The 72,089-nt window shown below is 39.0% G+C and overlaps 1 protein-coding gene across 3 annotated transcripts; it reads right to left on the bottom strand.

Annotated features, from left to right (window-relative positions):
- Positions 1–451: 451 nt before the first annotated feature.
- Positions 452–29,445, bottom strand: NEIL3 (nei like DNA glycosylase 3). Of its 3 annotated transcripts, none has more exons than XM_068403093.1 (10): positions 29,329–29,445; positions 25,895–26,010; positions 21,195–21,329; positions 19,889–20,102; positions 13,099–13,173; positions 10,383–10,549; positions 7,176–7,345; positions 3,713–4,115; positions 1,640–1,814; positions 452–845 (listed from the first exon to the last, which is right to left on the bottom strand). In XM_068403093.1, exons 1-10 carry the CDS (start codon positions 29,443–29,445, stop codon positions 669–671), a joined length of 1,749 nt encoding a protein of 582 aa, XP_068259194.1. In that variant the 3' UTR covers positions 452–668. The 3 variants fall into 3 exon arrangements, with proteins under 3 accessions (XP_068259194.1, XP_068259195.1, XP_068259196.1); XM_068403094.1 differs by lacking the exon at positions 29,329–29,445 and adding an exon at positions 29,229–29,308; XM_068403095.1 differs by lacking the exon at positions 1,640–1,814 and having other exon boundaries at positions 788–845.
- Positions 29,446–72,089: the final 42,644 nt, after the last annotated feature.

The raw sequence follows: 72,089 nt of genomic DNA on the forward strand, positions 1-72,089 counted from the left end.
TTACTTTTCCCCTTGCTTCATCAACTAGTGGTAAGACAAGCACATACAAACTGAGTTTTAACCACCTAAGAAATATGATTTTATTATGCATTAGATGTGGATTGGGGAAAAAAAGTTCAGTAGCAACTAGAATAAAATGTTAAGACCTGGATTTAAAATACATAATTAGGAAAACTGCAGAGTCATGTTATTAATTTTAGAGGACAGTTTTTGTCTTTGTTTTCCAAATCACACATTCAACTATGGTAACATTTGAAGCGTACAGTCTATTGCTGTTTCATTTTAAGCTCTGAGGAAATAAAGCATGAAATGGTATTAAAGTATATTGACTTTTCATTCACTTTTATTAAATACATGTTTATATTTATGAAAAAGTCTCACAACTTACTACTTTAGATTGTTATCCATTGTGTAAATCACGTATGCAGTGCTGACAAACTTCAGTGACATTTACATGAAAAAAAGATAACAGTTCAATTTTTTTATTAGAAGTATAACAGTATGTTGCAATATATTGCAAGGTAGATGTTTATTTCAAAATAGTATGCAGCATATAAGCAGTGTTTAATTTTTATAGGACTACGTAAAATTAATCTTTCCAAACCTGCAGTTTGGAAAGTTCTATGCACATAAGACATCCTGAGGAGCAGATAATGAGAACATCAACATCAAGGAATAACCTGCATACCTGGCCCATTTTTTGCCCATTGGAAAAAGCCACACTGTTTTTCCTTCCCAAGAGGACACACAAAAAAGTTTTTTCCATTATTGGGACCAATCTTCAACACAGTCTTCATAACACTTCGCTTGCCATGGTTACAAAATGGAAAATTCAAGTCAGCCCACTGCCAAAATAAACAGGTTTTAGGCACAGTTTTAGCATATGTGATACCTATGAATTCCTTATTTTAAAATAAAAACAGATCTACAAGGGAGGCCCTAGCAGAAGCTCTTCCTAGTAGTTAAGATAGTTTGACCTCTTTTGTGATCACTGATTTTAGATTTTTCTTTAACATTAATTGCAACTGCATGCACTTTAACTGGTGTAACTTTAATTGATGTTAACATATAGTTTTCTTCAAATTAAGGCATTATAGTCGTTACTGTCTTGAATTCATCTATTAACTACCTGGTGGTAGGTGACTGAGTCAAACTCTTCTCAATCACATCCATTCATAGCAAGGAGCAATGGCCACCAGTTGCAGCTAGGAAGGTCAGGTTGGGTGTTAGTGCAGCAGTGGGAACAGTTGCTGAGGCAGATTACAGAATCTTCACCGTTGGAGGTTTTCAAGATTTTGGCTAGACAGAAACATGGCTGATGTCTAGATCTAGGGCTTGCCATAGTCCTTATTCAAGCAAGAGGCTGAGCTAAATGACTTGTACATGTCCCTTCAAACCAATATGTCTTACATCACATGGAAGCAGATTAAGAGCATTTGCACAAGCAGTAAGAGAAGTAACTAAAACTACGAGTTTATAACTACTATTATGCTCTTAGTTTCAATTCAGTGTGCAAAAGTTTTTAAAATTACCTCAAAGTTAAATGGATCATATCGGTCCACAATTACAGATTACGGGGGCAGGGAGGCTGGAGAAATAAGTGCTTATTAGAAAACAGGCCCTGAAGTCTTATACATACTTGAAAGTAGTCACACCGAGTTTCTCTGGGTAAAGGACAGGTATAAAACTGCCTGCCCTTGTTTTCTCCGTCCTTTCTCACAACTCTGAGGCTGCAGAGACGCCTGTGTTTAGTGCAGCAAGGATGGCCCATGCTTAATGTTTGAATATCATGTGTTGTATTTGCTTGAGGTTTGCTGTAATGACAGGTTACAAAATGACTCCTGCATAATGTTAAAGGGATTACCAGCACCACAGACAAAGAACTCTCTCCTACCATTACAACAGCTGGCTCAGTGTACTTTACAGACAATGACAGCCAGAGAACTTACTTCTCTTATGCACCCTATTGTGCCTTTAAACCTGAATGATTGCTAGTAGTGAATAGACAAGACTGTGTGCTTTTGTTGCAGGTATTATACCAGTTTTCCCCAGCATTAGCCCATGTTTTAAATTATTTCAAAGTACTCTTAAATTAACCTGCTAAACAAAATAAATATTACCACGGCTATTATACTGCTCACCCCAAATTCCAACATATGCTAAAAAAGTATTCTGCTCTCAGTGGGAAAAAGACCAATACCAAGTAATTACTCCAGATTGAAGGTATTTGTGTGCTTCTCAGAAAATTCTCCCACCCTCTTTACTAAAAAGCTACAATAATGCTCCAAATCATATTTAGACAGTAAGTAATCCAGGTGAGAGGGTGGACCAGTGTTCTCTGAATGGGTTAAAGTTTCTTTCTTTCTTCCTCATGATTGAGATAGTCAGAGATTATCTAAATGCAATACACAAGGCTTTATTTAAAAACAGTAACATGAAAAAGATTAATGCTCTGAAATGTATCTTTCTAATATAGAACAGAAAAGCAGTGATGAAACCATAGTGCAAAAAGAAAAGATTAATTAATAATTCTTGTTAAATTATCAGCTTAGGAATTTTATGTTCTCTTATGTCTGGAAGATTGCAGTCCTGCAGACATCAGCAGTTTTCTTCCAACACCTCATTAAGACAAAATAAAAAAACACAACAAATTTTTTCTTGGTTTTTGTTACAAAGTGTTGGTTTTGGTTGGGTTTTTTTAAATGTTTAAGTTGATGACTCACTGTAACTACCTGTTATCATGATTGATACCGTCTCATTTCATCTTTGCACTCCTCTCTATTCTCAGTTATTCTGCCTATGTCCCCAGTTCTCTGTAGTCCTCTACTGAGACAGCAAGGAGAAAGTGTATTCATACAGCCTAACCTGGCTAGCCAGTGAGATCCTGTTTCAAAATTGGTGCTTCAACAATGCAAGAAATAATTTCTATATTTCAGAACAGACACATGACAAAGAATTTTGTAGCATATCATTAATATCTTTCACATTCACCCTGAATAATTTACCACTATAAGTGACATCTACCTTGCACTCCCATTACTGTTGTGTATGTCTGCCCAAATTTTCCTTGACAAGCCTAATAGGTTCTTACATGTCTCTTAACTGGGCAATGGATGTGTCTCAATAGGGCTATGTAAATAAAAATTTGGGATGGGTAGACTGTTGAAGTAGTTATGTATAGGATGGGGAGGAAGGTTAAGAGAAAATAGTGATGGGAGGTTCATCAAGGTACCTGTACAGAGCTTCATATCATGGAAGAATGTTGAAAACTGCTGGTTGACAAATAACTTTAATTAGAATATATTCATTCAGCTACTCTCCTTTTGTGATCTTTCACAGTGACTTCAAGATCTCTCTAAGCAGATAGCAACTAGAGTGCTAAGATCAGACAACTCCTTAGGTAGAACCATGCTCGTTGACCTATTAGAGCTACACTGTCCTATTCCATGGCAATATTTGTACTATAAACAACTGTTGAGTTAACAGCAATACTGGCCAGATGCCAAAATCGGGACTTCTCCAGTGACAGCCTAGGTCATTCAGTGCTTTTGAAATCTGAGTGTAATTTTAGTTGCCCAAGAGTAAGTTACCTCTGGCAGAAAACCAAAGGCAACAGTGTCTGAACCCAACAGCACAGTATTCCATTAATCTTCAAGGATAAAGTTGGTTTATAGGATTATAAAGAGACTTGTTTACATTTCAGAAGGCATACCTGATTGCTGTATTATATTGGTGAACAGAGGGTAGATGATAAGTTTTCTGTTTCTTCTGTATGTGTTCGAAAGAGAGAGGTTGCTGAGAGGAGGACAAAGCCACAGCAGTTACATGTGTGGAGCAATCCTTGTCTGTGCTTCCCCCTGACTGGCAGACTTTGTTTTGGATTCGATTACAATTGCTTTTTGGAGCAACACATTGACAGCATCCACCAGATATTTGGGTATCATTTCTCAAAACAGCTTTGTTACCAAGATCTGTTAAGACAAGAGTTGTAGTTCCAAATGCAGCTTTCCTATTGATCTTTATTTCTGTGCTTGGTTTTCTGAAATCATTACAAGGGTACTTCATTAAGTTTATGTTAAAGGCTGCAGAATCTTCAACATCCTCTGTCTTCGGAACTAAGGAAAAATAAGTTATTGGTTATAATTCGTCTGTGTAGAGTGATACATCATATTTCTGATCTGTATTCATAAGTCATCACACAGGAAGTGAAAGAGTAAATTTACCATACCATTTTGAGAGATCTCAAAACCTGTCACAGATTAGGTATAGTACCAAATTTATTACAATAAAAAAGCTCATGAACTTTTGGAGTCACGTACAACATGTGTTTCAAGATAACATTACTATGGCTTGAGTAAGACCAGGTGTGAATAGTACTCTGTAATCGAAAGCTATTGGAGAATTAACCATACAAAATTGAATTTTGCCCAAATACAGGGATTAAAATATTTAAATTTTTCAAAATAACCTTTTATAGCCCCAGCACTGGGAGATCACAGGGTATGGTACCTCTAGTAGCAATACATTATCCATTTTTATAGTATTGTTTTACTATTGACACAAAAAGGAATATTCATTTGTTGGGTTTTCTAGTGCTTTCAGGGTTCCTGTCCTTTCCAAACATTGTGCACATCCAAACTTATCAATCCCTTACTGTAAGAGGCTTCAGAAGCAAGCAGTTCAGACAGTTACTTTGCATTTATTTCCTGACATGAAAACCAGTATGTTTCTTCACAGAATTGGAGGCCTGCCTACTGGACAATAATCATTCCAGAAGAGTGGGTGTAATTTATTAATGCCAGTTTAATAAATAAGGAGTCTGTAGGTAATCCTTCCTGAGAAAAGGGTGAAAAGAAAAACTTTATGAGGTCCCTATGTAGCTGTGAAGCCATAGTGTTCAAGAGAGTCCTTTCTTTTCTACCACCTCCAGCAAATGTTTCCCTCTTACATCTTCCCCCCATACAAGGAAGAGGGAATTAAGCAGAAGAATGGGTAGATAAGGCATACACAAGGGCACACTCTCTCCAAAGGCATTCAAAATACGAATCCCTACAGCTTACTCTTAACAATACTTGTTTCCAGGCTCCTTCCATTTTGCCACTGCTGCACAGTGAAACATACTGGTTCCAGTGCACTCAGATTTGTTTAAGAAAGAATAGGAGCTTGGCCTTGTACTAAGCAAAGGAGCAAGGAAATTGAGATATAATGGTAAATAGTTATCTCTCTCTACAGACTGAATTATTTCAGCTGTATGGCCAGCAGCTAACTTTACATACCAAGTATTCTCTCAAAAATTCAAATGTTTCTGCTGACAGTAGTTAATTTTAGAAACAACATAAAAGACAAAAAATTAACAAAGTGAGAAGGCAAGGAATCTTAAAGTCTGAAAAGAGAGATGTAATCAAAACCACGTTTAAGAAAAGTCTCAAATACCACTCCTTGATGCAAAAATAAGTCTTTTTTTTAAAAAAATAATTTTTGTAACAGTATTCCACCAAGTCTAACACATCTTCAGATTCCAGACCTGTTTTCAGTAATGGCATGTAGCTAAACAAGTGAAACAGAAGTACAGGAGAAGGAACAGGACTTTGTTACAAAGCTTAAAATAAAGCATTTGTGCACATGCAATTATATACTTTAAGGTCCAGCTGACAGTATTAATTCCAGGATAAATGTTAGTTGGTAAATCTGAGTCTGTGGACAGATCAAAACTTTCAGGTTTCTGGCACTGATTTTGCACGATTAGCCTCTGATTATACTTTTATTGATTCCTTGCCTGAAGAAATGGACTTTAGCTAGTATAAGATAAGAGTTTCACATACATCATTCCATTCATAAAGGGAATAACTAGAATGAAGCAATACTTTAAAAAAGCATTGGAACTTATTTTATAAGAACAGAGATTGGTACCATAAAGTCACTTCTTCACAGGCTGGGAATTTGGAGGCACTTTGGAAAGTATGACTCAAAGTACCATCAAAAGCTATGGGAATGTGATCTTTAATTCTGATTTCAGCATATGCACTTTGAGTCATATAGTTAAATTCAGTGAACTTTTAACAATAGGTCCTGGAGCCTACATGAAAACATTCATTCTTCCCAGATACAAACCCCCTGTATATTGTTTACAAATATATTTTCTTTCAGTTTTGCAGCACTGGAGCTAGAAAAATAAGTTGCAGTATGCAGATTTCAGCCATTTCACTGAATAATTCCCTACACAATGTGAAATAAGTAGAGTATTAGTTTTTGAGGTAGAAAAGTTTCAATATGAAATTGTCATAGAATTAGCTTTATCCCTAAAAAAGCCATGCACATGCATACCTCTAGACTTTGTTTCTTGGAACATAGGTAGCAATTCAAAATGTTTCTTAGCAACAGTCTGGAGCCAAATAACTTCCTGTAAATCCCTCCACAGAGGAATCTACTCAGTTTTTCTACAGAAAGTGAAGAATACAAAGCTACTCTTCACATAGAAAACAGGTCTCAGTGGGAAGTGTTACCATTACCTCACTCATCCCTTCTTAATATCTACATTCCTATACAGAAACCTGGAGAGAAGCTAGCATGCTACTCATTCCATCTTCCTGTCCCTTTCTAGGTCTCATTCACACCTGCTTCTGCCCACCAGATCTAGATTGCAGCATTAAAAGCTCCACTAAGAGACATCAACAAATTTAGGTAAGAAGTCCAGAATCATCCTTACTCTGAACTTAGAGGAAAAAACCCAGCCCCTGAGAAACCCGACATCCTTTTGGAAAGGGTACCAAAATATATGGCTTTTCTTCACATGAAAGAATGATAATTACTTTTCTGCCTCCTGGTGATTTCTATATCAGACATATGCTGCAAGCTTCTAATGATTTTCAGAATTGAAAGAATGGCATTTTATCTCACGCCTTGCCGCAATAAAAACAAAGGGGCACAGCAGAGGCTTGCCTATAGAATCCCACCTGCACCCAAAGCTGGAAGATAAGACACTTAGAGTTTAAGACAAGACAGTTTCCATGATTGTCTATATAAGATTTCCCCAAAATCTGACTTTAAGTTAGCTAAAGTTATATAAAATATGATTCACAATGAGACACTGCTACAGTTCTATAGTTCTAAAAACTGCATCAAAACTACAGTCCTCCCCCCTTTCCCAGTAGAGGTTCCAGACAACCTTTCAATACCTTCAGGCCTTGAAGTCAAACAGGCATCACAGATTTCAGCAGAAGGCTTGTTTATTAGGGTACAGCGCACACATGTCCACTCCTCTTCAGATTTCTGAGCTATGTGTTCATTAGAATATGACCTCCTGCCATATGCCCAGCCAATTAGGCTATTTCTAGTTGGCAGTTTGCTGGGAAACAAAAAAATAATGTTAGTCTTTTGTGACGTTTCTTCTACAAATTGCCTTACACCTCTATGTGCAAGGAGGCACAGGGCTAGAGAACAAGTAGTACACAGTGTTATGCCTGCCTATCATAGCTTAGACAGCAAGTCATGGTTAGAGCTTGATTTTTTTCTTTTTCTCCCCTTACCTCAAGGGCAAATCTTTCCCAATGCTGCAGAAGTAATACAAATAAAAATATTTAAATGAAAACAGACAGAAAGGTAATTATTAACTGAGGTACTCTTCAGCACAATGCCCCAGCCTCTCTCAAATTCCCTACCATTTTCAAGTACTGCAGCAAGAAACTTGGTGAGAAAGGGAGACTGTTTCAGTACTTTTCACCCATCCCTGTACAGAATGCTTACTAACAAATGCATTACTGGATGAAGAACCGTTCAGAAGAACTAGAGAAAAATCACACAATCTAGCAAACAAATTTTTTTGCTCTCATTTAAACGGCACCCATTAGACCACTTTGTTACCATAACACCCAACAGAACTGAAAACCTTAAAAGTCAAAGTCTGTCTTGTATGTCACCATTTGCTGGAAAACCTTTTAACATTTAGGAGCCTGTTCAGAATTATTTATTTTTTTTTCTTTTTTTTTTGGTGCTTTTTTTCCCCTCATCAGAAAGAATTCAGGAACATCCTAGCTGTGACTGTGAGCCAAAGCTGTACTCCAGACACTTCTATAGATTTAATTTTATTTATTTTCCTGTAAATTATAATACCTTCTATGTGATACACTGATTTAGAATCACAGTTACTATTTTACAGTCCCTACATAGTACCAAGGACTAATTTTGTCATAGTGTCCAAACATGTTAAATGTAACTTGAACTCACATGTTCAGTAAGATATGTATGTAAATTTTTAAGTACTATGGTTGATAAGTCATCAAGCATTTTTCTCCATAGTTTTTGGGGAATTACGCACTTTTTGGACATTTTTTTTAATCTTAAGAATTTAAGCACTTCAATTAATAATGCAAACGCTGTACTTGGGAACTGTTGTGAAACTCCTTAGACCTAACACTTATTCCATAATTATCACTTTCCTTAACAGGCTAGATTTCTAAGATAATGGTAGGGATACACACTACCTACCACATCTCTTCCACAACAGGAAAACTAAGGAGGATAATGAGAACTGTTGGCATACCAAAGGTCCTGTGCAGTCAAGATGTAGAACATTACAGTGGCATTCACCAAAATACTGTGGCTAGATAACAAAACAGCCGAACTGGAAGTGTTAAAAGTGGGTATTTTCACATTATTAGATCAGTTGTTCTACTCAGCTATCAAAGATGCATTACTAGGCTGAATATATTCAGCATGTCAAGTTTCAGAGTTTAAGTCCATGTGCCCCCCAGTCTGTCCATGATGTTGTTCCCCACCCTGCCCCATTCTGAAACATGAAATATGGGGGAAAAGTGTATTTTAAAGATTCAAGGTACATTTGAATTTGAAGAGGTAAGCTTATAATGGGTATTTTCTTCATTTTTTCACTTGAGCAAATTCACAAGCGACTTGACTTGACCCAAGAACCACTGGGTTAAATTCTACAGTCTATGATCTGTAGCAAGTCAGTCTGATCACAGAGGCTCCTTTCAGTCTTCAAACATGAAAAGCTTGGAATGGCAGATAAACCACTTGAGCTAAACATACTTTTATTTGGTAACAGTTACCGCATAATAGAAAACAGAGCAGTAGAACACAAAGACCTGATGATTAGCATGAGGACAGCACAAGAAACAACCTTTTTATTTTATAGCTACCATTACCATGTTTTTCACTGAAATATACCACTGTTTAATTATTTGTTTAAAAAAAAAAAAAACAGCAGCAAATAAAAAACCCAACAAAAAACCAAACCACTACTTGTTCTAGAACAGAGAGAAAAAGAGATTTTTTTTCCTTCCATCATTTTCTAATTACCTGACTCAACAAAACACTGCTGTCTTCCTACCCTTCTGCAAAACATTTCTCATTATTACTTTCTGAAAACACAGTAGATTGGGGTTATCAGCATGTGAAATATTTATCTGCTATGCTGGAATTTCTATATTTGATCTGTACTCAAAGGTGATTTTTAAGCTTTAACTAAAATCTCTTCAGCCATCTGAATCTTGAAAGAAGGTTGGAGATGGGAGAGGGATTTGTGTGTTCTGTAAATCTTATCTAAAAAAAAATATATATATACACATACACACTAATGAAGGCAAAGTTTGCAAAGCGAAGCAGTATCTTTTGTTAGATTGATAGAGCTTAGTATAAAAAGGCAAGATTTGAAACCTCAGATGAAAATTTTCAAGAACAACTTAGGTATGTAAGTGATATCAAATGCATTTTGTGCTTTTCTAAAATAAAAGGAGGAAAGCTGCCGCTAGCACAATATATGTGGAACTGAAAGTGTGTCTGTGGCACCCCTGTAGTAAAAGCTTTCCAAATCTGATGAGGAAGAAAAAAAAGCCCTAAGCCCTACAATATTTGCTGTACTCTGAATTTACTGAAATTTTAGTTTTCCTCAGTGTAACTCTAGAACCAGAACAAAATTGCATAGATGCACAGCTATCTGGATATTCCAGGACTGAAGGGGATATCCCATGAAAAGAAACAGAGACATAAATTTCTACCTTCCTTATGCCATTCAACTCAGTTGTGTGTCAACATCCAAGCCTATTATATTGATAACACCAAGAATAAGGGGCAATTTTTCCAGAAACTGAATAATCTGAGTACTCTGAATTGTTTTATAAATTCCTACATTTGAGTAACAGCTATTTCATAACAGATGGGGCCTTTGAAAGAAATAGTATCAAAGCTTTTAACCATTTTTAAATACCAATGGCCAAAACATTTTTCTTTTGCAAAGTCAAGTGAATTTAGACATGAAATGCACAAGGATCCACTCTATTTGAGAAGTGATGTCCTCTTACTGTAACAGCACTTTGAGGTGCTTAAGCACTTTTATGCTTAAAAGTGTTATAAAGTTACCATCATACCTAACATTGACAAGCTGGGGATCCACCTTTTGACATCGAAGGCAGAAGTAAGTCATCCTGTCATTCTCTCCTAAACGACACACAGTGATCTTCCCATTGCACTGACCACAGGTTGGGCGCTTGTATACTTTGTAGTGTTTGTAGAGCGGAGACCCAGTTTTGCGGCACTAAAACAGAACATGTTTAAAACCGAAGTTAGAGACCCAGTATGAATTTTATGCCAGTCCTTCTACAGTTCAACTGAAGCTAAAATAAAAAACCCTACGTAAACCAACAGCTCAATGACTACAAAGAGATATTTCAGGCACATCCATAAGAGCTATCATCTGTTTTTCATATTCTTTTATGAAAAGAATTTACTTTAAACCAGGTAGAACCGTGTCTGGAATTCTCCACATAATGGAATAAAAGACACAAGACAAAAAACTAGGATGTTGAAAGTAAATATATGCAAGAGACCCCCTGAGTTCAGCTGGACCAGCTAGCTCTGATTCAGCACCAGTCATCTTTGACCTGGCACCTGCAGGAGTGTTCTTAAAGAGCTGATGAGCTCCAATCAATGCAGCATACAAAACAAAAATAAAACAAACATAAAACACAAAACAACTACACCTTCCCTCACTCCAAAAAGATCCAAAAATACACCACGGAGCCAGCTCAGACCTGCTGCTATAATCTGGGTTAATCAACCTTCCCAAAACCTAAAGAACTGCACAATGCAGAAATATTCCAGAGATTCTGTAGGAGTTGGGTAGCACCCCGTAAAGTTGCTCAGCTTCATCTTAGCACTGGCCATGCCAGACAAGTTGGCTCATGAAAAGCCCCTTGGCACTATGGCGACCTTCCCAGATCCTGGCAGAAAGTCATATTAAATTAAGTACAGTACAAGCCCAAAGGGCACAGTGACCTAAAGAGCCTCCGGAGGGCTGACAAGCAGGCACGTTTCATGAGTCAATTCACATGAAGTCAGCACAGACATACCCCAGCTAAAACTGGCAGAAAAACAAAAAAACAAAACACAAACAAGAAAAGCCCAATAGAGATGCAGCCAACTCTGCAAAGCCACACAAGTTTCTGCACTACAATCGCAGTTCCTTGGGCACAGTTCAAATAATACCACAGCTGGCCCAGCAACACCAGCCCAGCTCTGGCAGAGCTCTAGCTCCATAATGCATGAAGACCCTTGGAGGTTTCCCAGCCTTTGAGCATAGCGTATTTGCTTCTTTTGTGCTCTTATTCATCAGCCTCGCTGAATGAGAATGCTTTTGCCAGTACAATCTAGTAATTCAACCAGAAGGAATTACTAATATATATTTGCATGAATATTCACAAGCTGTTTGCTTTCTTCTCAAGATTCTTCTTCAAGGTTTACAGTTAGTTTCTTATTAGTAGCTTCCTCCCATCCAGCTATTTAAAAACCAAACAAGAGCAACAGCTTTTTACACAAACAAGATTCTTCATCTTTGCATCTGTAAGGTGTTACTGCAAATGATACAGTATGATTACTACATCCTATTAACAGTCTATAAAAAATGATCAAGCCCTATGCCTCTTATTAACCTATTTTTGTTATGTTTTTATCTTAAAGAGACTTGAGGGGTGCCTAGCTCTCCTTTAAAAGCATTTGAGTGGTGAATACTTGCAACATATAGATTATAAAAGTTTTGGAAATGGCTACACTGAGCTACAGAAAGATTAACTTGTTTATTGTTAGTCTAAAAGCCCGAGACACATTTCAGTCTCCTAGTATTATAATTGTTGCAGAACTGGATGCTCTCTCTTTACAGGTAGACTTCACTATGAAGTTTCGAGAATGAAAAGATTTCCCTAGCCAACAGACTAAACTACTTTTCAGTTGTTTGGGAGAAAGGAGGCATTTAAGTAGACCATTAAACAAATTACATTTTTAGCCTTCATGATTGAAAGGCAGTATTACGAAAGTTAGGTGCCCTCCTCCTAGCCTAACAAAAAAGGAATTTTTAGCAGCACTAGCTCCTTGCCTTTCCTGTATACCAAGAGAAACAGACAAGAATTTCACTGCTGCTGTTCATTTCTCTGAATGCAGCTTAAAGAAGAAAAACATAGAAGAATTAGGTCAAATTCTCTCTATTTTGGAAAGTTAAAGAGCAACCAGGAATTATAGCGTTTACAGAGGAAGAAATGAAATCCTACTGAACTTGTGGCAGTAGGGAGAAGCTGGAATTTATTTCACTTTAGCAACCAAAAAGGTTGTTTCAGTTAGGAAAAAAAGTTGTTAGAATCTACTTAGTCACATAAGTATACTTCCTATTTCAAGTTTCATAAAGGAAGCCACATGAATTACCTTCATACTTCCCTGGGGCAATCTCTAGCTCCCAGTTTGAAGAGTGACCTTTATGTTACCTTACATGTAAGTGTGTGCTTAACCTACATAAATTCTGACACGTTCATAGTGACATTACAGCGCATGCACAGCAAAACTGACCTGGCCCTCATGAAGCATCTGTCAAACTCTTCTGTTGCAACTGGGCCAAGCTGTGCACATTCTTACAGTCTAGACTCCCCCACCTTTCCATCATTTGACAATTCACAATTAATAAAGAGCACACAAACTAACATTCCTCTTCATGGAAAGACTTGTCCTGTTGTGTCTTTTTACTGTTCACACTAGATGATCACATACAGCTAACATGCTGGAGTCAAGTTTTGGAGGTTTCTCAGAAACATGTGCCAATACCTTATAAAAAAGCAGGGTGAAATCGCGTGTCATTTTCACCAAGTGACGTATATGTTCATCTGTCAGTTGGCAAACCTGTAAGTAAGACAAGAATTATTTTTAGAATATTACGATGCTAAGGGACAACAAAAAGACCTATAAATGCAGGGGCAATTTGAACACCTTCAGTGGAATTTCATTGCTTCCTGTTATGATAATGCTCTGACTTCACGTTATATATATAATCTCAGTAAAACAGTACATTTTCAGATTCTGTACTACACAAACTCACTGTGTGAATACCAATGTCACTTGCCTCATTTGTGCAAAATATTAGGTAAACATTTCAGTTGTCTATATTGACTTAAGAGTGAAGAAAAGGGGAAGTCGAGGGCGCGGCTCTTGGGTGCTGGGCGACGGTCCCAGAGTAATGACACAATCCCAATATGAGTATGGAAGTTCTCCGTTTAATGATTACACGTACAGGATATATATAGACTCTAAGCAGAGAGCACGCTGATCACGCACCAAAGCCCGCGTTTCCATTGGTAAAGCCTTGCTGTCCACGCGTACTAGTAGCGTATACGACTGGTCTATAATTTTAGATACATGGAGCGATGAGCACCCCCTCCCCTTTTCCTGTTTCTCTTATCTGTTTGTTACAACTGCCAAGTTCTTGTTTTGTTGCATTTTTGCAGCGTTCAAGGAGAGTCCAAGGTGACTCGCTCCGGGCCTAACTCTTGCTCAGAGCCTGGATTGCTCAGACTGCTCAGAAGCATGAAATCATGCCCCCTCTCACTTAACCAAGCCTCCACAATTCCCCCTTCTTGTTTTTGAGCAAGCCAGGCCTGATTAACAATTTTCGTTACAGATTGCTGCAAGCAGGAAAATAAGCAAGGCACTATTAGCAAAATAACCATGATTATAAGCGCTCCCATAATAAGCATTTTTATCAAATCCATCAACCACCCTCCAATTCCAAAACTACCAAGCCAATTATCCAGAAACCCATGACGTTCTTGTAATTTGCTCGTCGAGCTCATCAAGTCTTGAATCTGTCTGTGAATGGACTGGGAAGAGTCATTCAAATCCATGCAACACATCCCATCAAAATCCTGACATCCATGTCCATGCATAAGCAAAAGAAAGTCTATGGCAGTTCTATTTTGCAAAGTTGCATGCCTAACACTATCAACATCATTTGCCAAGGCTCCTAGGACCTTGGAAGTCTCATTGACCCTTTTTCCACTCCAACAAGTTAGCCTTCTTAACTGCGCTATGGCATGCGCCGAAGCAACCCCCGGTGCAAGGAAAGACGCGAAGATTGCTTCCGTTTTTGACCATAACTCTACCTCCTCCTGGCAGTCCTCACGAAACGAGGACGTGCTCCGCCTTTGTCTAAGGCGGTGTAATTGAGTGTGATTTAATATCAATTTTTGAGAGGGCATTAGTAGGCTTAATTTACCCAATGTACATGGACCTCCTATCTTTTTGCTGGGCAGACCAGGCCAGGCCTGGTCTCCACAAATTAGGAATAGACCTTTTGGTAGCTTTCTAGGAAATTTAATGTCTAGAATCTGCCACTGAGTGCCTGGGTTCGGTCCTTCCCCCTCTTTTCCATAGGTCCGGTGACACCAGACAGAGTCATTTCTCCATACTTCACCACTAGGGGTTACATTTTGTTTCCCAGTGCCGTTGTTCCAGTCCGTATAGTTACGACCTTCAGAATAATTAAAAAAGACACAAGCCTCTGCCCCTAGAGTCCCCAATATATCCAATTCTTGGGGCTCTAGTGGACTGACTGGTAATAAGTCATCCCATACGTCCCAACTGTTGATGCATTTTACTGCTGTTTTACACTTTGTTTGTAAAGCCTCACTTCGTCCTGTTAGCACCTCTTTACTCGCTGATCTGTTTAGGGGCATCCCCACTAAACAGGTGTGGAAGGGTTGTTCAGGCTGAGCTAAAGAGGCACAAAATTGCGTTTGATTCAGTGTTTTCATTAGTGTAACCCAGATATTGTTACTGCCTTCCCAAGGTGTTTTGGGATGATACACAGTATCATGTGCCACTAACAGAGGTAACAGGATTAAGAGGGACCAGACCAGTCTGAATTTCTTTTGGCCCATTTTGCCCTTCGCTTCTCACACTCCTTTTTCGTCTTCTCCCACTTCCTTCTTTCAACTTCCCACTCCACTGGTATGCAATTACCATTACTACATTCAATATCCACCAGTAAGACTACTTCCCCCAAAATACACGTATTATTAAACCACCCTGCTTGACAGAATTGATATTCTTCCTCAGTCAACGGTTCTGTACCTGCTTTTAGCACTTCGTTTCCCAACTCTGTCTGTTCTTTTAGACACCTCCTACACCATCGACATGCATATGACACTCTCTTCCAAAACCTCTTATCACATGTAAAACACCTACGCAAAACCCATGGGTCACATTCAATACCCCATATGTTACTCATACACACTGGACACTTGATTTCCCTCCTGTTTGTAAATAAACTGTAGCTTTTTATCTTTTGGCAGATGTGTTAACAATTGTTCAGTAAAGTCCTATAAGGCCATACACCACTCAAAGTATTGAGCTGTAATAGGAACGGTTAGTAATGCAGGATCTGTGGCCACAAGCTCTCGACATCGCATCCGACCTTTGATGATAATCTGTGCCAATAGCTCTGTAACGAATTTGATCATTCTGAATTCCATTGACCAATTATTGCATACGGAATTTGCCTATCAAACAAAGTGATAATTTGTATTTCCTGATTCAAATCAATACGATGAACGAATTTGGAATGTAGCCTGCTTTCTATTTCTGTAATCAGTTGCTGTACCTCTGTGTTTCACTGTCGTTTGGGCTGCGAGCTGACTGCTTAAGCCTGGCCTTTCTCCAGTTTCCCTGTATTCTGCAGCTGGTTGTTATCAGCTGACCTTGAGCCTTGTACTTGGATCTGTACAGTTTCACAAAATGCCTCAGCTTCTCACAGCAAAGACACATCAAAACAGAGTTATCTCTCCCATTCAGCTTCGATTTCTCAAGGCAGTTTTTCTTAAAGTGACCTTCTTGTTCGCATGTATAACAACAATGAACTACTTTAACTGTCACCGCAAAAGTTTTTGCTAAATGCTCCATCTGAAATGTGGTATTTCCTACTTTCCCACAAGCATCCATCAGCTCGGTTAAAGTGGGGTCACGATTCGCCATCCCTGTAATAATTTTCCTGCAGTCCTCATCTGTGTTGTCCCTCGCTAACTGTAGTAACAATGCTTCTTTTACAATTTTCCAATCTAATGGTTGCCAAATATTTCTTCCCTCAGGACCCGCACCCACAATCACCTGATACGCTTGTGGAATTATAACTTCTTCTAATAACGCATCTCGAATGCTCCCTTTCCATTTCACTCCTTCCCCGCCTTCCCCTGTATTCACGGGCGGACGCTGATCCTCTCCCTCACCTCCCACATTACCAGATGGACGCAGACCTCCACCCCCGCCCTGATCTAAAGGTGGAGTAGGGAATTACAAAGGAGGTTGAGCTGGCCCTAATACTTGTCCCGAACACAGAGGTGGGTTTGGTGGAGACAGAGCCACGTGTCTCGAGGTGTTGGCTGAACGGTGCTGCTGCAGTTCCGTCTTTAATTCTTCCAGTCCTCTACCAAGCTCTGTCATGTCAAGTTCGTGTCCATTTCGTGATGGTAACAGTCCTTTAAGTCCTTGTGACTCTGGCACTGCTGGCTCCGTAACTGGAGACTTTAACAGTGGTCGTTTAGTGCCGGAATGTAAACTTTGTTCAACAGACCCAGGAAACGGCGAATCCGGTAAAGGTGGATACGAAGCAGGTTTACCCTCCTTCTTGTCCTCCTGTTCAGTCTCAACTGAGGAATAATTCCCCTGTCCTGTAAGAATGTCCATAGTTATACCATGCAACGGGTCATTCGGATCAGCCCTTCTCCGTGCAGCTTCATTGACTGCTCGTTGTGCCCATTCCGACCCCCACAAAAGGAATTGGGTAGGTGTTAGCAAGTTTCATTAAATTCCGGGAGTCGTGTGGGCACAAAAGATCAGCAGAAAAAATCCAGGAAACTATATTCCTTGTAGCGTCTGATTTCACTCCATATTGTGTAACTGCCGCCTTTGCTTGTTAAAGGATTTTCCAATCAATCGGTTCCCAGGTAGCTGCTCCATTCTGCTGTACCACAGGGAATGCTCCTATTCCACCCAAATCAGCTACTGCGCTCCACTGTCCCTCCAGGATGGCATCACGAATCACTCCGCTCCACCTTGGTGCATGTGGTGCAGGTGGGGGTGGGACATTGTTGGTATTGTCCCTGTTTTGTAATCCTGGAGCAAACGCTCCCGATTGTTGCGGCTGTCTTTAAATCTTTCAGTCCCTCCGTTAGTTGTTGCAATGCTTTAGCAATGTCCGTTTCCGGCTTCCCATAGTCATGTGGCAGTGGCGTTGCAGACCGTGATGAGTCAGAGGATGAGGGGGGTGGAGGAATTAGCGGGGGGGCGGAAGGAGGGGGCCTGTCTTTCTCTCCTCCCAGACCCAGCAACTGGGCAGGGTCAGGAGGAGCCGGCCACTCCTCCCTCTCCTCCTCCTCTTGCACTTCCTTCTTTCTGTCAGTTGAGCTGCTGGCTCTCTGAGCACTAACTTCCTCTTTCTCCTGAACTTCTGCTTTCAGAGTGCTGCTGCGTAGCTGCTCAGTGCTAAATCCCGGTTCTATTGCAGCCCGAGCTGCAGTGACAGATGGCTGAATCGGGGCCAACATACCTTTAACCGCTGGTAGCCCAAAAAATCGCGCTACAGCCCCAGGAACTTTCACCTTCTTTATAGGGGAAGTAGGGACTGCCAGCATCTGAGCTGCTGTACAGGCGACCTCCCTCTCTGCCTTCATGCTTTTAAGAGTCTCTATCACATTCTGCCACAATCTGCTCACTTCCTTCACCTCCTTTTCTTCAGGATCTTTATCAATAGTCTTTTTCCACATCATCTCCCCCATTTCTCTCCATTCCTCCACAGAGAATACAAGCGCCGTGTCCTTAAAACATCCCCAGCGCTGTCCCAGTTTTATCAATTTAATTAGTTGTTTTATCGTTGTCTCAATCCCTCTCTTAGAGAGAATACTAATGAGCAACGCGGAGGCAGCTTCTATCTCCATAGCTGCCCCCCGTTTTGGTGTCTGTCGGCCGGCACAGCACCAACCAGTGTCTGCTCTACCTTTTCTTTCAAGCAGCACCAATTTCTGGGAGTGGAGTGATCAGCTCTTCCAGGTCTGCTCTGCCTTAGAGACCCAAGCAGCACCCTCCCAGCCGTCCTTTCCCAGCACCCTCCAAAAAATTCTGCCTACCGCAGTTATGGAATTGAGCTCGCGGCGAGAAGGATGTCCTTTTGCTCCGTGGTAACCATCCTCTGCTACCAGTTGAAGAAAAGGGGAAGTCGAGGGCGCGGCTCTTGGGTGCTGGGCGACGGTCCCAGAGTAATGACACAATCCCAATATGAGTATGGAAGTTCTCCGTTTAATGATTACACGTACAGGATATATATAGACTCTAAGCAGAGAGCACGCTGATCACGCACCAAAGCCCGCGTTTCCATTGGTAAAGCCTTGCTGTCCACGTGTACTAGTAGCATATACGATTGGTCTATAATTTTAGATACACGGAGCGATGAGCACCCCCTCCCCTTTTCCTGTTTCTCTTATCTGTTTGTTACAACTGCCAAGTTCTTGTTTTGTTGCATTTTTGCAGCGTTCAAGGAGAGTCCAAGGTGACTCGCTCCGGGCCTAACTCTTGCTCAGAGCCTGGATTGCTCAGATTGCTCAGAAGCATGAAATCATGCCCCCTCTCACTTAACCAAGCCTCCACATAAGAGTTCCTGATCACAGGAATCATGTGGAGTTAACAACTCTTCGTTCCCTCTTAATTTCCTTGTGGATTATGATATGGCCTATCTATCATCAGAGGCTCTTTCCTGTGAGAGATCTTCAGGATGAATACTTGAGCCAAAGGCATCACAACTAGAAAGACTTATCAACCAAATACATTTCTGTTAACAATTCAATATTTTAAGACACATTTTTCATTCCTCTGCCAGCTCACATTGCACATACAATTAAAATCCAGACTGATCCTATGAAGAACTTTCAGAAAAATTACGTTTAAAAAAAACCCTTCTGCTACTATCTTCACCAGATTTCCTTTACATTCTGTGTAATCTCAATCTGTTTTGCAAACATCAGACTTCTTTTCAACCAAAGTTTGGCGACTCACGCTTGAGGACCTTAACCAAAAAAAGTACAGTAAACAATGGTAGAAAAGCAAATGATGCCAGCTAGCGGGACAGAAAGTAGAACAAGCAGCTGCAAAAATAATCAACTCTACCACATAAACTATTCTGGGTAGTAACTGAACAAAGAAAACCTGAGCACTCTTCACTTTCCATTATTTATAGGCTGACAATTTAATGATAGCACAACAGGATGCCAGACAAAGTCAGGATTTGAAAGTTCAGTGAATTCCCTACTAAGGAGAGGTTTCAAGTTGTCAGAAGGCTTAGCCCCACAAAGTAAGTCCACTCTGTGAGGCAGGAGTAGCAGCAAGAGGTTCCAAGGAATGCCATGACAAATATCTCCAGTTATAATGATAAAACATTAATTTAGTGTCTTAGAATAACTAAAGAAATGACAGATGATAAAACAAAGGTAAGAGGATGACAAGATGTTATATAACAAGTATTTACATTCTTAATACTTTGGTGTCATTAAAAACCATCTTGAGACATTTCACCCACCTTAACAGCTGGATGGAGACCACTGTCAAACAGTGCTTCATTTTTTATGATATTCCCCACTCCAGGTAATACTGCTTGATCCAGTAACACATCACACAACATGCGGGTTTTCTGCTGCTTAATCTCACTTTCTGCTCTTAAGAAGCTAAACTTTGGAGAACAGACATCCAGGCTTTCCATCATTCTCACTTTCCGCTCACTCTCAGCTGCATTTCTGGAAGAGAAAAATACATTAAGATTTAGGGCTTGTTCTAATTATATGCTAATATAGCAGTATGGTTTTAAAAACAATACATGAAAGTATAACAGAACATTATATGCAGATAACAGAAACCATGAAAATACCAGTGACAGGAAGAGGCACAGAAATTACATTAACCACCCCCACCTAAACCAGGTCAATGACATATGCATGGAACATCTATCTGGTCCAACATACAATAAATCATCCTAATTTTGTTCATATTAGTTCAAAAAATAATTGCCAGGTCCTTGCTTTAAAACTACTTCCAACGTGGAAAGACCATGTGTTTGTACCATCAGCCATAACTAACTATGTTTACGTGGTCCAGTAGTTACAACATGACAATAAAACCTGTATTTTCTTAAACCTTGATTTTATTAGGTTAAGCATAATCGTAAATTGAAGAAAAAATAGTTTCTAAATAATACAGTACAAGAAGTCTCAGGCTCAGGTAAGTTTTTATGTTCTGTAATATTAAATATACGTTACTTAAATTTACTTGCTCCTTTTCACCCAAGAGCGTCAAATGCTTTAAAATCAAGCTTGCTATGTTATTTTTATTAGCAGTGAGAAGTACGATGCTGATGGACAAAAATATCTACTTAATAGTCAATTAGAACAATTATACCAATTTGTTTCTAAAAAGAAAACAAAAATAAAAACACAACCTTGGGAACATAAAAATTTGAAACCAGTAATTGTCACAGATCCTTAGTCTTGCTAAGGAAGTAAGACTTATGTGGAAATTAAAGGAGCAATGGGGTTCAGTATTCAGATCTAAGGATGGAATTAAATTCAACTTTCATTCCCAGTCTCGACACTAATGAGGCTATGGCACAGAATTACTTTAACTATATGTAAATTCTGATACAAAAGTAACAAAATTAAATTACCATACCAATAAATATATGTTTAGAAAGTTTTGTTTTGTTTCTTTGTGCCTATGATGGCTTTCATCCAAGCACTTAAAAAGTTGTGTGTGATTTTTCACTGTGTTCTTAAAAGAATGTTATAAAAAGAAATAAACCAAGCTATGTTTAATTTGGTTAGCTTCTGCTTTACCTATACTCTACTGTCACCTCAAAAAACCAAACAGTATTCTCTGTAAGCTGTATCTCCAAAACTGGTAGCACTCCATTTGTGTCTTTGCTTCCATCAGGATTAATACACATGGAACCGTTCATACCAAAGTGAATCCTGGGAAAGAGAGAGAGTTCTTATGGGTATTTTATCTTAACAATGTTTCCAAGCATCACACTAGTCTATTTTTTGAAGTTATGAACTATTCTTACCTAACCAAGTCAGTATGTACATTAATTCTAGCCATTAATAGTAACACAGCAATAAACTACTTGCTTACATAGTGCTCAAATCCCAGAGAAGAACCCTCCCCGAATCAGAAACACTCCAAAACATAGCAGTTTTCCAGTGGTCTTCATAATTCATTGTACAGAAGTCAAATCTGATCATTAAGTAACACACTTTTCTGGTGTATTGCATTTAGAATTTTTCACTTGACATGCTGGTCTTCCAACATAGGTTCTTAAGTCCTCAGGGAGGCCGAAAGAAATGAAGCTACTTTACCAGATAATTTTCTGTTAAATCAGGCAGAAGTCACCTGGTATGAAAGGAAAGATTTCAGTCCTCACATTGCCAACACTTATCATATCAAAGCTACTTCCAGTAACACCATAAAGAAAGTAATCAACATCTGCCATATGTTGTTTTCTGCTTTTCTTTGCCTACAACCAAGGCAAAACCTGCAGGTCAATTAAAAATTAATAAAAGAAATAAACTGAAAAATGCACAGATGGCAAAGGAGTGGAACAGACTCTTTCAAGCATTCCTTTTACAGATCACTAATGCTTTGAGAGTCTTACATTTTATAATATATTCTACTGGGAGCTAGTATACTTGAGCAAAGGACAAGTTTGACTATGGTCTCATACATTTTATTTATTACAAATTCACCTGGTACCTTCAAGTCCTAAAAAAAACCCATAAAACAGAGGGAGTACCTACTTCTATGTATTGTATATCAGAAAAGGTGGATTATTTTGTAGCTACAAAAAGATTTAACAGATCGAACTACACAAATGACCAAGGAAATGAAACATCAGGTGTATATTTCCTTTTAACCCCTCTTTGTTACATTTCAGGAAGAATAGGCATTTTAAACATTTACATATAGGTTAAGAAAACAATTCATTAAGCATAGTCTTAAAGTCAACTCTTTATGTAACTTCCTCATAGCATTTATTCATTTTGTTCAGTTTTTAAAAACCTGTGTCTTTCCAAAACACTCTTTTTTTCAGGTCAGTTCAGTTGATATAGTTATTTCAGCCACTTTTATTTTCAATAGCCATTTCCAATTCTCAAGTGCCATGAATACTACTGCGCAGGCTTAACTAGTCAAATTTCTTTTTAAACCGAGTCAAATTTCTTTTTAAACCAAACTCTTGCATCTTGCTACCAAATGAAACGCACTAAATGCTTCCAGAAAGTTTTTTTAAAAGAAATAGCATCCACATTAGCTGATGGTTTCATTTACCAAGCTCCAGTACACTGTTTAAAAGAAGCATTAATAATCACAATTAGCTACCTTAGTGACTCGTAAGTTTATGACTAGAAAAAATAACTGAGTCATCACTACACACTTACATTCAAAAGCCTTAAGAAATTTACAATATTTCTCTCCAACATGTTTCATTACCTTTGATGTCCTGAAATAGGGCAAAACAGAAATCTTCTCATTTTAATTACAAATAGAAAGGCCATGCTAATTAAACCTAGGATCTGTTATTCAATGATAGACACTAGTAAGGAGTTGATGTGTTGTTGTTTTAAAGTAAAAAGGTGAGTTCTTAGAACTATTTAGTGCTACACAATATTGTAAGGATCTGATTTATTTAAAACATTTTTCCCCATGAAAATAAAAGATTAGTAGCAGCACAGTCAAGCTATTATATGGACATGTAAAAAAACAGTGATGATTCATATTATCCAGTTCTAAGGGCCAAGATGTAATTTCCAGTCAAGACAGTGGATGTCTTTCCTTTAAGGGATTTGGAGTCAACAATTATCTCTTTCCTAAGAATATTTTTGTCTGTTTTCAGTTAGGCAAAAACATATGTGCGTTATCAATTTTCATAAACTTTTCTAAATAATTTATCACTGCAAATTTACATTAATAGCACACTACAGAAACTAAACCCAGGACAACCTCTCTCACATAACTTTATAATTTCCATGGCAAAACATGCAGTCCACACAAGTCTCTCCTGCACAACTCATGAGTATCAGAGGGGTTTTTTTCCACTTCCATTGATTATTTAAGTGACTTTCAAGGCAAAATTGAAAAAAAAAAATCCTCAGATTTTCCAAAAAACCTTGACTTTCTTCAGTGAGTTTAATGTCCTTGTTTAAATGGACATCAAAAAGTAGTACTAATTTATTCAGAAAGTGTCATTGCTCATTTGTACTCAAAAAAAAAAAAAAAAGCTTCTACTGCCCACCATGGACTGCAAATATACTGAACTTCATTTGCTAATTGCTATCCACAACATGGCAACACTTCAGAAGTATCCTCCTCATTTGCAAGTCAGGCAAGCAGTAGCCAAACTGCACAAAACAATTTCATGGCCAGGTTATCTTCTCCCACCAGGCAGTCATTCCCCACTTGAGAAAATCCAGGCACATAAAATGAGTTAATAACCCTTCATGGCCCTTTCACAAGACATGTCTGACTAACATTATTTCAGCATGACTACCAGCTTTTTACAGGTAATCACAGCAGATTTGTTATGTTAAGAAACTATGTACAGATACAGAATCTGTATATCAGTAACCCTCCTCATGACAAGGAAGTCCTATATTTGAGAGTTAGCTTTAGTAAAGAAATAATACATCCTTTGAAGGTGTACTCCTTATTTCCTCTCCCAATAACAATCCTGGCAGCCAATCTTAGACTGCTGTAAGATGCTTAAGAATCATTTAAGACCTTTCAGGGTCAAAGGATTATATTTTCCATACTAGAACTTGGCCACATTTTCTTTCTCTTTGAAGAGAACGTTTGCAAAATGTTTACTTACATTCCTTAGTAATAGCGTTTTCTTCTGATAAGGTAATTCAGTCTGATGAAACAATGTTTTCTTATTGTATAATTTACTCCTTTGCTTATCCAATAAATTTGTAATACATTCAATAGTAATTTAAAAAAGGCTAACATCTGTATCAGTTACCTCCCCTGCCTTTTTTTTTTAATCTTCCTTTATAACTGACTTTTCTTCTTAATTGCTTTTTCTGCTCTGTTTCTATTTAATAAAGCACAATATAAAGCAAGAGAAACTGATTAGGTCCATAATCCTATCCTTCACAAATATGGGTTATTTTAAACATATATGCAGTCCTTGTCCTACTAGCTACTTGTAGGATTGTCATGTAAAGAGTGGTACATGCTTGTAAGACTAGTTGCATTTCTCTAACACTAGGAGAAATAAGCATAGAGCACTATATCTGATAACCAGCAGGCCCCTGCTACCAAAGATCAGTCTACACATCATCCCAGGTAATTACAGGTAATTATCACTGCCTTTATTTATCCAGCATGCAACCACTGTAAACTTGTACTTGCAGCCAAGCATTTTCAATTCCATCTCCCTCCTGTAACAGCAGTGCCACTGGCAAAATATTATGTCACAGAATCATAAGGTATTTGTTGATATTATCAGTTTTAAATGAACAAACATCACATTGTTCAAGATCAGTCACTAGGTGAGAAAGACTACACTGTAGAAGTGATGCTGTTTTCCCTTTTAAAGATTTAGAAGGATTAGAAGGCTGAAAGAAAAGCATTAAATGCCAACCTTATCTATTAAATATAAGGGCCTTATTTATGTATTCTGTACTAATTACCATAAAGAATGAGGGGATTTTTTAATAATCCATGACACTGCATTTGATTAGACTGATATTTTAGTTGACTTTGCAGTACAGAAACGTATTGAACTAGAAAAAGTAAACTAGATATCAAAGACAACCTTGGTGGCTAGTACAAGATCTCCAAGGCTTTAAAGCGTATGACAAAAGCCTAAACATGCCAACAAACCCCTAATAAGATCTGCAAAGCATGAACAACCAACGATTTGGCAGTTTTACCATTTGTCTAGGAGTCATGGTTTCACGAGAAAGCTAAGAGGCACATTTATGATGAACCATTCACCTGCCAAATTTCAAACCATAGTTCCAAGCCAAGGAGTTGTTAATATTCTTTAAGAAAGCAAGGCAGCATAAATGTATACACACAGAATATTTTAAGTTTGGCAATTTTTTCACTCGTTTATTATCAGAGCAATTGAATCAGAAAAATTAAGTACAGAATCTCAGTCTGAATTTCTTCAGGAAAGTTAAAAGAAACTGCAAGTACAGTTTGTAGTGGAAGATATTAAGTAGCTGTAACTGCACGTACTTCTCTGAGTTTTGTCCCTAGAAAATGCAATTTCCTGTTTGAAACAAAGCATTTCAAGGAATAACTGTCCTTTTCAAATACCATTACATGGAATCTTAGACTAAGAATAAAGCAGTAAATTATGTGACAATGTAAGTGAGTATATCCAGTATTTCCAGCACTGCAGGGAGGCTGCTGAGAAGTTTCTCCATAACACTAACTTTCAAATCTCTGAAACTGACATTAGCAAGAACAAGACAACCCCTCAATAGCCATACAGTCTGAACACATAGGAAGCCTTTTTCTCGCCTCTTACCTCAAAGCTTTCTGATCGAAATACATAAAAAGTTCCTTTCCCAATGTCTCCACACCCCTGTAAACATGTCCAATAAGGAAATCATGACCAGAGGTTCCCTCCTCCCTTGCAGCAGTCTGAAAATGAGTACACACACACACAAAGATTAAAACAGAATTTATACTACTTTGATTCTAGCATCAGTACACATTCAGCAAGTAACTGTATGAACTAATTTTCCAACTTGGACAATATTAAACCTGTTCTCCTTAAGCAGCTCTATCAAAACCAATGAGGCTATTAACCCAGGAAGCAGAGAGTCACTATTGCCAATGCTGTCGTAACTTAGCTCATTCGTTCCCAAATGGAAACAATACATCTCTTTTATCAGGGTATTTTATGCCTTTTCCTTCAAGTCATGAATTCACAATAAGAGTGTCAGGCTGATGTAAACTAAATAGGTGTAGTTTGAATATTAAATACTTGGCAGAGTGTCAATTCTGCCACTTCCAGACCTACATCCTTATCCAAATGCCTCTTGCTGGAGTTTCTATCCAAGCTAATAATATGCTCTGGGTGTTTCACGTGGGGCATTGTGTATTACAGAAAAGCCTCCTCTGAGCCCACAGAGGTATTTCTCTCTTCCTACTAGTTGAAAGTCTAATCTCAGAAAATGTTGAACAGCAGGTGGGACACTACTACAGGTCCAGAAAAAGAGAACTGTGAGATTGAAGCAATAATCTTTCCTTGCTTAGCACATGAAACTCCACTGAAATTATAAGAAGAGACCTCTACAGGTTATCTGGTCCAGACACCTGCTCAAAGCAGGACTGACTTACATCATGCAGCCCAGGGCCTTGTCCAGTCAGCTCCAGGGATGGAGACTCTCGTCTCTCTGGACCCTTGTTCCAGGGCTTCACTACTGTCATGATGGAAAAATTTTCCTCATACCGAACCAGAATTTCTCCTATTGTCGCCTGCACCTGCTGCCTCTCCTCCTACTGTGCACCTCTGACGAGTCTAGCTCTGTCTCCTCCAAACACGCCTTTCAGGTAGCTGAAGAGAGCAATAAAACCCATTTCTATGAGCCTCTCCTTGTGCATCATGTGCTTCAGCCTGCTAATCACACCAGGCGACTGTCTCTAGTATGTTGTTATCTTTTTCCTAATAGGGACTTGAAAACCAGACACGGTAATCCAGATACAGCCTCACAAGTGCTGAACAGAGATAAGAGTCACTCTCCTCAGCCTGCTGGCTATACCACTGTTAGCACAGCCCAATATGGGGCTGGCCCACTTCCTTGGAAGTGCAGGCTACTGACTTGGACTCAGCTGCTATAGGGCCCTAGGTCCTTTTTTTGTCTGTGGAGCTGTTTTCCATCTGACCAGCAGTCAGGCCTGTACTACTGCATGACATTATTCTATTCCAAGTGCAGGTCTCTGCAAGTCCTGCAAACACTGAATTTAAGTTTTTGCCAGCCCATTTTTCTCAGCCTGTCAAGATCCCCTTTACCAGCATCTCAAGGTCCCCAGAAGGTCCATTCAGCCCCTGCTGAAACCTGCAAGCAGTATATTCACTGTCATGGGAGCCCTAACTGCAAGGCACAGATATGTGTACCAGTGCTTCAATCACAACACTCAATTGCAATGCAAATATGTATGAAAGTGAGTCTGGCAAATCAGCAAGGCTTCAGCTAGTTAGTGCAATTTCAGAGCTACTCCCACTGTATTATTACCTTGAAATGATATACATTTAGAGGGTTTTATGGTTATTATTCTGTCAAGTAGAAAAATATTTTTGCATAACATCAACACCATTTACTTTGCCTATTATCAAAATATGAAGAAAGCAAAATTTTGCTCTCACATAAACAGTTCATCCCTTCCAATAAAAGTGTTAAAGTAAGTCAGTGTGCAACAAGGTTTATTTTAGTTTTAAGCCACTGAAGTGTGTTTAAACTAAACCAGAGGAAGAAGTGACCAAGATGGAAAACCAACTTTTTTTTTTTTTCAAAATATTTTAAGTTAAATTCATACCACTTTAGTATCAGGCGAGCCCTTACAGTCATCATAGTATGGATTCTCTTAAACAGTGTAGTCTTCAGCAGCGGCCAAGGCTTTTGCCATAGTTAGCAGCCACTGTGAGATTTAAAAAGCCCAAGACCCTTGTGATGGTCATTTGCCAATGACTAGAGTCTGCCCTGAGATGACTTATACTGTACAAAGTTATGAACATCAATCTATTTCAGAGAATGAAATTTCTTTTTGATACCATAGCAGCATAACTCCTTACTTCAAAAAGCTTAGTCCTGAAAGATACAAACCTATAAAGACTGACGTGTTGACGGCCCTAGACAGACTATCTTGAACTACGCTCTTTCTTAAATAGTTCTTTCATTGAAGTACTATCTTACTAAGCCTTAATCACAAACTCTCCTACATTGCCTTACACTTTCCCCACTGAAGGTGGGGAAAAATTGCCCAACTTTCTGTCTGAAGGAATCCAATTTACTTACTTGAGACACAAGCAATGCACAATTTCTCACAGCTGAGCAAAACCAGGCATGAAAAGAAAGCCCTAGCCACCTCTGTAATCAAAACCAGAGGACTGGACCTTCACAGCTCATCGGCTAAGCCTGCTCACCAACATCCCAACTTCTCCTTCTACCAGAAGGTCTCACAAGCCCCAGCAGGGTTTTATATTGGTGATTTTATGCTGCCAACAGAAAGGATAAAAACTAGTCGAGAAATTACATACTGTGCACACTGACAGCAGATGCTACATTCTTTATTTATTTAAACAGTTGGTCTAATTAAAACCATTAAAAAAAAATATAGAATTAAAAGCTCTTTTTCTGCAGGCTAACATGTACCTCTCTCATCATGTTTCACTCAGACTTGTGCAGACTCATGAGATTATGAAAAAATTAAAATTAGGAACTGCTACTATAATTTTCCTTGTACTGTAGGTTTCCTGAGGCTAAACGATACTCTAAAATTTACCCTAAGTGAACAAGAGCAATTCTAAAAGCTTTCCCTCATTATTTCCAAATCCCACTATGTTTCTACAGCTTCAGCACCCCTTTACACATCCGACCTGCTAAAGTTTATTTATTATGTTGATAACAAGAATATTTTATAATTTAAAGGAAGAATTAAGACAGTATCCACGGACACTCCCCCCGCCCCCGACGACGGCAGCTGAGGCGCAGGAGCTCTGCCGCAGCCGGGGGCGGGGCGGGGAGGCCGCGGCGGCCGCACCAGCCATCCCGCTCCGCGCCCCGGTCCGCCAGCCACGCGTCCTCGCACCCCAGCGGCTCTGGTCGGCTCCCAGATTCACCTCCTCTCCCACAAACCTGGGGCGGCCTTTACCACGGCGCACACCCCGGACCTCAAGCTCTGCGCCCCGCGGCCCGGCCGCTGAGGAGAGGCAGCTGCCCCGGCCCGGCCCCTCACCGCGCCGCCGGCTCCGGCTGGCGGAGCGCTGCCCCGCACGCTCCGCACCGCCTGTCCCCGCCGCACCCGCGCCCGCAGCCTGTCTCCGTAGAGCGCACAGCCCGGGCCCTCCACCATGGCCGCCCAGCACCGCCCAGCGCTCCGGGCCCGCCCGCCTCTTCCGTTCAAATCTGCCGCTCGCTCGGGGGCGGTGCTGCCGCGCCGCGGGCCGCCCCGCCTTCGCCCGGCCGCCCCTCCTCCTCCGTCCGGCGGCCCCGGTGAGCGGAGGGCCAAGCCCGCGGGGCTGTTATAGCTGCCGGGGGACGCCCGCGGTCCCTGGCGGAGTTCGGCCGAGCGTGACAGAAAGAAACGCCACGGACGCTCCTGATCTGCCCTTAAGGGCTCTGCGGGCGGGCGAGGTCCAGCCGCGGGGCTGGGTGAGGAGTGTCCGGCGCCGGGGGCCTCTCACGGAGGCGGGGAGGGGCGGCCGCCGCCGGCCGGGGAAGGCCAGAGAGGCGGGCCCGGCCTAACCCGCCTCTTGTTTCATTTCCAGTCCCGGCCAGCTGGTGGTAAGCTTTGGCTACCTTCTGCATGGGCGGGAACGTTAATCAAAGAGCTTTGTTTTGTGAGACCCTTCAGGGAAAACACGGTATATCCTATTTATTTTGTTCTTAAGTGTGAACTTCTAATGTCCTCAAATACTTAATTAGCTGTTGCAGTCTTCCTGGTATTGTCTAAAATACCCTTGCAAGTACATCATCCTGTAGGGCTTACTTCATACACAATTGGAAGTTAATTTCAGCCTTTAAAAAGTCAATATTTAATAGGTTCTTGCAGTCAGTCAAAATTTACACAAAGAAAATGTTCCTTTCCCTGCTGCATCTGAAGTAAGAATGGGAATAATAAACTCCACGAGTTTTAAGAAAATTGAGGGAACTTGCATTTGAAGGCAGAACATTGGACATCTCGAGAGGCATACTCACACTGGTTGAATCTCTTAATTAATATTATTTCTTACGTAAACAGTCCATATCCAGTCTTTTATCTGCGTTCAATCAGAAAGTGTGTTATTCCTAAAAATATTTTTTTTTTGTCTGAAAGGAAGTGACTAAATCAGGTTAAAGTAATTATGTTTGCTGAAATAAGAATGTGAATTCAGGTGTGCTACTAAAGTTAGGATATTCTACCCTTTGTTGCAAATGTATTCTTTTTTCTTTTTCACAGTGATGTTTTTGCTGTGATCATTCTAAATTAAAACAATAAGGCAATCGTTAGCCAGAGAATTAAGCTCGCTAGTCAGAGAGCAGAAGTCACCAGTGTTCTAAAATGGTACGTGAAACTCAAACTGATTTTTCTGCTGCCCTTGAGTCCTGCCTTACTGTTCTTCCAAGGAAGTTAGAAATTGATACATAACTCGGGTTTCTGTATTCGTATGTAAGCACCTTAAAAGTACAGACATTAACATTTCCTGTTATTTGGCTATCAAATATAATGTTATTCATTGTAAGGGATTTTATAACTGGATATTTTTCAGTAGATGTTTGTGCAGTGTGTTACAGCAGGTTGGGTTTTCAGTTCCACGTCTAATTCTGCGGGTGCATCAGAAGCTGCAATGCTAACTATTTATTAAGGTTCTCTACTCCTTTTTCCACTCATATAAACAACGAATTTTAACTAGAGATTCTGCAGTAATTCACCTTTTGCATGTGCTTTTATTCCACTAAAAGTTGAATTCCAGGTACATAAAAACTATCGTTGGTGAGCTTTACATTAAAGTGTTTGTTGATAAACATTTGGGAGTTTCTTTAAGGAAAGCATTTAAGAATGCATTTGCAACACAGGGAAGAGAGGTAATAGCACTGTAAGAGATACCAGTCTGACAGTTTTATAGTTTGAAACAAATACCCAATGCCAAACTCTAAATCAGGATATTTTTTAGGTAAAAGTACTTAAGTGACAGCATCTGAATGAAGAACAGTTGTTGGGCAAAATTATTGCTGATACAGTTTTTTAATGGAATAGTAGTGCAGCCAAGACAGAAATATATAACTGTTTGTGTATTACAGCATTCCAAGTAGAATAATCTTAGCTGCTTTTGTAACAGTACTTCCTTGAGTTAGGAAATCTCAGTTGCTGGCATTCAGTTTCAACACTGCAGTTCCCAGGCTACAAGGGAACATATTTTGTAAGATGCAAGTTTTAAACTGAGGCTGATGGATTGCTTACAAAATAAAAGCTTTCATAAAATTTATTTCAGGGTTCTTTATTAGAATATAATATTTCTTGGCAGGTAATTCCATCAATAGTTGTTCACACCTTATTTTGACTTTGAAAAATCCAATGTCCACAAGAAATAATCTCTCCCACAGGTAATTAACTGTGCAAATTTCAAAAACAAACAAGCAAATAAATCTCACTCGAGTATGAGTTTAATGTTTGACTATTTTTTACTTCCTGTCTGCTGTTACATCAACAAAACATAGCATTCTACTGTACTATGATAATTGATATAGCAAATAATGGCAAGTCATCTGCAGTGAAAGGTAAAATCTATTTTTAAAACTGAAATTGAGTAAATCTACATATGCTCATAAATTTGTCCCCTGTTATTGTAACTGAGTGCACAACTGCCTCTGTTATTTTTCCCAGTGGTGTTCTCAGGCACCATTTCTTGATTTGTTTGTGCATTTGCAATATTTACATTCAGATAATAGCATACAATCGCTCAGAACTGGAAACTCATATTTTTGCTGACATAGCTGCTATATTATTGCAGTTGTGATCTCATTAGGAAAAAAACCCAAACAGTAAATTTCTTTCAAAAATTTCTTGTTTCCCAGAATTATGAAAATTATACAATCCTTTTTTTCAATTCCATTTTCCAGAATTTATACAGAAGCCCCGATCCCCTGCGTTGTTGTACCAGTTCATGTTACAGGATATTTAGGATAAAATTGATGTGGTTAATTTGCAAGAGTAGAGCTACCAACATCCAATTGCTCAAACTCTTTGTTTTATGTGCATTTTATTCCTTGGATTAATGTGTTAGTCTTAGAACTTTGGTGCACAGTTTAAATACATAAGTTAAATTTGCAATTAACAAAGCTTTGAAAAAAGATTTTGGCAAGGAATATTATCATATAGCAAATATAGACTAATTTAAATGGAATATAATTTTAGACCAAATAGTAAAGTTACATCTCTCTGAAGGCAACACGAGAGAACAGAAATATGCAGAATACAAGCGCACGCTGTTCTTCTAATCCAACAGTCTGAAGAACAACGTCAGCATTGAGATTCTCGCTAAGGCATAGTTTTTTTCTTCTGGCTGGCTGAAGTATACAGTGAACTACAAAGACATTCCCTCTACAGTGACAAAATCTTGGATAAGAATTAATAAGCAGTGGATGACTGATGTTTCATGGTTGCTTAGAGAGTTAATGTGAACAGTTAAGCACACTCAAAATTGCTCATCATGTAATCCTAATGAAATCCTTCCTAAACCTTGTAAAAGCATTCACAAATCCTTCTAAATTAAGTCTGTTAATGCAATTAATCCAAATAGTTGCACTGTTTAGGGAATGTGTTCTAGTTATGAATTCCGGGTCTGCCAGTGAATTTTGAGGGTCATGCATAGTTGATATGGATGCATAGTTAAATTATTTTTTGTCAGTTACCTCAAAATAAATAATGCCTTGAGTGCTGGGATCCTTTTATGTGTGGGAAGTTCTTACTTTCCATTACAGAAAACATACTATCGCAACTTTGTTTTTTACAGCTGCAGTTACTGTAAAGATGTAGACCAAGGAGGTTCTTTGGAAATTGCAGTAAAGTATCAACATAAAATTATGAACTAAGCTGTGAATAACAGTTTTAGTGTGGGAGTTTCTTGCATTTATTTAATTGTTGCAACCACAACAAAATGCTACAACTTAGGTACTGTTCTCACTGAACAATGGAGTATGTGTGAAAATACTTCTAATTAATGGATTAAAGGATCAGAAGTAAAAGGGATAGTTGAAACTTAGTAGTACTATCCTAATTTATACCAATTGAAAACCAGTCACAGATAAGTCCTAGGGTTCCAATTCATATACTAAACAAGAAAGTCAATTTCTTATTTATAAGTTTAATACATTGTACTTTAAGTTGCCAAAGCAGGACAGGAGTTAGAGTAAGACACATAGAGGATGCAAAAAAAAACAAACCACTTAATTATGTGTACAATTATTTAAAAAAAAATTCCTAGTATTTCAGTATTGTCACAATATTACTAGTATTTCCCTGAGTAATGATTAGTAGTGTGACAGATTCACCTGTCAGTGACTGTTCGGCTGTAAGCAAGTAACCACTCTTTTAGTAAAAATAGCTTCTTATCTCTGTATCAATTATTGATTTCCTTAGAGGTGAAAAAAAAATAATATTTGAAAATCGTGGCTAGTTTGACATGTTAGTTTTCAGCAGAGTAATTTTGCCATTTTCAATCAGGAATTAGATGTAGATTGCTTTCGAACACTGAAAATCATACTTCTTTCCTAAGAGACCTTTGTACTGTATTAATCTCTTGGCCTTTGCTGAGGAAAAAAAAAAAAGAAAAAGCAGAACTAATCTATCTTAAATCTGAATTTTTCTTCTGTTCAGACCAAAGAGTTAAATCCACAAGACGGGAGTAGACTTAAAGGGAGGGAGGTAAGCTATTCACACTCCCTAAAATTCAGTAATAATTGAGGTCCATTGACTATACTATATTTGTAAGGTAATGGAAACTCTGAACTCCCTGTCTAATCAATGGCAAAAAGTAGGCACCTCACCAGACAGTGATTTAGAGTAGAGGCCTCATTAGGTCTTTCTCTCTATTAGCCACATAGGGAACAATGCCAGTCCCTGCTATTGGACACCCCGCTGCGTAACTTCTAGCAGTCACCTATTTTCCTTATGCAGTGTAAGGGGACAGTTATGTCAAAGAACATGATTCACTTGTACGCTGAGCCAGGTACTGTCTGGAAGTGCCATGGAGTTGCCTAGACCCCCTTCTGCACTCTGCATTCATAGCAGTGAACCACCTCCTTTGGTTAGATATCCAAGCAAAGCAATTTTTTTCAAAAAAGAGAATGTGGCAGCTTCTTTAAGCTGCTATAGCAATCCGTTGATACCTGGGTAATCAGTGGTGCATCCTTCCCCCAGGAAGTGGAGAGCAATTGATCCTAGAGTTTCTAACTCCTGAGAAAGTACGCAGAAGACTAGAATAGACAGTGTTCTGAACTGAGGCTAACTCCATCTCTCTTATCAGAGTGGTTTTACTTTGCATAATGTACTTTTTTTTTTAACTAGAGCAATGACTGGAACCAAGGTCATTTAGATTAGCCTGGAATTATCAAATCTAATTTTCAACATCTGACTGTTGACCATAGCCACCTCAGACTCCATATTTTGTAATATAACTATCTCTGGAAGGATATTCTGATCTTAGGGTCTGATTGTGCTGTTAATTGTAACAGGAGCTTTTGAGAGTAGGAATTTAGTTTTGGCTTGTTGGGAGTGAATCTGTGTCTTAATGGTGTAGTAATTAAGTTATGTTATTAAGTATTCAGTATCCATCTACACCCATTATTTTTTTTTATTGAAGGGATATGTTTTACTACTAAAGAGATTCTTCTTCCTTTCTCCATCAGAGTAGCTAATAACCCAGTGATAATGGCAGTTCCTTTGGCAGAAGGAAATCAGCAGTCCATATGCTGCTCCAAATCAGATTGAGTGCTGTGAACCTAGATATATTATTCCTTGTGTGACTATTTTAAACCAGCAGGAGAGAGAGTTGCGGAGATCACTACAGTATTCTCCTCACCGTGTTTCTGTTCAAGAGTTGACCTGGTAAACATTACAAGAAACTCCATCTCTTGGAGCAGACTCCGAAAGCAAGATAAGTAGAGATAGTTAGTCAATTCCATCTGCATATGAGGTTTAAAGAAACTGGTATCACGAAGTCTTGATGCTTGTGCACATCCTAGGGGCAGAATATTGGCTACAGCAGAAACCTAGCTTCCTGGGAACGAGGTATCTTCAAGGTTAAGTAGCATTGAAGTTGAATGTGGAAAGCCCTGTTTTTTGACTACTTATGTCTCGGTATCAGGCCTCTGAGATCAAACTGTTACAGACTTAGTATTTTTTTGTGTGTTAGAAAGCAAAACTGGAGAAAAAGAAAGATTTGAAAATAAATGTATTCCCTCAGAAATGTTCAGTGTAGTACACAAATTATGACATTTCAAAGTTCTATAACCATATTAAGCAATATCAAGTTTCTTTTCTGAATGTTTCTTTCCAAAATATTACGCCCAAAGGAGAAAACATCTTTTGCATTTCTTAAATTATAGAGTAATATTGGAGAAGAATTGACTAAGACCCTGCCTAAATTCAGAAAGAAAATGTTTGGAAAATAATTGAAAAAAAAAGTTATTTTATAAATTTGTACTGAAAATTATAGACTCCCTATAAAGGCTCTTATTCCCTTCCCAGTTAAATCCTCTGCTTGCTTTTAGATACTCGGCTCCATCAGCATAGATGCCTCTACACATTCACAATAGCATAATCTAATTTACAGTCGTAGTTTAACTTCATTTGGAGAAACAAGTTTCACAGCAATGTGCAACTGCCTCAGGGTGGGAACAGCAGATCTTACTGAAGCTGGATATTCATGGGATAAGTACGACCTACCTAGCAACTGATGAACAGCGCTCATAACTTTACTGCGTCTTGAGACATAGTTCAGTGCCAGTAGTTTTCCTTGTTTTGTTGATGGATATTGGCTCCTCCCAAATTAAGTAAAGGTTACTACATTTGTTTGGAGGAGAAAAGAAAATATTTAAAACTTGCAGTAGTTTATTCAAAGGGTAAAGCCTTGAAGATATTTAAGCAAAAGTGTCCAGCAGTGGCTCTAGTCTATCTATACGCTAAAACAGATGAAAGGAAAAAGGAGAAAATTGGTACCTGGAGAGAGGCAGAAACATTCTTTGTAGCCTTCTTGCCAATATTGCATTTATACATACAGTGCTCTGAGGAGTATCCTCTTACCCTGGATGTTTTCATTTAAGATTAATACCTCAAGGAAAAATAAGAGGATTTAGGAGAAGATGATCTTGGGATGAAGAACTTGCCATCTTTCCTTCAGGTTTAGGTGTTGTACTTTAATGCTGTCCTGAAAAACATTAGGATAATATTTGTTGAAGCATAGATGGTATTATAAGATCCATGAAGCTCTAATAACAGGCTGAAATAAGTGAGGTTTACTCTGCAAAATACAATGAAAGTCATAGCAAAAACTGTCCTAGCAGATGCAACCAGTTTTTACTTTTCTGTTACACAAATAGTACGATTCCTAGTACCTTGCCGCAGCCTTTATCAGCTGTATGTGTATATGCAGCACTCCATTTTAAGTAGCCTGAAGATTCAAGGCTTAGAAGGAATAGCAGGGGTCTCTAATTATCTCCACAAACTAGTGATCTGCCCAGAAAATGAGGAATGAATAAGCATTAAGCAGTCAGAGGCCAGTATTCAATCACAGAGAGAAGCAGAAAGAATGAAAGATAAAGAAATGCAATTTTCACTGACTTGTCTGGGCCTTGAAAATTACTAAAAATACTCCTTCTTTAGTAAAATACATCTCTAGATATAGAGATTTTTGTTTTATTATTATCAGTAGTGTTGGACTAAGTATTTTAGGATACATTTTTTCTCATGTCTGTGCCGTATTTCTGATATTTTTATTTTAAATGTATTTGTGTAGGCATCGGTAGCATTTCTTGAAGGGCTCTTAGGAGAATGTTTTCCAAGCGTTGTTTATCATTTTTCAGTCCAAGTTCCAGGGAAATAAAGACTATTCGTTCCTTCTCTTGAAAAAAATTATGACATTGGGATTTAAATCATTGCTATTCACGAACTGGCCTTGACAAAAAGAGGCTGAGGATTATCTCTTTAGCAACTTTTGAATCAAAGCTGCATTATTGATATGAAGCTAAAAAGGCTTTGTAGTTCTTTAAGTAATTAAAAGCAACTGTTATTATGGAAATTTTTTGGAACAGCTGTTGTATCGGAAGAAAGGTTACACTCTTCTCAATCAGTAATCCCTTTAAATTTCTGACATGATTCATAGCTCCTCAAACAATGCTGGTAAATTAAACAAAACTGGATGCCTTCCATACATATATTTATTGCTTGCACCACTATCAGCAAGTCATGTAAGAATACAATAACAGAACTCAAACTGGCTAGTGAAAGAAATGTGATTGTCAGTTTTTAATGAACTTTATTTCTATTTTCGTTTTCTAAAATACTCATTTTGTCCAAAAGTGGTGTCCGGCATCCTGATGAAGCCATACAAGCACTGGCCCAAAGAGCTTAAAATCTCTGCTTTATTCTTGAACCTCAGTCAAGGGTAACAGATTGGAAGGAAAGGATAGACCTTGCTGAGTTTGGTAAAAGCTAGAGACAGTTTTGAAGTAGGATAAAAAGCTCTGGCTCTTTATGAATCTCTGCCTTTCCTTGTGGAGAGTGGAAAAAGATTTTTCCTCCTGGCTGGAAGGAAGCAGTGTATTGTTACTGCACCTGAGGTTTTCATTTCACAGAATCACAGAATCACAGAATGTTAGGGATTGGAAGGGACCTCGAAAGATCATCTAGTCCAATCCCCCATTTCATTCCTGGCTTTCAAGCCAGGGAGAGCTTTAGAAAGGCGAGAAGGACCAGCCAAGATTTTTTTTTCCCTCAAGGGGTAAGAAGCACTAAGGAGCAGAAGGAAGAAAAAAAGAAAATAAACGTGGGCCTCAAAGACTGGACTTGGTGAATTACTTGCTGGGTGTCAGAGTGTATAGATGTAGTGTATTTTGTAGATGTGAGGGAACTCAGAAACAAAGGCGCCTGGGCTTGAATAGAAGCATGAAGATGCTTCTTTTTCACAGTCCAGCTACTGGGGTGGAATAACCCCAGGCAACAAATGCTGCCCGGGGCCTGACGGGCGGAGCGGGACGGGTGTGCAGGTGGGCTGTCGGTCAGACGGAAAATGAGCCAGCAGTGCGCCCGTGTGTCAGCGACGGCGAACCGCATCCCGTGCTGCTTCATACGGTATAGAGCTGTCAGGTCAAGGGAAGCGATTATTTCTGTTCAGTTGGCACACGTGAAGCCACATCCAGACCCCTGTGTGTAGTTTTGGATTCCTCAGCACAGGGAGACATTGACAAACTAGAGAGAGTCCAGCTGAGCTCCACCAATATGTTTAGGGGGCTGGAGAACATGATGGACAGCAAAAAGCTAAGAGCGCAGTGTTTGCTTAGCAGAAGAGAAGGGCAAGGCGCTCTACACTTCTGTGATTGCTCTCTTCATCTCCTTAAGGAAAGAAGAAGTTGTTGAGGATGCAGAGGCTCTTCTCAGAGGCACACAGCAAAAGGACAACAGGCAATGCAACACATTCAGGAAAGGAAATTTTTACTATATAAGAAAAACAAAAATTCATGAAGAGGGATTAAGCACAGGAGTAGGTTGTTCAAGGTGCATGTGAAATCTCCACCCTTGGAGGATACTCCTGGGGAAAACCCTGGGGAGCCTGCTCTCATTTGAATATTGCCTTGCTTTGAGTGGGACGTTGGAGTAGGTGAACAGCAAAGGTCTCTTCCAATCTGCGTGTTTCTGCGAGTCTAAGACCCACACTTCGTCAGCCACATTTCTCTCGCTGTGCTTTTGAATTCTGTGTGAAATTCTTCATGTTACTTAAACAAATTTCAAATTGTATTTTGCACATGCTGCAGCCCTTATTTATTTTTTTCTCTTTTGATAATGAAATACTGTATCTAAGAGCTTTTGGCAGAGGACTGCTGATTAAACTGCTATAGCAGTAAGAAGTGGGCTTCTGTGCAATAAAGTTTCTCATGATTTATGAAGTGGGGAGAATGTTGATTTGGCAGCAAGGTTATTTGGCAGGGTATAACCTGATAGAAGCTGATGAGGAAGTCGTTTTCTAGGAGTACTGGAAAGTTCGAAAAGGACAAAACCTTGCTTTTGCATGCACTTTTTTAATTTAAGCGTTGGCAACACTGCAGTACTAGGAATGATTTATTCCTTTTGCCTTTGGATATTTTGAACTCTCTTTATGGTATTTCAACCTTCGCTTTCAGTTCCTTATGCAGACTTCATAAATGGTGAGAATTTTGTAAGAGTGTTGGCCCATCACAGGCTAAGGAGGGTTGTTGAGAAAGTAGTTGTGAACTGTGACTGTTCTACTACCCATCTTAAGTCAGATCTAAGGAAAAGAGAAGCTGTGTAAAACAGTAGAATAAAAGTGTCAGCACTGTAAAAGGTTTTAGACACTGTAGTAACTAGGGAAAGATTAACATTGGTTACTACTAAGTAGAATCTAGTGAAGAAAAAACAACCTGAAAGAACTGTATAAAATAAACCGAAGGTGGACTCTAACTGAACTTCAGGAGCACACTGGATGAGGATTTATAGGATTTATATCTACAAACAACATGAATAATATCAGAATAATGAAAGTACTCAGTAAGAAGCTGCCCAAAGACATAATCAACTACAGTAGTCTTGGGTTTGAGCAGATTGCTGTCTTGAAAAGCAGGGCCCCTGGACTCTTTGTCATAGTGGGAAGCTTCCATTATGACTCACAAGAGAGTATATAAAATATTTACACAAATAGACTAAGAACTGTTGAGACTCACAGTGACCCCTAAATGTCTTGTTTTATATTTGTTTTTTCAAACCGGAAAAAACCTTGCTTTGATGATCTGTAGGCTGATTTACCAGAAAGGAAAACTACACCAACAAACTATGATAGAAGAAGGGATGCAAACCTCTCAAAAAGAGTCAGTGATACCATGTAGGTGAGAACAACATTACCTAGATCATACTCTGGGGGAAAAATTATTTTGAGAATCCTCCATCTGTGCAAGTCTCTGTCCAAAGTAACTTGAATACAGTTCAGATACTGTTAAATATATTTTGCCCTCAAAGGTGCAGAGGAAACTGACTTCTCATAAGTCACTTTCAGCCTAATATGCTCTGATTTGGGAGCATTTTAAGAAAAATAAGTTGCTTTTTTCTAGGAGTTGAAGTTTTTGAGTCTTTTTTTTTTTTTTTGAACTGAGAGTTTATATGTCTCTTAGTTAATTCAGTAGGGCTTCTTTCAAAAAGTAGGGATTTGCTTCTATGAATAGTCTGTCATCTAGAGCATTTGCAGTGATCTGGTTGCTGAAGGTGTCAGGAGCCAAAAGTTTTAGAGCTCTTCTCTAGCACCTTGTCAACACTCTTCATTTTCTGACTTGCGGCAAGAAGCAAATAAAGTCAGTGAAGTTTTTCAGTAATTGGCGTAATATGTTCCCTGTGGTTAACATAGCCAAGCAGGTGGGCAGCCTCCTTTTACATCAGCTGTATCATCCAATCTCCAAACAAAGGGTATGATGAATTATGTTGTGAGGAGAGGTGTCTGCCAAGGCGCCATGGGATTAGTGTTAGAACTGGTCTTATTTAACATCTTCATTAATGATCTGGAAGAGGGAGTAAGCAGACCATTAATTAAATTGGCAGATATTACACAGCAATAATTCTAAGATCCTAGCTAGACTAGAAGCAAAGGCAGACTAAACCCAAAGACGAATATTAAGAAAATAAAAGTAATTTGGGAAAACAGTTTCTCTTTGCCCGCAGCCACATGTGAGCCATTTTACAGATTGTGATTGCATGTACATTTGTATCATCTGTACATTTAAACACTGTTTATTTTACAATTAAACACTGGGCAGCTTGAAAGAAGTAACAGCTACATAAGATACAGCGTGTCCTGGTTGGGCCCAAACCAGGCCAATTAGTCTTAGAGAAACCAAGGTCACTGCTAAATTCCTCACTGCTTATGAGTGAAGAGCCGAAGGGGGCTCGCACCTGCAGGGAGGAGCAGACAGGGCAGGTGACCCAAGATTGACCAACGAGGTATTCCATCCCATACATGTCATTCTCACTTTCCTATTTATCACTAACCCACTGCCTCCTGGAGGTGGGGCCCAGGAGGGAGGGGCCCTCCTGTCTCCCACTGATTGGTACCAGCTTTGCCAATTTTCCAGTTAAAAGCCTGCAGGTGTGATGGCAGGGAGCTATTGCATTTTGCCCTCTGCCCGTGCTGGGTGGAGCTACTGCATTTTCCCCTCTTCCTGTGCTGGGAGGAGCAACTTTGCCTGAGGAGGATTTCTAAGCTCTCAGTCTTGGTTTTGTATATATTTGTATATATTTGATTATTTCTATTATTATTGTTATTATACTCTTTTTCATTATCATAGTTTATTAAAACTGTTTTAATTTTCCAACCCATAAGTCTCTCTCCCTTTTCCCTTTCCCTTGGGTGGGGGGGGAGAGGGTTAACAGAGAGCATCTGCCACCTGGTTAATAGCCAGCCCAGCTTTAAACCATGACACAGCGTTTCCTTGTTCTTAGCAGGGATAAGGAGGTAAGGTAGTAGAAACAGTACTTTTTGGTTTCTTACTTGATAAAAAGAGTGCACTACAACATATCTTTAGACAAAGTTTAAGTGATCCTGTCTATTCTGGACGTTTATCTGTCAATATCAGTATATCTTTTGTCAGCACAGTATTTTTTGTCTATTCCTAAAGCATCAAAGTGAACAGGGCTAAGAGCAGCACTTAATAGACCCCTCTGCAGACACTCCAACTTTATACTTGTAGCTTTACTTTCTTAGATCTTTCAGGTGGTTTAATTTACTTTATATTTTTACTAGTGGCTTTTAATCAGAATTGCATGCGATATAATAATATCACCAAACTTATTTGATTATAAGATTTTCTAGAAATAATTTTTTTAATTAATTCTCCTTTAATTCCTTACTGAATTAATTTTATATCAGCAGTTTTGTGGGCTTTATAGGGTTCCATATCAAACTATCCATGGTGCAATCACCTCTTTAATCTAGTTTCCCTTTTAAAATTTATTTTTAAAAGAAAAGTGAAACTCATAATTAGTTACATGCCAATTTTATACAAGGTCTTGTAAATTACACAAAAGAATAGCTACGATCAGCAGCTCTAAAAATCAGGCACATACAATCAAACAACACAGAATACAAATCTGCTTGATTTTTCAGGAGTTGTGAAGGTATTTCATGTGTAATGGTCTGTATAGGCTGTGTACAAATAGAGTGTGTTCCCTACCCGTGTCAATGAGACAGAGCTGTCTAGGCCACAGTAATGTGGGCTGCATGCATTTCCCTTGGAAAAGCCAGATGTTTCTGTAAATCATGGATAAATCTGCACAGCATGAGTTAAGTTGGAAATAAGCAGCCTATCTGTAGGACACAATATTGCAGTTCTCATGGTGCTTGGAAGTCTACTTTAGTTCTGCTTGCAAGCACAGGAAGCTGGCTCCTGATACAGCAGCGCTCTCGGGAGGAAGCTGGCAATATAGCAGAATCTGAATAAGTCAAAAACTAGAAAAGTGTTACTGCAAGTGCATCTGTCAAACCAGGGGATGCAAGAGAAAATGAGGTGGTGACAGGCTGGGCAGAAAGAGAAATAGCATAATATAAAGTGAGTTAATGATGCCAGCAATTTTTAGCAGTTGAGAAGGTAAGGGCTGCAAAGGCAAGGTGGCACGCTATGATTTATGTGCAAGAAGTAGGCAAGGTGATATTTTATGAAGTGTATGTTTTAAGCTGCTAGGCTAAGTTCAGATGTTCAATTTCACTGTTGCTCAGGATATAATTATAAAAACTGTGTTGCTGGGATTACCTGGTTATTCAGTGATTTGCTCTCTCTTGTGTTCCAGTCCAAATGAGATGACTTGCTATTAAGAAATATTTATTGTGAATCAAAGGTTTTGTCTTTCTTATGCCACTTATATGCTAAAAAAGGTCTCTTAATTTGAATTTAATTATTCCTCCTGACTTACCTTATTAAAAGTAAAAAAGTTTAATTGAATTAAAAATACTTCTTCTAAAAATATATTTTTTGAAAGAAGTCATTTGTCCTCACCCAACATGCCTATTATTTTCATCCCACTCGTAAGAAACTTTAACATGTGCTGGATAGCAAAAATAAGTTGTGCCGTTCCAGGTACCTGTGTTAGTATTCATACTAACAGGATAAATACTAAAGGAAATGAAAAGCAGCAGAAAACTTAAATTGAGCTGTGGTATTTTCTTTATGAAAAATCAGTGAAAATTGAAGAGGTATAAACTTTGACAAAAAGCTACAGTATAACTTCAAAAATCTCCTAATAATGTGAAAAATCAAAGGGTTTCTCATATTTCCTTGGCAAGAATTTCTTTCCAGTGTCTGTTTGCTACAGTTTGTTTCAAGGTACGTTGTGCAACAATGAGTGTACTTCATTGGTGTTATATGTGCAATGTATTTTGTGAGCTGAAGTATTGCTGGGATGAAGTGTATGTTATAGTTATAAAATATTATTATATTTGAAGACTTCTAAAAATAAATTAAAGAAGATGAAACAAATAGAACTGGGTATTGTGTTAAAGCAATGTTCATTTGACCATCCATATTTCCAGTCTTTTCTAGTATTTCAAACTATTATTTTCTTGCTAATTGCAGTCCTAGGTATAACCTGGTAAAGCTCGCACTTTAGGTGGTGACTTCTTACTGTAGAAGGAGTTTGATATCTCTTCTTGAAAGGTGCCTAAACAATATTTAATGATGAAACTTGAAGCCAATGAAAGAAGTTAGGCAGAGGGAATAGTATTCAGTGCATTGTATATTAAGAGGCATTTAAAAATAATAAATAACAGCTGTCAAAGGAAGCTTCTTGAAGTAAGTTTGCAGTAAATAATAAAAAATAATCTTGGAGCACAGCAGTGGAAATTTTCAATAAGTAAGCAAGTGGTCACGTCAGCTTGTAGCACAGTAGTCACTGGTCACTGTGAGGATAGTAGCTTTTAAAATGGCAAAGAAAATGGTCTGTGCATTCATCAATGTATGACTGATGTGCTGACAGAACCCTAATTATGTCATGAACACAAGAATGCTGTAATACAACTTCACCATAAGGGACTCAAGGCCATAAATATATTTTACCAGCTGCTGTGTGGAAGGAAAACCTATTGCAAGAATTTGTTTTTTATGGGACTACCAAAGAGGTGATGATCATTGAATCAAGTCATGAATTCTCAAGATCTTGGTAACCAGAGAGGGCTAAGTATCTATCTGATGTAGGAAACATCTGTTAAAGAATTTCTCCTGAGCCTCATCAGTAGTTGGCAAGTCTCATTGCTTTAGCAATGTTTTCATTATTGCTGTGTCTATAAATGGCATAATATGTTTGTACTACTGGTCTTTTCTGTATTCTCAGTGCAAACTAATAACGGGTATTTTAATTCCAACTGCTTGTTGGAAGTTGGAACAATATATAAAATAATTTAGTGCTTTTCATCTGCATAGTCCTATATTGGAAATTTCAATTTGTGTGCTAATATAAATCACTGAGTATGAAAATAGCCTATATCTAATCTATGAGCTACACGTCTAGCTCTGTTTTAAAATTAAGACCTAGTTACTTTGGACTGACTGAGTCAGTCGGCAACAGCGGCAGCAGCGACAGTGGCAGCAGCGACTGAGGTGAGTGCGGGGCGAGGGTAAGATCAGGCAGTTTTCATACTCTGGGCCCCCCGAGCAGCAGCCCCGAGCTGCTTCCCCCTGGACCCAGAAGTTCCCAGCAACGAATCAGGAGAGGAGGGGGCGTAGCACCACCCTCTGTGATCGGGTGATAAAGAGCCTCTGGGAGGACAGGGACTAGTCCCTGCCCAGAGGGGAGAGGGGGAGTCAGCAGTGACTGTGTGTGTCTCAGGGCAGGGGAGGCCGCAGCCATTTGCAGCTCTTTGGGCAGGGCGCTGACTCCCTCCCAGTGCACAAGGCGAGGAAGGCGCCAAGGAGCTGTGAAGCAGGGGTGTCACCAGCAGGTATTTCCCAGCTCAGTGAAAGAACAATGGTCTCCACCCGGCGGAAGAAGACCAAAATGGATGTGGGAACCCAGACAGAGCTCCCACGGAAGGAGGCAATGGTGCAGGTCGCAGGCTGCAGGGAATGCTACAGCAACTCTGTGGTGACAGGGGGCTGTGTGCGCTGTGAGCAGTTGGATGATCTGCTCGGCCGAGCGGCACAGCTGCAAAGCCAGGTTGAAAGGCTTCAAGCTGAAGTAGAAAGGCTTAGGAGCATTCAGGAGGCTGAAATGGAGATAGACTGGTGGAGCCAGGCTCTGCCTTCCCTGCAACAAAAATGGGAGCACCTGCCAGAGAGCTCCCAGGATCGAGGGACCCCTGTACTCTGCCCCTCTCAGGTGGAAAACAATAACCTAGAGGAAAGGAGTGAGTGGAGGCAAGTCTATGGCCGTGGCAAAAGGCGAGTGCCCTCCTTGCCTACCTTGCCTCCACAGGTGCCTCTGAGCAATAGATATGAAGCCCTAGTGGAATACAGCCGGTCCATTGGGGATGTGGTGGAGAGGCAACCTATATCAGAGGTCCCACCACAGTCAGAAAAACCTGGCAGGCGTATAGCTACCTCCTCCACAAGGAAGAAGAGAAGAGTTTTAGTGGTTGGAGACTCCTTCCTAAAGGGATCTGAGGGCCCAATATGCAGAGCTGACCCCCATCACAGGGAGGTCTGCAGCCTGCCTGGAGCCCGAATCAGGGATATCACCAGGAAACTCCCCAACCTGGTGAAGGCCACAGACTACTACCCCCTGCTGATCTTCCAGACAGGTGGGGAAGAAGCTGCATCCTGTAGTCAGAGGGGGATGAAGAAAGACTACAAGGCTCTAGGACGGTTGGTGAAAGAGTCTGGGGCACAAGTTGTTTTCTCCAATCTCTTTCCATTTTTGGGTGATGACGTGGGATGGAATAGTAGGATTCTCTCTATAAATGCCTGGCTACGAGACTGGTGCTACAGGCAGGGCTTTGGGTTCTTCGATAATGGCTGGTTTTATAAGACACCAGACCTGACAGTAATATATGGGAAAGGCTTATGTCGTAAGGGCAAGAGGGTTCTGGGACAGGAATTAGCAGGGCTCATTCGGAGAGCTTTAAACTAGATTTGAAGGGGGATGGGGTTGTAGCTGGGCTTGCACCACTGGGGCAACGCTCTAGTGTTGAGGTAGACCAGGAGGCCTCCCATCCCCCTGGAGTGAAATCGGTGTGCTCAGCTCGCTCCCTGAAATGCCTGTACACCAATGCACGCAGCATGGGGAATAAACAAGAGGAGCTGGAAATCCGTGTTCGGTCGGGGGGCTATGATCTAGTGGCAATTACAGAGACTTGGTGGGACGCCTCGCATGACTGGAATGTGGTCATGGATGGCTATGTCCTGTTCAGGAAAGACAGGCCGCTAAGGAGAGGTGGTGGAGTTGCTCTTTATGTGAGTGAGCAGCTAGAATGTATTGAGTTCTGTCCAGGGGAGGATCAGGAGCGAGTTGAGAGTTTGTGGGTGCGAATTAAGGGGCAGGCTGGCAGGGGTGATACTGTTGTGGGTGTCTACTACAGGCCACCGGATCAGGATGAGGAGGGTGATGAGGCCTTCTACAGGCAGCTGAGAGCAGTCTCTCAATTACAGGGCCTGGTTGTCATGGGGGATTTCAATTACCCTGATATTTGCTGGGAGGCCTACTCAGCCAGCCATCCTCAGTCCAGGAGGTTCCTCCAGTGCGTTGATGGTAACTTTCTGATGCAAATGGTGGATGAGCCAACTAGGAGAGGAGCGCTGCTGGATCTTATCCTCACTAACAAGGAGGGTCTGGTTGAAGCGGTGAAGGTTGAGGGCAGCCTTGGCTGTAGTGACCATGAGATGGTAGAGTTCAGGATCTCATGTGGCAGGAACAGAATAGCTAGCAGAATCACAACCCTGGACTTCAGGAGGGCCAACTTTGGCCTTTTCAAGCAATTGCTAGGGGAAATCCCATGGGACAGGGTACTAGAAGGTAAGGGGGCCCAAGGTAGTTGGTTAGCATTCAAGGACTGCTTCTTCCAAGCTCAAGATCAGAGCATCCCAGCAGGTAGGAAGTCAAGGAAGGGTAGCAGGAGACCTGCATGGTTAAACAGGGAACTGCTGGGCAAACTCAAGTGGAAGAAGAAGGTGTACAGATCGTGGAAGGAGGGGCTGGCCACTTGGGAGGAATATAAGTCTGTTGTCAGAGGATGTAGGGAGGCAACTAGGAAAGCTAAGGCCTCCTTGGAATTAAACCTTGCAAGAGAGGTCAAGGACAACAGAAAGGGCTTCTTCAAATACATTGCAGGTAAAACCAACACTAGAGGCAATGTAGGCCCACTGATGAATGATGTGGGGGCCCTGGAGACAGAGGACAAAAAGAAGGCAGAGTTACTGAATGCCTTCTTTGCCTCTGTCTATACTGCTGGAGGCTGTCCTGAGGAGCCCCGGACCCCTGAGGCCTCAGAAGAAGTCAGGATAGAGGAGGAATCTGTCTTGGTAGATGAGGGCTGGGTCAGGGACCAATTAAGCAACCTGGACATCCATAAATCCATGGGCCCTGATGGGACGCACCCGTGGGTGCTGAGGGAACTGGCAGAGGTCATTGCTAGGCCACTCTCCATCATCTTTGCTAAGTCGTGGGCAACGGGAGAGGTGCCTGAGGACTGGAGGAAAGCGAATGTCACTCCAGTCTTCAAAAAGGGCAAGAAGGAGGACCCAGGTAATTATAGACCGGTCAGCCTCACCTCCATCCCTGGAAAGGTGACGGAACAACTTGTCCTTGGTGCTGTCTCTAGCCACATCAAGGATAGGGGGATCATTAGGGGCAGTCAACATGGCTTCACCAAGGGGAAGTCATGCTTAACCAACTTGATAGCCTTTTATGAGGACATAACCTGGTGGATAGATGATGGTAAAGCTGTGGATGTGGTCTATCTTGATTTAAGTAAAGCGTTTGACACGGTGTCCCACAGCATCCTCGCAGCTAAACTGAGGAAGTGTGGTCTGGATGATCGGATAGTGAGGTGGATTGTGAACTGGCTGAAGGAAAGAAGGCAGAGAGTGGTGGTCAATGGGACAGAGTCCAGTTGGAGGTCTGTGTCTAGCGGAGTCCCTCAAGGGTCGGTACTGGGACCAGTTCTATTCAATATATTCATTAATGACTTGGATGAGGGAATAGAGTGCACTGTCAGCAAGTTCGCTGATGACGCAAAACTGGGAGGAGTGGCTGACACACCGGAAGGCTGCGCAGCCATTCAGAGGGACCTGGACAGGCTGGAGAGTTGGGCGGGGAGAAATTTAATGAAATATAACAAGGGCAAGTGTAGAGTCCTGCATCTGGGCAAGAACAACCCCATGTATGAGTACAAGTTGGGGGCAGAGCTGTTGGAGAGCAGCGCAGGGGAAAGGGACCTGGGGGTCCTAGTGGACAGCAGGATTACCATGAGCCAGCAGTGTGCCCTTGTGGCCAAGAAGGCCAATGGCATCCTGGGGTGTATTAGAGGGGGTGTGGTTAGCAGGTCACAAGAGGTTCTCCTCCCCCTCTACTCTGCCCTGGTGAGGCCGCATCTGGAATATTGTGTCCAGTTCTGGGCCCCTCAGTTCAAGAAGGACAGGGAACTGCTAGAGAGAGTCCAGCGCAGAGCCACGAAGATGATTAAGGGAGTGGAACATCTCCCTTATGAGGAGAGGCTGAGGGAGCTGGGTCTCTTTAGCTTAGAGAAGAGGAGACTGAGGGGTGACCTCATTAATGTTTATAAATATGTAAAGGGCAAGTGTCATGAGGATGGAGCCAGGCTCTTCTCAGTGACATCCCTTGACAGGACAAGGGGCAATGGGTGCAAGCTGGAACACAGGAGGTTCCACATAAATATGAGGAAAAACTACTTTACGGTGAGAGTGACTGAACACTGGAACAGGCTGCCCAGAGAGGTTGTGGAGTCTCCTTCTCTGGAGACATTCAAAACCCGCCTGGACGTGTTCCTGTGTGATATGGTCTAGGTAATCCTGCTCTGGCAGGGGGATTGGACTAGATGATCTTTTGAGGTCCCTTCCAATCCCTAACGTTCTGTGATTCTGTGTGAAATGAAGAGTAGCTGTGTCCTTTACTGTGTTAGTTTAAAAGTAGATGTACCATTACATGTACTCGCTTTTCTTTATTCTGTACACAGAGAAGACAAATTGCCTAATGAGCATGTATTAAGAACCTGATAATCACACCTACACTAATCTTAGAAGAGAAAGCTACAGAGGTAAAATAGGCAAGCCTGTCATAGGAATTAGTATGCCAAGGCAAATAAATAGTCTACTTATCTAATATTTTAAAGTAACTGACAATGGCCCACAACAAATACTCCAGCAGAGCTGAAACAGATTGTGCAGTGGGGGCACCTGTTTAACAAAAAAAAAAAAAATCAAAAGAAAGATTTTTCAGTTAGGCTGAGGCTGAAATTAACTTTTCACATTGCCTGGTATCTCTTTAAAAGTATTAGTGCTAGGAAACTCAGGCTTAGGAACTTTAATACATGGATAGTTTATTATTTTTTGTGATGAATTTGAGGTCACTTTACCTTTAGGTTATTTTGAAGTAATCTACACCAATGTCATGGACAAAGGAGATGCTTTACAGTAAAGCCTGTAAAGCATACCCTCTTGACTGGTGGTGCTTGGGCTGTGCCAATCTGCTGAATGAGCGCTGGGCACACGTAGGTACACAATCTTCATTATAAGGTACTACACATTTTCATCAAACAAAAGGAAAAGATTCATGTGCAGATGCTGGTGGACAAAATATTTAGCCACTATGCTTCTGTTCCATCCAATTTAAACAATGTTTGAAGAAAATACTTTTTCGGTATTTAGAACAGTTGTGCACCACAGCATTAATTTTGCCTGTCAAAGACACCACTTCCTCTTATCTATTTTCTATTGACAAATCTTTACCAGACTAATATGCACAGCAGAACTGAATGAAAAAAACCCAAATGTACACATTTTCCTTAAAAAAAGGAATAAGATTGAAGGGAGGGGGAGATACTGTCTAAGACACGTGTGATAAAAGTTAGTCATCAAAATTTGAGTTGTGGTGCATGATCTGTTTTGTGTAACAGTTGCGATAACAGTGAAGTTTGAATAAAGGGATATATAGTATTGTATTGCTTTTGTTTCCTTGCTTTTATTGGTTTGTCATAACATCTGATATATCTAGCAATACTCTTAATTGATTTACATCTATGAAAATGTATTTTAATACTCTGTCTAGTGTAACAATATTTTCATTAAATGTATGCTTTTTCTGCTGCATTCACATCATTGTTATCTTGTGGTAGAGAGTTCAACACATTAATTATATGCTTTATAATAATATTCTCTTTTAACTTCAAGCCTGTTGTCTTTCAATTTTCTTGAATGGCTCCTTGCTCTTATATTATGACAGAGGATGAGTAGATGTTCACATTTACCTCTTCAGATTCAATTTAGATTCATTGCTTTTCAGAAATTATGAGCAGTAGCAAAGAATTTCATCTAGAACTGAAAGATTTTGGAGAAAAGAATTTAAAGTATACGCATTTTTGTCTTCCCTACAGTTTATCGTGCTTTAGGAGCATGACTAGACCTCCAGTTGACCTGGCTATACGTAACTCCCTGATACTTCCTCTTCTTTTTCTCTCTGCTCTCTGCTGGTCACCCTCCTCCATTCCTCAGTAATTATTTTTTATGCATTAGACTTTAGCAAACAAATACATACTTTTGACTACATATGGAGTATCATCATCTTTATTTGTATGTTGTGTTGTCTTTAATAGTCTGTTTCTTTAGAATTACTTTAATCTGACTTTTGCTTCTTTCAAAAACAACCCCATATTGAACATATCCAGCATCTTAATACAAGAAAGTTCAGTACAGTTACACAGCTTGTTTTACTTTGTTAATAACCGTACTAAAATCAGTGTTCCTAGAGTAGTGAATAGTGTCTTCATATCTAACATGTAAGGTTTGGTTGCTCATGCACTAAATTGCAATGCAAGGTCACTGATGCATGCAATGGACATGGCAAACACAAGTAGCTCTCTGTGTGTAGTTGTGCCTGAGTTCGTATAGGTAGGAAAATTACTTAGTAAGCACTCAGGCTTTTTCTGTGGTGCCAGATGTACAAGTGGAAAAGGATTAGTGTTAACAGGGAAACCCTAACTGTACCATTAAAGACATACCAATTGCTGTGAAATATCTGAAGAACTTGTTCCAAATCTGAGTTAAAATAACTCTGGTAGAGGAAGGGAGTGACGAAGCTGTAGAAATGATCTATATAAAAACGACAAAAACTTAAAAAAAAAAAAAAAGAAAAAAGAGACAAACAGACAGTGGCAGGTTTCATCTTTGGATCCAGACTACTTCTGTAGTCATCTGACTTGTGAATTTCTCCCATTTATTACTATCAAAGAGAGAATTAAACAGTGTAGCTTCAAGGCAATACCTAAGCCCTTTACATCTAACTCCAAGCACCTGGCTCTCTTCAGAAAGAAAAGCTATTCATCTGTCAGTCTCCAGCTTGAAACTGGCAGTTCCCAGGCACTGTTTGCCAGGTACGATTATGACAGTTGGCACAAGACATTAGGCTCACTGTTAAACCGTCACAGAGTTCTGGGGAAGAGCTAAGTTCCCTAGTTTTATGAGTTAGTACTTTGGATTTCTTTAAATGCTGAGGTTAATATTGCAGAAAGATTGATAACAAAGGATATAATACTGAGGTGGTTGTAATGGTTGCAATCTTCTAGACTGCATCAAAGTCCATGGCCGAAGATCTTCCTTAAGACAATTATGATTTGTTCAGCCTGAATTCAAGTGATGCCTTACGTTCATCAGTGGATTCCTAGGTCATGTAGAAATGCATTGAGATAGACAATGCTAGAAAAACAGGAAAGTTTTTCTAGCTAGACAAGCTGGAAAAACAACAAAGAGTGAGGGTTTTACTGAATGCTATTTTACTATGCGTTAGAGCAGACAAGAAGTATGTACATGGGCAGTTACCACATCTCCATATCTCAGGTGAGGTGTAGTAATTGACAGCTGAGAAGTGGCTGTCTCCAGCTGAACTCTAACAGAATATTCGCAGATTATTGGGTTTTCCGAAACGATTCTGAGAAAGGAGTGTTGTTTATAGTGTTTAACAGTACCTAACCTGTTAAAAAAATTGCTTCAATTTGTTGTCCTCAGAGTACTTAATGCAGTATAGCTAGACTCATAAAATTAACTCAGAAAAGGAAAAAAGGGGTCAAATATATTGTTTGCAGTAAATAGATCCCAAGCGTACCTCCTTTGACTTTATTAGGCGTACACTAGGGAAGAACTTGGCTTACTCTTTCTCTGGTTGATACTAACCTCCAGTTGCTGATGCCATTATTAAGTTAATTGTTTGGATCATCAGTCTGTGTCAACGAAGCTTTCGGAGTGCTTGATGAGATTTCAAGCATCAAGCTGTGAGGCATTAAAAAATGATGAATTTACATCCAGGTAAAACGATGCCCTTCAGCTATAATAATGAATCACTACTTTGTTTACAAATGGGTATTCATCATGAGACATGGCATGCACAGACATTTTTGAAGGGGAAAGGCATTAGCACAGTAAATGATCTTTGCAACTAAAGCTGAATACACAGCAAAGTGGAAAAGGAGAGCATGTCAAATTATCTTTTCAGAAAGGTATTATGAATGAAAATTCACACTGCTGTTGCCTAACCCATATTTAAATATTAACAAAAGATACAATTCAGTATTAAGATGTCCTTTTTCAGTAGAGACAAATCAACACAACATACTTCAAAAAGTTTCACTATTGAATAGAATTTCTCAGTATACACTTTTAGATCCTGGAGTAAATACTTAATCTTTTACTCAAAATGAAAGGCTACTTCCTCTAACAGGCAGCAGGTGCCAGTGGTCTACCTCCCACCATTCTGGCAGCTAAGGAAGATTCAGCTTTGTTGGCTGTCCCTCCCCACGCTGCTTCTGCCATTGGCTGGGAAGATTGATACCATTTTGTTAGGCCTGTCAGCCCAAATAACTGTGTGATCGCATCACAAGTAGATTTTGTGTAATTAGTTAGTCTCAGAAGACAGTGAAGATACTACTGCACAGGCTCAAGCAGCCAGAAAACGTGCACAGAATTGCCAGAGGTCTGATGCTGTAATTGCCAGCAAGTTAGTAATACTGGGCAGATTCTAGTTGTCAGAAGTATGCCCACCTGTCTTGTAATCATACCTGGATCATGCCTTACAACTCTATATTTGGAATCTAATTTATTAGTGTTACAACTCCAGAGTCATCAGTACTGTCTAGAGAAGTATCTTCCATGCCTGAGTTCATATGACACATTTCTAGTTGTCCAGAAACCCCACCGCACTGGTATTTTACAGTGGGTTATACAGATGAGCAGTTATTGAACCAACATTCAGTACTGGGGATGTGTCAACACAAAAAGTTCCACAAAGAGCAAAGTGTATAAACCAGAGACACAGTAATACCTCAGCAATAAGCTGTTGCTGTGAAGATCTGGATAAGGTGTTTGTTAATTGTAAAAGCACCAAGCATCTCACAATCGGTTCTTTGGGAGAGGAATATGCTGTACCAAATCCAAGCGTGGCAAAAGTCTGTAATCAAATGACCCAGGCTAATTACCGTCATTCTTATGATTAAATCCTAAGACTCCTGAAGCAGCCTTCTTAGGATGCCCTGTGTCTGAAAGTCCTTAGAGTAGTCTTGGAGGATCTCTTCATCAATTAGGTTGCAATTGTCTCAACAGCACTGATTGACAAGAAAACAGTGCCCTGGTCAAAGTGACACATTTTGGTGGAAGTTTTGGTGTAGAGGCAGTGTGTATTTCTGCTAGATCACAGAATCACAGAATCAACCAGGTTGGAAGAGACCTCTGGGATCATCGAGTCCAACAGTTGCCCTGACACCACAATGTCAACTAGACCATGGCACTAAGTGCCATGTCCAGTCTTTTTTTAAACACATCCAGAGACGGTGACTCCACCACCTCCCTGGGCAGCCCATTCCAATGTCTAATGACCCTTTCTGAGAAGAAATGCTTCCTGATGTCCAACCTGAACCTCCCCTAGCGAAGCTTGAGGCTGTGTCCTCTTGTCCTATCGCTAGTTGCCTGGGAGAAGAGGCCAACTCCCACTTCACTACAACCTCCCTTCTTCAGGTAGTTGTAGACTGCAATAAGGTCACCTCTGAGCCTCCTCTTCTCCAGGCTAAACAACCCCAGCTTCCTCAGCCGTTCCTCATAGGTCATACCCTCCAGACCCTTCACCAGCTTGGTCGCCCTCCTCTGGACTCGCTCCAACACCTCAACATCTTTCTTGAAGTGCGGGGCCCAGAACTGGACACAGTATTCAAGGTGCGGCCTCACCAGTGCCGAGTACAGAGGGACGATCACTTCCCTAGACTGGCTGGCTACACTATTCCTAATAGAGGCCAGGATGCCATTGGCCTTCTTGGCCACCTGGGCACACTGCTGGCTCATGTTTAGCCGCCTGTAGATAAGCAGTGATTCTGAATTTAAGAAAAATTTGTTCTTTCCTTGAGGTATGAGGAAGGAATTTGTGAAGTCAGTGTGCTACCAGCATTAATTGTTCTCCTGTCTCTGTGCAAAATGCTTGTCAGCCTAGCCACTGAGGAGAAGGGGAGGAAACCTCAAAATAAACAGTAAGACTTTCATACTGTTAACATGTTAGTTACCTGTAACATTGATCACATAAATCCCAAGGCTTGTTAAATTTAAAATAGAACTGACACAAACTTCAAGATAGAAGGTAATTTTCCACCTTAAATTTGAAATGTGCTGGCAAAAGTTTTGTTTCTGAAAGAAAAGGATGGGTAAGGGATGGCTTTGTCTTATTTAGGAAGTGCAGTGAAATTTGGAATCATTCTATGCAGCTTCAAGGCAGTAAGTAATATCTACAGTGACTATAGGTTAACAGTGCTCGCTGCCATCATGTTTTATTGATTCTTTTTCATGAAGAAAGGCATTTTTTCCCCTTAGTGGCGGAGTAGTCTGCCAACATTCTGTGAAAAATTACAAATAGCTCTAGGAATTGTTTACATAAGGCAGGAGTATCCTTGCAAAGATAGGCTGGAAACGTAACAGTTCCCATTTCTACAATGCATCACTAAAGAATCACCTTTGTGTTCAGAATTTTAATTTACAAACACAAATGATTGCAGTTCATTTGACTGAAGCAATTACTGTTTCTCTGCCTGACATTCTCTTGGAGATTATTGCTTCTGCAGCAGGAGCAACCACACATGAAACAAGTTCTGAACAACTGCTGTTTACTACCCAGGATATTAAAGTAACCCTAAGCGACATCAATATAATTTGGTATTGTGATCTGGGGGAGATGGTGAACCATCTGTGATGGTTCAGGAGTTGTTCCTGCTGTGGGAGCAGAAGCTTTCAACAGAGAGGCATGGAAGGCAGCCGAGAATGGTGAATTGTACTGTCATCTGACTGTAGCAATAATAATGACCCTCCTCAGATGTTTCTTATTAGTCTGGTTTAACTTACTTTCAAGCACAAATGCTTGTGTGTCAGAAACTAGGCATGCTTCATCTGAAATTCTAGCCCTGCATCTTCAATGGGTCTTTACTACCAACTCATTTAGTATAGCAATCTTACATTTTTTAGCCTGTAATTATTCTCTATAATTTTACTGAAAAAAATATTTCAGTCTAGTGCTGAGAACACTGATTTTTTTTTTTAATAATTTTGTCGATTTCTTATATGCATCATTCACATTCACAAAGACTTGTAAAATATAAAACAAATGTGTCTATAACACAGTACAACAAAGTAATGCACCCGGAGTTACATAGAGGCAGCTCTTGCTTTGTTTTTCCAATGCAGTAATGCAATAAATATTTCTGGGCACTGACACGTTTTGAGTCAGGATGAAGATTATTTGTTAAAGGCTAAAGCAGTAGCACCCAACAATATGTGGCATTTGCTGACTTTCTCATTTATCTGGTACAGAATAATTTGTTTTCCTTAAAATACAGATGTTTTCATCTGCTATTTGTTTCATATACAGAAGTTAAAAGAATAAACTCTGTGTGACACTGAAGCTTCACGATCCCCCATTGCTGAAAGAAGAAATTTCTCATCCTGGTGTATAAATAAGTGTATAGGGTGTATAAAATAAGAACAGTAACCCTACAAAATTATCTGTAGAATAATTAATACTTATCATGAACCTTGTGTAGTTCGGTTCCTCCCTTTACCTTGGATTTGTAACTATGTATTTGGTTCCCATCATTGTTAACCTGTTATTTAATCTGCAAATGCAGTTCAAAACCTTTCATCTGTTCAGTGTGCTGCTTGTGTTTCAATTTTCCTTTTCCTGGAGTTGTTTGCTTTTCAGAGAATGTTTGAAGTCTAGCTGCTAAACAAACACTAGAAAGAATGCGGTTTCCTTCCCTGTTACTTATATGGGAACTTTAAAATTCATTTTTATCACAGATATGTGTAAGCATTTTCTTTTGTAGGGAATCAGAGAGGAGAACATGCTTCGTAGGCCCTTAGGGTGGCAGAAAGAGTTCTGTGTAAGGAAAAGAGAAACTCTAGCCAGAATCTTAGGCTTTGTGTACTAACAGAACACTCTTATGGGTGTGATTTTCTAGAAGTGGCTGACCTCTCTTATGTACCAATTTTCTACCTGTCATTGTAGAATCTTATAGTTGTTTACAATCTACAAGCGAGACAAAGAAGTATTTTTAAAAGTTTTTAGTTACACAGTAGTTTTTTAAGAAAATGACACCTGCCAAATACAGCATAGCATATGAAATAATATTGTATAATATCTACAAGCTTTGACATTCTTTACAATTCGGTGTGCTCAGTTTTTTTGTTCGATAAGCTAGAGTAGTTATATCAACTGACTGACTGTCAGTCTTGAAGGGCTGAATAAGCTGGCTGCTCAGACAGGATGCTCTAGTAAGTTCTGCTGTCTGTGTTTTGAGGTGCAGGTGCGTAGCGTTCTCTCACATCACCTTTTTCCCTGTCTGAGTTATTCCAATAAATCTGTAGAGCATGAAGGATTTAACAGACATCTAGAATAAATTAAGATAATTTCAGTAAGGTTGATGAAGCTCTTTGTTTATAGAGGTGAAAGTCTGTTGCAAAATCTTTTGAAATACTTTGGAGAGCAGAATTTTTTGTCATACTAATGGTTTTAAAATACCTAGGAATTAGAATCACTACTTTTCATGTTTACATAAGTTTACAGTAAAGATGTCTGCACTTGCATATCTCATTAAAATATTTTATGGGTCTGCAAGTAGGTGTTTATTGTAATAGACAAAATCTGAAGCTTTAACTGATCCAGCAGCATCAGTAAAGCAGAATCAGTGGTAGGAATCAATATTGTTGAAGGTCAAATCTGTTCACTGGTTGCCTAACACTGAAGAGGCTCCTTTTGATGTTGTTTGTCTGAGAAAGTGTCTTCATCTTTTGGAAACAAGAGCCCAATACTCCTGGGCACCTAATTTAAGAGTATCCAAGGATAGGGAGACAGGGTCATCTCATCCGGTTCCTTTTTTGTTTTTTCTAGAAGGACTGCAATATATTGTGGCCCGTGGAAAGCAATTCTTTGGAGACTGGTTATAAGGTCCTATTCTTTGTAAACTCTGAGGAAGGATGTTTTGGCCTGGGAAACAGTAAAGCATACTTCTGGCTTTTAGCAGGAATAAAATGTGTCTCCCCTGACTCTGTCCCCAAATTCTACTGCTCTTCCCCTCTTAGATAAACTAAAGAAGGATTTGTCCCTGCTTGTTCCTTGCAGGTGGCCTGCTCTGTACCCCTGTGGTGTTAAGCTCTGTAGAGTCCAGGTTAGGGTTGTAGATTCTCTTTAAGGCACAGGCTTATACAACCTGTCAGGTGATGAAGAGAGCCTGCATGTGAGGCATTATGGCATGCCTTACCTCTGCAGGACGTGGGTCAGCTTGGGATGGGGACAGGAAGCACTGTCCTGTTTGATGTAGATATTCCAGCAGGCCAGCCCTATGAAGACAGATATAAGGCACTCTACCTCATGAAGGCTGTTAGCTTCCAGGATGCAGAAGGGCCCTAGGAGGACAGTATAGATGGCTGCTAATGCAGAGGTACTGCCTTGGCCCAAGATTTCCACCACTGTTGCCACGAGTTACTGGTGGGGTAAAGTAGAGGTCCTTACGTAGTACTGTATAATAAGGTTGTAGAATAGCTGTGGTAGAGAAGGGTTGGAACTGGAACAAAATCTAGAAGGTCTGCTGTGTGAATCAGAAAGGACACTTTATGGAGAGGTGCTTATAGGGATGCCTATACTAGAATGACTCTCAGGAATCGTGTGGACATAATCTTTATCACCAACTAAAATGAAAAATACCAGGGATAAAATTACAGTACTTTTTCTATATCGTATTACTCCTGAAAAATACTGTAAGAAAAGTGACCTGTTAAATGGTATTCTTGGAAAAAGTGGGATTTCTTTTTTGGTAAATTGCAAAAGTGGAAGGCAAGAGAGTAATAAAAAATGACAGCTTTCTTGCAATTTTTCTTTTTTGTCACAATAAGATTTCCAATTGGCAAAAAGTTTAGCAACATTTTGACCCATGCTACAAAATTTCTGGGTTTAGCTGAGTCCAAACATGCTGTTCTCCAAATGGTCTTTACATTTTGCCTTGAGTTTGTAGTAAGCTTTTGTATTATTGTGGGCTGGGTGATCTGTCAAAAAAAAACCCCTTTATCAAAATACCACTAAAAGAAAAACTGAAGAACTGTAGCCAGTGTATTTTACAGCCCTACACTGATATGCATAGATGCTTGTCGTCAACACAGATAAATTTCTAGAGTGTCAGTACTAAAATTCTTTTACTTCTGAAAAAAATACAAGGTTGTCTTTTGATTTTTTATCATATTTATTATCTAGTAAGCTTATAGTCTGTCCTTTGTTTTTGCTACTGTATACTGTAAATTGAGTTTCCCTGAGTGCAGCCTTTATGTATTACTGTAAGAAAATAATCATACTTTGTAGCGAATAGCGCTAATAACAACAACATTATTCCTGGAGGGAAAAAGGGATGTTTTCTTAACTTGAAGACCTAAGAGATTATGTTCCTTGACCAATTGTCACTGATTTGCCTGGCTAAGCAATCTGAAAAACTGCAACTCTGTCCTATAGTAATGACATTTTATAATCATGCAGTCCAGAGTGTTTGATCCCAGACGAGAGAAAACTCATATTTTTCTACAAACCCTTACTGATAGTTGTCTTGAATATACACATATATGTGTATGTGTTACAATGTTTCTGCATTAACAGTGTAACCTTTTAAATGACTGCACTTACAGTGCGTGTTTTGGAGGTAATTACAGTACTCATTGAGATACTTGTGTGTACCATGAATCTTCACTCTGACTTGACTTAGTTTTTTTTCCAGCTTTTGAATGTTCTCACTTAAATTTAGTAGTTTGCATAAAGAATAAAACACAAAATGCTGAACTGAGATATTTCTGATTATCCTGAGGTATTGCTTTCCTTTTTTTTAAAATTCCAGTCGTGTATACAGAATATTTTGGTAAAGGCTGTCTTATTTGGTGCATATGTACTCCTCAGAGTAGCAAAGCCCAAAAGACTTGAAACAGAAATTCACACTGGGAGTGACAAGTGAAATAAGAACGTTCCTGGGTCTAGAAAAGGTTTAGAAAGGATCATGGTAGAGAAATGCCACTTTTGAAGCATAACTTTTAATCACTGTTGATCAAGGTGCACTGCTACTCTGGGTCTTGAAACGATCAGAAGTAGCTGATGTCAAATCACACTTTCATGAGAGTTCCTGGCATGAAGCAGGCATTTCTTATTACATCTGTTCTGAATAGCCGATGAATTATGTCGTACAAACTTGTTGCAGATGAAAAAGAGTGATAATTTGAGTTACTTTTGTATAACAAATAATAACAAGTTAACAAAGTCACATGAAAATATTATCACTGTTATGCTTAGATTCAGTGAACCTAATTGTAATACTTTGTATAATTTTGTTTTACATGCTGAATTTAATTTTCATTGATGTACATTTTGTAAATTGATGCAACTTTTACAGTCAGTAAAAAATTAAAATATATATAAATGCAAAAAAAAGTAGGCTCATATTCATAAAAGATATTATAAAAATAATCTGTTACATACCGAATGCTGTAACACTTACTTATTCAAAACTGAACAATGATTGGAATCTATCCAAATGCCGACAAATGCTAAATGCTGCCAGTACACTGCCCGTATAAAACCAGTCTCTCTTGCTAGTATTCAGTGTCCCTAAGGGAGTAGTGACCCATACATTGACATCCATAATAGCTACTTTCCCAGGAACAGAGGGAAAAACAATGTTTGTACAACCAACTTCGGTAAGTTGAATTGCTTTTGCATCATATTTTATTGTGATTTGGTGGCAATCAATGGACCCAGAGAGAGGACTGTCTTGCTAATTGAGGTTTCAGAGGCAGAGGCAGAAGAATCAGAGCAAGTGTTAACTCTCTACTCATCTCTTATGCTACCTTATTTTCTAGTTTGTTTTTATATTGTCCTTTCTGTTCAGCAGTGAGTTTCTCATTGTTTACTTGTTTTTGCTGTAACTTACAACTCTTTATCAACTTATTTGGAATATTGTTACACAGCTCAGTTTGAATTTGGTCCTTTTCAGCACTAAAATATGAGCCCTTACCACAACTGTCTAAGAGACAAGATTGTATATGGGAGACAAAGAAAAGGAGTCCAGGAAGTCTTAAATTAGGATTTTCCCCATCTCAAATGAGGCCTACAAGACAAAATTACCCCCACAGTTCTTAGCAGAGAAGGATGTTTCTGATAGCAATCATCTGATTCAGACAAATTCTTAAATAAGGATAAGCAACATAACTCATTAAATAAGTAGTCTTCCCCTTTGACACAAGTTCCACATTCTCTCCAGAGTTTATGATCATGGGAAAGGAAGTACAAATGTTCCTAGACTTTTATGGGCCAGACAGGCAGAATCTGAGCTATTCCAGAGGAGCCTTATCTTCCTCTTCCATGTCACAGTTCTGTCCTCTAGTTCATGAAGACGAAGAGCTATTCACAGCATGTCTAGAAAGATTCAAGAGTTGAAGAAAATCCCATGCACTATGAGAACTCTGGATGGGCAGAGCCTCCTTCGTTATAAGCTAATAGCAGGAAAGGATTTTTTGTCCTTAATCAATACGTACAACTGCATTCATTGATAGAGATTAATTGACAGATTTTGCTTTAGCAGAGCAAGAAGATTTCACTGGTGCCTTGTCTTTTTTTTCTTCTTGTTATTTTTTTTTAAAACCAGAGCACTCATCTGTATCTTAGCAGGTGGAAAGAAAGCAGCAGAAAGCAATGTGAAAGGTAGAGAGGACACTGTTGGAAAGAGGATATTAAGTCAGACTTACAGAGACAGGCACAAAGGTTCTTTAGTGGCATCTATAGCTGAAGGCATACATCACCTTTAATGGGGGAAGCTAATTCAGGAGAAAAGGTGTGCAGCAGGTGGTGATGATGAAGGATGAAGATGATGATGATGACAATTTTACACCATGCTCTTCCTCTAGTACTATATACTTCTCATGAGGATTTGCTCAAACTCCCTACTAGTTGATCTTGTTTCTGATACTATTAGCAATAATTGGAGTATGCTAAATAGATGCAAAGGTTGCACTCTGATTGGTTGATATGTTATTGAATAATGTTTACTGGATATTTAAATAACTATTGTCAACTTTGTTGTGCCCCTTGTGTGTTTTGATTTTCTCTAGAACTAACTAAAATTTACAAAACAAGAGGTAAGGAACAGGGAGAGAAAGAGTGGTGATTCCCTTGCCAATGTTAGTTGCTTCCCATAAGAACCTACCACAAAGCACGTTTGATGACAATTGGACTGAATCTTCCAGTTGGGCATCCTCTGAAAGGAAAGAAATTCTGTGATCTGATCCAAGGCACAGTAAGTAGGGCTGATGGAGAGGTTCACATGAAGTGTACTACAGGGCTAAACTAAAACCTGAATGCAGATACGCCCTATGAATAATAGCTTGGTGGTGTTACAGAGGCAGACAGAATTCCAAAGTGGGAGTCAGGGACGAGGCAGAGATCTCAGAGAATCACGAGCTGGACAACTGAAGTTGCAGGCTCTGATTTCCTCAGTCCTGATATGAGGGCTGTGACTGTGTTCTGTGTTTCTCTCCATAGACATAAAGCAGTCACAGCTGAAGCTTGGAAGTAAGTTACTTCTGTCAGTGTGTGCTAGGTGTGATCTGAAGATGCCTGCTAGATCTGGACTCTGGATGCATCATGCTTGTTTTCTGAATGATACCAGGCTTACATGGAAATTAGGAGCTAATCTCTGCCAAGCATATCTGTTCTGGGTTTGAAAAAGAGCCTACCATAGAAATGCTACGTGCATAGCTCAAGCAGGGTGGTACTCAGTGAGTCAGACACTTCCGGTGTTTGGCAGCAGCAGATTTTTATTGTGATTTTTAATTTAGACATTTTGATTATTTCTGTGTGCTTATATCTCTTTCTCAGGAAGAACAGAATTAATAACTAACACATATATTTGGTGGGCTTGTATTAGAACCGTTCCTGGTGATTATAATAATGATTAAGGAGCTGTCCTTTTAAGCACTGTACAAAATATGAGGACATATTATATTCTGACATATAATATCAGGAAGGCAGAAGAAAAAGAGAAGAGGTGAAACACCTTATCTTGTTTCAGTAGTGGAACAAGGAAAAGAACGTTTGTCTCGTTAGTCTAATGGCACTTGACTCCATGTTGCTGTGCTTCCTAATAGAATCATTTGTTCCCTGGTTTGTTCACTGGTGATGTGTGAAGGTGATGGTACCATGATGCATCATTTAATTGTATAACTTCTGTATATATTGTTTGCTACCTTTTTTTTCAAGGTAACTTACTTGTTTTCAAATATACTTCATTCTTCTAACAACTTCTGGCCCTTCTTGTGCTTACATCTTTGGCCACTACAAAGTTTGCTGTCTGACCTGATTCTGTAAAGTACTGAGTTCCATTAACTCTGCTAACTCAAGCCTTAGCTCCTTCTAGGATCAAACCTCATCTAACTGCAACATAAATGATCCAAATTAAAGACTGTAATACAATGGTTGAATTACATTTCACTGGCAAGTCAATCAAGTTGCAATTGTAGAAGAATTCAGTAGTGTAGAATTCCTAATCTTTCTTGATGAATTATTATAAATGTTGATGTCTAGTCTGCACTAATGTAACTTCATAATCTGCTTTCTGAGGTCACCTTACCCATCTCTTGTGATATCATTATTTGCTCTGTTTATTAATAAAGAAGTTGCATTCTCATATACTTAACTTAAAAGTTGGTAAGCATGGACTATAGATAGCGGAAGGAGCTGCCAATTCATTATTGTAAGAAGTGGAGAGTAGAGAATTACCAAAAGAAAATGTTTACACAGATAGCCAAAAGGAACATTAGGACACATCGGCTATATTAACAGTTAATTGTTAAGCATGACCCAACTCCCTTCAGTCTAATTACACCAATCCTCGAATTCCATGAGAAAGCAACAGCTGGAAGAAGGGCTTCAAATGCAGCTGTCTTGCTCTTTTTAACAGAGGATTAAAAAGATTCAAGAGATCATTATGATAAACAGAAACCTTTTCCTCGTGTAAACTGTGAGGACAGTCTGTTTGCTCTCTGCTTTCTCAAGAGTGTTCAGAGATAATGAGAACATGTAAATCTTTTCTCCAAAAACCGTATGTGAGGCAAAAACTGGCTTGTTACTAGACATAACAGCTTTGTTCCTGAATGCCATATCATTCATAGCTCAGCAAATTCAATGTTGCTCTAGTGACTCTAAGTGAAAGTAGAACCTATTATTTTGTTGTCTCAGAATAATATTTTCTTTAGACCTAAAGTGTTTTGTTTGAAATTACTTTTTTTATTTCTCTTTCAAATACTTTGTACAAATTTTGTAAATCTCTTTAAAAATGAAAAATACTGGGGTTTTTGTTAAATTCTTATTTCAGAAATACATTTCAACTGACTTATTACATGAGGTTTAGGGCTAATGTATTTGAAAACACTTTTTGTGGACTGATCTGAATCACATGTATATATATCAGTTTGATTGCTGACTTCTTTTTTATGATATATGCATTTCGCATGACTAATTTCTGTTCCTTGACATTTCTGTTTTCTCTTGTCTATACAAAATTATATGAATATGACAAAAAATACATTAATAATTTAAAATATTTTTAGCAAAACAAAGAATTCTTTTGCCAGGAAAAAAATATTCCATTAATCTTCTATCCGTCAGCATTCCTTTGTTTTGAGACTTCTCTTTTTAGAGTATAAATACTATGTGTATTGTACAGATATCCGGTACTGAAATGGAACTGCTAGTGCAGTTTACAAAGAACTGGATTTTACTCAGCAAGAGCATTAATTAAATCAAGGTACTAGTGAAAAAGTAACCTGGCCTTTAAAGCATCCTCAAACCTAAACATCAACAGACATGAGTTGAATATAGGAAAATCTGTCACAAGATTGCAAGCATGTCACCTTTGTATGACAAGTAGAATTTTCAATCCAAGCTGTCTTAGTTTGTCACCTTCTTCACGTGACAGTATTTGGCAAGGAACTACAGCATCAACTGACGTGCGGAACTGGTGCAACAAACGGGAGAGCTCTGAAGATGGAGCTGAAGTGCTGCTCCTTTACGTACCTGACAGTAATCCTGTATAAGAATATGCTGCATAAATCGTCTTTTTTTTTTTGCCTGATCCTGCATTAGAATATGTTACCTTTCATTTAACACTGCAAGTTTTTTTTGAATCACAGTCAGTACAGAAATAAGGTATCCTGTGTCCTTTGGGAAGATTGACAGTCTGGCCTCTACATCCTGGAAACCCATCACAGTTTCCTGGAACTTGTAGAGTTAAATATGCGCCATGTCCAACATGACTTTACACCTTTGCTTGCCTGATGAGTTTTCTTACCTGGCCTGATCTTGTCTTTTCATACGTACTGCTTTATTATGGTAGTGTACAGCTGTCTTTTGGGACCCTTTCTACACTAGGATACAATGATGATATAAAAAAAACAGATAAGTTGGTTTTTATTATATCTTAATAATGCTGAGCTTTGAATAGAATTCTGCTTTGATTGTGATATCTTAGGTACTGCTCACTTACCAACCAAACTATTTTAACTTGACCTTCACGTAATAATTGCAAAAACCACATGCTGGTTCTCTTTAAATAACACCTCTATTTCCTCCTTGCTCTAAACTTTGTAGTAAAGTCTCATTCACAATTTAATAGATCGTAATACCTTGCAGATGCAATTATCTGTGACAGAATACTAGGTAAAACAAAAGACAGTTGATAGCGTAATTTATTATGATAATATTCAGTTTTATTCTCAGTGGATATTTTGCAATAATTTTGTCTTTATTCTATGGTTGTTCAACCACAGTCAAATCTGATCCAGCTAAAAAGATGCTTTCAACATGTTTTCTTTCTTAGGAAATGCTGAAGTTGAAACCTTTAAGACTACTTACTAAACCTTTTCCTTTTTTAAAAAATTAAGAAATAATTTGGAACTATTTTAATACCAAGTAATATGTCTCATCGATGTAAACTACTTTCAATCTAGCAGTTATCTACTTTGAACTGAAGGACATGACCCATTATTAGAAACATATCAGCAGGGTGTGCAATTTCATAACTACTCACTGCCAACTAATAGAAAAAGTCTTTCTAAAACAGGAATTTTGTTTTGTTTAGAGAATGATAATTCCATTTGCTTGAGATTTCAAAATTTTATATCCTTGTAGTCCTAAATGAAACTGTCTAAATTATTAGTAAAAAACCCCAGACCCCTCCTCTGGGGCAAAAAAAAAATCAGTCATTTTAGAGTTCCTAGAGTCATACTTAGGAAATATAGGACCCAAAAGCTGCAATGCTCTCACCTTTAGTTCAAATTGTGTGCTCCTGCAAATTCTTCAGGAAGACTTCACTTTTGTCCTCCCACGTAGTCCACAAATGGGCTTCTCTGAATCTGTGGATTTAGGAAACCTAGGAATTTTTGTGCTGAGGGCTAATGGAGGGCAATTTGTATAAATTTGATTAGAAACCAGAGGTTTCTGAACAAGTGTGATTCTGTCAGAAGCTTGTCCAGTGCTTCCACCAGGTGTTTTTAATTTGATGATTTAGAAAAATCTAAAGCAAACATTTGTAGGATTTTCTTCTGTCGAGTTCAAAGAAAGGACTCTAAACTTGTATGCAGAAGGCTGCATTTAGAGCTGATTCCACTGTACTCATTCGATCCCATTTTAAGATCTAATATTTGTTGTCTAAATTGTGTTTCTCTGATCCACCCTGTGCGAGGGGGTAATGAGAAGCTATGCAGTCCATAAGCACACCAGGAAATGAATTATGACTCAGAATCACAATTTCTCTTGTGCTTTTCCCTTCCTGTTGTGTGGGACTATGGGACTACCCCACTGGTTTGTACAGAGCAGATTACTTGCTGTTGTTTAAATGGCCAAGTACTTTGGCTAGCAGGTATCAAAACCTCACCCTCAAGCCTGTATATGGGGAGAGAGAGGAAGAAGAATAATGAATATTCAACTTGATGAAAGATCATATTGCTAATAAGCTTATTCATGTAAAGTAATGCTCTGCTTGTGGAGGCAGTAAGATTATCTATAAGGTATAGTTCCTTACTAATAGTAATAGAACCTGCCTCTGACCTAATAATTCCGCACTGTCATTCCAGTGATCCAATATTCCAATCAAGGTATTCTTTATTTTGCAGACTGAAGCTCAAACATGAAAAACATTTCTCTTGAAATTATTTCTTCATGCCTAGGAGGTAAATGTATTGGATATAGTATCTCACTATCTAACATGTCATGTCAATTTTGATTCTGAACAATACATTACTTACTTTGTAATTAAAATAAATATGAGAACTAACACTTTCATACACCTCCTTAAGCATTCTCCTTATCTCCATAAACATATCTCCTTATCTTCAGATTCTGCTTATCTCCATAAGTACAGTCAATAAAAAGTCATAGCAATGTATGCATTTCTCCAATAGTACAAGGAAAAAACATTCCAGAACTGAAGTAGTAAAAGAGTACATTCTATAGAAGACAACCTTCATTTTTTGACAGTTACTTGCTGCTAACCCAAGCTGGGCAACAGGTTTATAAAATTCCCAGATTACTCTCTGTATTCAAAGGCCATATTTCAAAATGAAATGAAATTAGATAGTCCTTTTGTTTGCTTTGTTACATGTTAGAAAGCATTAAGCCAATGTGAATACCTTCAGAAACATACCTGCCTTGGTGCACGTCTCATTGTACTGGACATGAAAATTACCCTTGATCCAGAAAAATAAACGTCTTAGAAGAAAACAGCTGTTTTTTAGCTGCTGGACTTTATTAAGAGCTTACCCTAAAGGTGACCTCTAAAGATTTATCAAAATATGCATTGGAACAGGTAGAAAACTTTCCATTCTACTGATAAATGTGCTGCAACTACAGCTGAGGTTTGCGTGAGTTACCTGATTTTATAGGCACAGATGGGCCTTTCTAAACACAACACTATATAAAATAGAAGGTCAATAGTAAGATTTGCTTTTCTAGATAAATATAATTATTCTTACAGGAAATAATGTGCATGCTCTAGAAGTCTAGGCATAGATTTACACAGGTTTGTTTATTCAGATCCTGGCCTACATGTATTACTTTGCAACAGAAAGCATGCTGATTGATTTCCGTGGGAGGAAAATGCCATTTTTTTCCTTTTACAGAACAAATATGTAAGCAAACTCTTCTTTATATGACTAGTATTACTCCAAATCAACATCAGAGTTAGTGAGGTCAAGATCGCTTTTTATGCAGTGTGGATGCATTCAAGTATGCAGTCTGCATATCCCCTTCCAGATAAATTTTTGAGAATGCCAAGGAGGTACTAATTCAGAGTTGATTACCCATTGCGTGTGTAAGGGCTGATAAACTGAGCAGCATTATAATACAACATTTCAGGGTTTTTAATCACTCAATAACAAAGAAACACGTTGACACAAAGTGATATATCAGCCTCTTCCTTCTTTCAGTGATTAAGCACAATTGGCCTTGTAGCTTCTGACTTCTTTGTAATAAAATGCAAAACCAGTCTGAACTAGAAGAAAAACTCAGGGTCTGATTAACTGCTGATTTTTAGTAAAGCTTGATTAGTTCTAGTCAGGGGAACCTTTTATTGACTTTGCAAGGGTTGAGAAAAGAACTTTGTCACATTCATCAGTTAACATGAAGAAAGAGAGATTATTATCTCTTTGGACTCAGTTTGGTTTTGGCTTTCGCTCTGGTTTCCCAAACCTTTGTTTGAAGCTCAGATGGAAGAAGAGAACTGAATCAACTGAACAAAGGGAGGCCAATATTAAATAGAGAGAAGTGTGTAATTGCCAATGTTCCAGGGAGCTTGATTGTTGTAGGTGATGACAGCATAACTGGACATCTGAGCAGCTACTCCCACAGAAGGGATACTAGTTTTGATTTTTCTTCGCATTCGTCTGGGTGGGAGAAGATCTCAGAAGAGACAACAGATTCTGTTCCAGAGAGCCCATAGGCACACAAGGCTCCCTGCATGGAGGCTTGCATCTCACTGTTTCTCTTTGACAGTATGCGAATTCCCGATGAAAACATTTTGATATAAAAACTCCCTTGCTCCTGGAAGCTTTCTTCTAAGAAGCATTTTTATATTGTGAAAAATAGATTTTAGAATATAAAAAGCATTTAAACTTAATAGTCAACTTTAACTTGCCTAATAATGTTTTATTGGACTCATGAGAGCATGTTACTGTGCATAGTAGTTTGTACACTCTCAGCATCCATGGAGTTTTCTTCAAAGCATCATCTTTGTGACTGAGAAATTAAATGAATAATGTAACAGCCCTCTCCCTAGCTTTCATGTCTGAGACTCACTTGTATACATATATAGTGACTGAATATGTAGTCTGAGGCAGAATTGTCAATCAGAGGATACCTCTGGATTATTTCTAAGAGTGATTCGAATCAGTGATAGAAAGAAAAACATACATTAAACTGAAATGGATGAGAAGGGTGAAAAAATGACTGGAGAGAAGGAGATGGTAGTAATAGAAAAATATTTATCTTTCCATTTTAAGAAGTATGACAAAACAATAAAATGTTTTGCTATTGCATACATTTTCTTAGCAATGAAGTATGGTATTCTGAAACATCAGAAGAAAAATATTTTTTGTAGGATTTTTACTTTCTAATCATGATGGACTAGTTTTAGCCAGAAATAGCTTTGCACATTCACTTATTTAACGTAGAAATTTTGTAGTAAGTTCTCGTACTTTTGGCATTCCAGGCATGAAAGCATATGTCCTCAAACTGTTTGGCAACTGATGGCAGAGAGATTGTTAATAATGCACAGGCACCTTCATTTAGACAATAGTGTAATAAATCTTCAGGTTCTCTTTCCCATTTCCTAGCAAACAGAGGCTTTGAGTAATGTCCCAAATAAGGTTACTTCTGTTGCTTATATTCACATATCTGTATTTCAATTTTGAATGTACCTTTCTTTAAAAAATAAGGAAGCTGGTTTTTAAAACCAAGATAGTAACTTCATATGTAGATCTAACTGTAATGAAATGTATGGAAATGTAAACTCTTATTTATCATATTGTATTTAAAAGCAACTTATGGTATTTTCCTGTTGATTTATTCCATTTAGTTCAAAATCATGAAGCTCGACAAATATTGAATATTATTTACACACTATTGGAACTAGTTTGGTTTCTTTACTTGATAAATGCTTGCATATTCTCACCATTGATACTATGCATATTCATTTTAATATCTTCTGATAGAAATAGTGGTGATAGCTCCATGAAATTGCTTTCTACCTAAGAGATTGTTTATGCAAATCTTCTCTGAAAGTGAACACAGAAAAGTAAATTATTGTCACTGACCAAAATTCCTCCAGAACACAAGATACTGACAGGAAAACAACTAGTCAGAAGGTCACAGAAGAAATATTTTCCAAATAAAATAGCTTCACCCATCTCACCGTGTGGGAAACTTGATAGAACATTGAACACCTAGATGTACCCTTTGTTTAAAAGACAGATTCATACATAAGTTTCTAGTATACTGCCTGGTAATTTTATTTTGTGAGATATAAAATAAATAGGCTAAGTATAGAGTGTAAAATTATTCAGACTAACAAAGGAATAATGGGAGAAGTGTTAACTAGCAGAAGAATATCCTGCCTTTTTCAGATTAGATATATGTAGGAAAATATGATTTAGAAGTATTACCTCATACTTGACTGGTAAGATCTTACCAGTTTTTAACTTATTTTTTCTATTATATAAAATAAAATGAATTATACTGCTAAACAGGATGTTTTTCTGTGCATGAGATCTAGGAGAGGGTGTCCTGCAGAATTCAAAACTGGTATAAAAGAAGTGTCTTTTAGTAGGTGAGATGATAAACAACTTAAGAAAATGAACATTCATACATTCGGAAGTCATATATACTTTTATTTACTCTAACACGGAGATAAAATGATTTAGTATTATAAGCTGCATACTAACATGTTCAATACAGAAAATGTCAGAGTACAACACTGATTCCGTGCTGGCTCTATAAATCATGAACCCTTTATGTTTCAGTCTGTGAACACAAAGAAGTTGTGAACTGCATCCAGTACATTTGCAAATGCGTTTTACTGGAGGAAGGTGAATATTGAAAGAATTTTTCAGTCTGATTCAAAGGAATTTATTTGTCCAATTCCCATCATCTTACAATATAACATTAAACAGCAATAACTAGAAGCTGTAATATTTGCTAACAGTAGACATTAGATATGAATGATATGAGGTACTGCAAACATGGTTACCTATTTTCCTGTCTTAAATAGTAATAAAAGGGAATAGAGAAAAAGCTGTTTCCTTGTAAACTTCTTCACATCCTTGCATGTGTCCCTTTGCAGGAGGCCACTTGTTTGAAAAGTCTACCAAAACCAAGTTTTCATGATGTAGTTAAATCCAAACATGAACTTTTCAAGAAATCTCTACATTTTATGGTGACATAATATTTTTGCACACTGAAAAGATTTAGATAAAAGAGCTTAATAGCATGTTTTCCCATTGAAGAAAGAAGTTAGTAAATCTAAAATAAAGACAGGAGAGATCAAAAGAATCATCAAGACTAAACTACCCCTTTGAGAATTAGGTTTGTATTTGCTTTATTTGTCTCTTACCTTACCCACCCCCAGCAGAAAAAAAAACAACCCCAAACTAGTAACTATTTACAGGCACATAGCAAATAGCTCGCTTCAAACTTATTTCTTCTTGCTTGCATTCTTTGACCTTCCTTACCAAACCTCAGTTTCTGCACTGACTGGAACCCCTAAAATCCAGTTAAAAATACAGAGAACAGCTACAAGCACTAGAGGGAGACATGAGCACGTGAACTTAACCAGTGTATTAACGTTATGTTTGTCTTGTGAGAAATTGCTGCATAGACTAGATGAAACATTAGTTCTGAAGGAAGTCTTTGGTTACAAACACTCTAAGGGTTTAATATATGATCAGTAATGATTTTGAGAGCTCTAAAGTGTGTTTTAAGATCCCCTCCAAATTTACATC

Source organism: Nyctibius grandis, chromosome 6, assembly GCF_013368605.1.
Source record: "Nyctibius grandis isolate bNycGra1 chromosome 6, bNycGra1.pri, whole genome shotgun sequence".
Classification (NCBI taxonomy): Eukaryota; Metazoa; Chordata; class Aves; order Nyctibiiformes; family Nyctibiidae; genus Nyctibius; species Nyctibius grandis.

Bases quoted from the DNA above. Each gene is read 5' to 3' on its own strand.
- NEIL3 (XM_068403093.1), bottom strand. From the start codon at position 29,445: ATGGTGGAGGGCCCGGGCTGTGCGCTCTACGGAGACAGGCTGCGGGCG. The intron at 26,011-29,328 runs GTGAGGGGCCGG...ACTCATTTTCAG, and splicing joins CAGCCGGAGCCGGCGGCGCG to ACTGCTGCAAGGGAGGAGGG. The intron at 10,550-13,098 runs GTATTGGCACAT...GTTCTGTTTTAG, and splicing joins TCACCCTGCTTTTTTATAAG to TGCCGCAAAACTGGGTCTCC.